Here is a 72,089-nt window from a genome sequence, read left to right as displayed (position 1 = left end):
CTGATGGCGGCATTCAAGAGAATTCGGAAGGTCTAACCTTGTCTGTGGTATTCTGAGTAGGATTCAATGATTGAATGACTGTGACGTGCTTCAAACTCCTAGCAGGCGGGGCGTTAGTGACAGACGCAAAAGAATCACTGGATTCTATTCCGGCCTGACCGAGAACCGACAGCTGATTAGCCATATGCTGTGACAGAGCATAGGAACATTTTCACTGAGAGGATGGGAGGTAGCCACTGACAACGGTGAAACCCTTGCATAAGCTTGCCATGGAAAGGAGTAAGAAGGATTGGATGAAGACAGTAGGAAAGCAGAGAGACGGAAGGGACAAGCATCTTCATACGCTTATCTGAAGCTCTCACCAATGATATACATAAGTATCTCTATCTTTATCTTTATGTTTTATTCATTCATCATCTATACCCATTTGAGTCTGCCTGACTAAGATTTACAAGGTGACCATAGCTTGCTTCATACCAACAATCTCCGTGGGATCGACCCTTACTCGCGTAAGGTTTATTACTTGGACGACCCAGTGCACTTGCTGGTTAGTTGTGCGGAGTTGTAGTGATCACAATTTCGTGCACCACCCGGCCACCAGAACATCGCCTTCAAATCATGGTACATCTTAGTACTTCCCGGGTGAATGGAGAATCCGCTTTTGTGTGCCTCCTTTAAGATATCTTGCCTCAAAGTGCCAACATCCGGCACAATGATTCTACCCTTGAATCTCCATAACCCATCTTTTTCTTCCGACACTCTCCACTGTTTTCCTTGCTCAATGGCCGGTAACACTTTCCATAACGCTTCATCATTTTGATGAGCCTTTAGGAGTTCGGACTTAAAGTCACTTGAGATTTCTAATCGGCTCAAACACAAGGTTCCGGATACTTCTTGAGTACCAATTTTCAGACTCTCGAATCCCTTGAGCAACTTCTCCTCTTGAAGCATCATCCAAGCTGCATATAACGACTTCCGACTTAATGCATCCGCCACTACATTCGCCTTTCCCGGATGATAATGCAACTCAAAGTCGTAGTCCTTCAACAATTCCATCCACCTTCTCTACCTCATATTAAGCTCTTTCTGATCAAAGAGGTACTTCAAGCTCTTATGATCAGAGAAAACTTGGAACTTAACCCCATAGAGATAATGCCTCCACACCTTCAAGGCAAACACAACCGCAGCGAGTTCCAAATCATGCGTAGGGTAACTAACTTCATGAGGTCTCAACTGTCGTGAGGCATATGCCACCACATTATGATGCTGCATCAGCACGCACCCTAGACCCTTCAATGAGGCATCACAATACACCTCAAAAGGCTCGTTCGGCTCAGGTAACACTAACACAGGTGCAGTAGTCAACTTTTTCTTCAATGTCTGAAAGCTCTCCTCGCACTCGGGAGTCCAAACAAACGGAGTGTCTTTGTGGGTTAACTTTGTCATTGGCAAAGCTATCTGTGAAAAGCCCTTGATAAACCTTCGGTAATAGCCAGCTAAACCCAGAAAACTCCTTATCTCTGTTACGGTGGTTGGTTGTTTCCAATCCATCACCGCCTCCACCTTAGTTGGATCTACTGCTATTCCCTTCTTACTCACCACATGGCCCAAAAACTTCACCTCACTCTTCCAAAACTCACACTTAGACAGTTTTGCATAAAGTTTCTTCTCCTTTAGAATCTGCAACACGGTCCTCAAGTGTTCCGCATGCTCTTCTTCAGTCTTGGAATAAATCAGTATGTCATCAATGAAGACAACAACGAATTTATCCAGAAACGGACGGAAGACTCTATTCATGTAATCCATGAATACCGCAGGAGCGTTCGTCAACCCAAAGAACATCACAGTGTACTCGTAATGACCATAACGAGTTCTGAAAGCGGTCTTAGGGATATCCTCACCCCTCACCCTTATCTGGTGATAACCGGATCGCAAATCAATCTTAGAGAAAACTCCAGCTCCTTGTAACTGATCCATGAGATCATCAATTCTCGGCAATGGGTACTTATTCTTTATTGTAACCTTGTTCAACTGCCTGTAATCCACACAGAGCCGCATACTCCCATCCTTCTTCTTCACCAGTAACACTGGAGCACCCCACGGAGAGACACTTGGTCGTATGAAATTCTTTCCCAACAAATCCTCTAATTGAGACTTTAGCTCGTTCATCTCTAATGGTGACATCCTATAAGGAGCACTTGAGATTGGTCCCACCCCGGGCACCAACTCAATAGCAAACTCAACCTCTCGGTTAGGTGGAAACTCATCAATATCATCGGGAAACACTTTCGGAAACTCACACACAACCGGAATCTGCTCCAACCTTTGATCATCACCCGAAACACCCGCGGTTAGCAACATGATACCCTGACATTCGGTTCCAGAACATTTCACCATCATCGAATTCAAGTAATAATTATTCACCACGACCGGCCCTTTTGTATCTTCCGGCATAAAGTACACCGACTTTGTAGAACAATCAAGCAGAACATGGTTCTTAGATAACCAGTCCAATCCCAAGATAAGATCAAGACCGATCATCGGTAAGCAGATTAAATTATGAACAAAATCACGCTGCTTGAACCTAAAGGAAACTTCCGGGCATCCTAGCCTAGTTACCGTGGCTTCATGGGTAGCATTGTACACCCTTAGATCATAACCTAAAGTTACAATCTTCAACCCTAACTCATGGGCTTTCTCAGATGCAATGAATGAATGTGATGCTCCCGAATCAAATAAAGCATTTAAAGTTTGACCAGCTAATTCACAGTTACCTCGAATGAGTGTCTCAGATCCCTCAGCACCTATAGCTGAAGTGGTGAACACCCGACCAGTCTGTTGTGCCTTCCCAGCACCTTGTTTCTGCCTCTCCGGACAACTTGCGGCTTTATGCCCCGCCTTTCCACAATTGTAGCACAAACCCCATCCGGCCTTGCATGGTGCTCCCGGATGGTGACTCCCACACCTAGTGCAAGCTTGATCATTCTGAGGCTGCTTCCCAAACTTCTTTCCTTGGGAGTTGTTGTTGTTGGACCTCCTGAAAGAGCCTCGCTCTTGAAAGACGGACCTCTAGGTGCAAAGCTCTTCCCTCGGTTCTGTGGAAATGAACCTTTGTGACTCCCTTTCTCAGCGGTTGCCCTTTTCACACACTCCTCAGCAACCCTACACTTGTTCACTAATTCGGAGAAAGTCCTAATCTCCATTGGTCCCACTGAACTGAAGATATCACTCCGGAGTCCTCCTTCATACTTAACACACTTTCATTCCTCATATTCCACCGGAGTCCCTTGGCACATACGAGAGAACCTGAACAGCTCCTCAAACTTGTCAGTATACTCTGATATGGACATAGTACCCTGCTTCAGCTGTAACAATTCAAGTTCCTTAGCCGTCCTAGCAGAAGTCGGAAAGTACTTCTTATAGAACTCTTCTTGAAAGACATTCCAGGTGATATAGTCATCACCCTGCTGCAGAAGACGTCGGATGCCTTGCCACCAATGGGACGCTTCACCTGTGAGCATATAGGTAGCAAACTCGACACGCTGTCCTTCAGGTACCACTTGTGCTTGCAGTGCTCGCTCTATAGCCTGAAACCATGTATCAGCCTCAGTCGGGCTAGTAGTTCCCTTGAACTTAGGCGGATTAACCTTCAAAAAGTTTGCCAGTGTCATCGGGCCTTGAACTCCACCTCCATCATTACCATGATTGTTCATCTGTTGACCAAGAGCCTCAGCAGTGGCTTGCATAGCAGTAGCCATGTTCTCCAACGCAGCCATAAAGTTCACCGGGTCATTAGGGTTATTCTCCGGTGCACGAGCATTCGTACGACCTCTCGCACTACCTCTACCGCGTCCACGAGGCGCCATCTGGTTCCTATACATACCAAACAATCGATATTAAGTTGATCAGTCTCAATATCGGAAGTCTAGTACTTCAAAGTCCCAAATGCATGCTCATGAACGTTTATGCCAATTATATCAAGCAGATATACTAATAGCACATAACACACACACAGAGAATGCACAGAAGCATAGTCAGTCCATCCCTCAGGCTCTACAGGAACGAACTGCTCTGATACCATAATGTAACACCCTACCATACAGAGTCTTATGCTTAAGTCATAATTCAGAGATGGCAAGGTATTACGACCTCTAAAATAAAAATTAGTACGTATAGTAGTATGAATGATTGATTATAACTAGGAGCCTTTGTAGAAAAAGGGGTAAACAAAAATCGCAACTCAAAGGCGCAACACTCCGATCGTTAACGTAACGAACAAGGATAAACTAACGCGAGATTATATATATACAACTGAGTGTCAAAAACAGGAATATCAAGACTCAAAATCCGGCTGCAAAGATAACCGGTCCGAGCATAGCAATATATACATATGATAAAATAATGAAAACCCCAAAGGAAACCCAAAGGGACACAAATACATAAAACCTATTCTCCAAAATCTCCCATAAGAGGAGTCATCACAGTTTGTATTATTTAATGGAGATAAAAGTATCTAAGCAAAACATATAAACCAAAACATAGTCCCCAAGAACAAGGAATCTTCGCAAATCTAGAAGTCTCCAGCATGCCTCAGCGGGAAACCTCACGTCCTGCATCTGAAAACCACAAAATCCGCATGGGTGAGAACCAGAGGTCCCCAGCATGGTAACAGCTTCCACATATATAATACATAATAATAGAGGAAAGCCAAAGGCAATCCTAGAACTTCCTCCAGATAATATCAAAGCTTATAAACAAGCTAAACCATATAAGGGCATCTGACTAAAGATTCTTCAGTCTAACTAATACTTCTCTTTCCAATTCCTTCAAACCTCCCAACCACCAACAGGAGTATAATGTAGCAAACACAATTATATCAAACAAGGAATATACAAATAGGAACAATTAAGGCATTTAGACAATTAGCAAGTAATATGCAGTCAAATAGGCAATCTCAAACAATTCATATAGTATGCATATGATGAATGCCTGTCCCTAGTGGCCGATGATATCATCTTGTCGGTTATAGAGCCAACCCGACAAGTCCTGGTCGCTAACCATTGGACTGTCCCTCTGTCGCGCATCCCCAACTCGAGTTATACTCGTTATAAACTTGATCATAATCATGATCTATATCCATCACCCTCACTGGTGAATATTTACGGGGGCGAGCTCATCCGGGTCTTTCACAGTGCCCAGCCACACTTACGACATAGGGTCAACAGAGTCTCGAGCCTCCACCTGGAGCACGTGGTGGCTAGCCACTGCTTCCTCCCAGGGATCTCGTGCCTCTGATAGTGGAAGTGCAAATCTCAATTATCAATAATTCAGCATAAACATGCATGAATTCTCATCCATGGATCAACATCCATATCAGCCATCCGGCTCACGGTTCAGTCCAGAACCAGCCAATATTCATATCATACACAGCTTTTTTGGCTCACGGTTAAATCCATAACCAGCCATCCGGCTCACGGTTAAATCCATAACCAGCCGTTTCATTAACAATTATAGCCTTTCGGCTCATGGCATAACAAGCACTTCCACCACCATCCTCCGCATCTCACATAATCATCTTGATCCTCATTGATCATTCATTTTTCCCTTGCTTCACTCGCAAGTTACCTCATTCACTAGCCCTTTTTTAATAGCTAGGCATGTCATAATGATTTAAGACATAAATGGTGAGATCAGAGGCTTAGAAGTATGAGATTTGGCTTTTGAAACTCAAAAATCAACTTTGGGATGAAAACAAGGCCGCGCGTACGCGCACTCTACGCGCACGCGCACTCTACGCGCACGCGTGGATGGCCTCAAAAACTTATCGACGCGCAAGCGTCATGCACGCTAACGCGTGGATTCAAAATTTGTCAATCGACGCGCACGCGTCAACCACGCGTACGCGTGGGTGTTCTCGTGCCCCAAGCACAATACTAGCACAGTTTTGGCATAACTCTCTGGAAAATGGCTGGGCATTGGGTGCAGCACAATCGGCGCGCCCGCGCACATCACGCGTACGCGTGGATGGCACTTTTTCGGAAGATCGGCGCGCACGCGCCAGGTGCGCCCACGCGCAAGGGGTCATTCTGCTAAAAATTTTCTAAGTTAAAAGCTGCAGAATTCACAGATTTAAACCCCAATCTTCCAACGGACATAACTTCCTCATTTTAAATCGTTTTTCACCCGTTCTTCGAACGGCATGGACATCCCGGATCCAATTTCATTTCTAAACAGATTTGGTACAAAATGGAGATCCGTAGTCCAAGTTATGTCCCGTCAAAGTATGCCCAAAAACCATATTTTCATACAAAACCACAATATGCCATTTTCAAAACAAACCATTTTCAACTCTTTTCAAAATCAATCAAAACATGCCAATTTCATCCCTTTTCTTTGAAATCAATCAAAATGTATCAAATTCAACATCAAGCCTCCTCAACTCACACATTGACACATTACCACCAATTACCAAAATCACTATCTCATCATTTTAACCCACTTCACCCAAGTGGCTCAAACTCAAACACATTGACATATCATATATTATTCCTCATGCCAATTCTCAACAACACCAATTCTAATAAATCATTATTGTACACAATCAACATCATACTCACCCTCAACATGGTTCAACCCACAATTCAACCATAACCAATCATCAAGCATATATCACAACATGCATATTTCTCATACATCATACCACCAAGGCATCAATAATCATCATCACATATATGACCACATCATATATCTCAATCATTCAACAACATCAACAATTCAATGCCTATCTTAGGGCCTCTAGCCTAAGTGTTTCCTACCACATTACATATTAGATACGGGAAACCAAAACCATACCTTAGCCGATTCCCCCAAGCTCCCCCGGAGCACTTCCAAACCACTTATCCACAAGCTCTCAAGGCCTCAACACCTCCAAGAACAGATTTTTCACTACCAAACCCTTTCCAAGCTTTTCAAAGTCACCAATCAAGCTCCAATATCCATACATACACAACCTAAGCCACAACCATCATACCCATACACAACATCTCAAAATCCAAACATCATAAAATCACAAATTACACTAGGGTTGAGAGTCTTACCACACCCAAGGTCCAAGGAGACAAGATTAACCTTCTCCTTCAAGAGAGTTGGGTCCTATAACATCAAAGAACCCAAAATCTCAACATTTTACCCATGAAACTCGAAAATAAGGGCTGGAATTTCGAACAGAAACACGTGGCTTACCTCAAGATTAATTGTATGAGTTTTGTAGAGCTCTCCACGGTGAACGCGTGGCCGCAAACGGAGCGGCAATCGGAGCTCTAGATCAAAAGTTATGGTGATTTGAAGATCAACCAAGGGAGAGAACTTGAGAGAGTGTTCTTCCTCCCTTTCTCTCTAAGTTCAGCGTGTTTTTGAGTGTTGTGAGGAGAGAGAGTGCTGAAAACTAGGATTTTGGTTTAGTTATGTTGGGCCAAGGGCCCACTTTGGGTCCGGTTGGCCCAGTTTGGCCCGTTCGGTCCAATCTTGGTCCGAATTCTATAAAATTGGTACCAAAATTCTCGTCTCAGTCTCCTCTATCACATTTAGCCATAAAAATCACATTTTAGGCTTTCTAGAATAAATTCTCATTTATGGGTTAATTAGCCGTTAATTAACCGGGTTTTACAGCAGAAACTTATAAACCCTAGCTAGTTGGTCTAAGCCTATAGACACTATCTGGACAAACTTATGGAATTGAAAAGGACCACAAAAAACTAAAATATTTATGTGGACAACAATGCATAGAAAAATCATGACCAATCAAAGGAGAGCCATAATTTTTGGTGGGGACAAAAAGTGCGATTTGTACAATAGAGATTAGGAGGACTTTTTCATGTTCTTAGGATGATAATAACAATAATAATAATAATAATAATAATAATAATAATAATAATAATAATAATAATAATAATTACCGTCAGAGTCGTTTATACAAGCAAATGTGGCACAAAGTTTACCAGGTTACTCTCAGAATTTTAACTCAAGAGGTGGCTTCAAAGGAGGTTTCAGAGGAGAGTACAGAAGTAGAGGTGGTGACAGACAGATGAGAGGGGCAAGAATGTTCAACAATGAAAGACAACAGCAGTATAATGGTTTAAGAATGTTCAATGGTGATAGGCCTATTTGCCAAGTGTGTGACAAGCCTGGACACACTGTCAAGATATGCTAGTATAGGTATGATCCACCAGAAGGCTCCAGAACTCAATATGAAGGCACAAACTCACAGACTCTGCAAGCATCACAAGACAACTTGAGCAATATATTGGCCACACCTACAACATTATAAGATCAAAGCTGGTTTTCAAACTCAGGTGCTACACACCATATGACCTCAGACCAACAAAATCTAATTGAAGGGGAGAAGTATGAAGGTGTAGACCAAGTGATCATAGGCAACGGATCAGGTTTGCATATCAACTTTGTTGAAAAGTATTTCTTTAAAATTGATTTGAGCAATAGAGAATTCTTGTTAAGCAAATTACTATATGTGCCTGATATCACTAAGAACTTACTTAGTGTATATAAATTCTGTTGTGATAATGATGTCTATTTTGAATTTCATTCTAATGGCATGGATGCTGTGTGAAATCTCAGGAAACTAAAAAAATTGTTATACAGAAAAAAGTTGACAAGGGAATGTACAAGTTCCTCAATTTCACTCTATCTTTTACTTCATCAAATAAACCAGCTGTCTTTGCCTCAAATGTGTCCACTGTTGATCAATTTCTCTTGTGACACAATAGATTAGGTCATCCAGCAAATAATGTTATTTTCTCTGTGTTGAAATCGTGTAATATTATTGCTTCATTAAATAAAAATTCTTGTGCTTCTTGATGTATTGAAAAGTCTTATGTACTTCCTTATCCTCCCTCAAATACCTTGTATACTGCTCTCCTGCAACTCATATACACAGACATATGGGGCTTTGCCCTTATACCTGACTTAAATGGAAACTATTATTTTGTCATTTTTATTGATGCCTATAGTAAATACACTTGGTTCTACCTCATTAAAACTCGATCTCAAATCAAATAAGTTTTTAATTGTTTTTAACAAATGGTTAGGTTGCAATTGAACACAAAAATTAAAATGTTTCAATCTGACAATGTTATTGAATTTTTGAGCTTGGCTAAGTGTACTGCACGAATTTTTTTATCTTCATGAACATCAACAAAACAGTAATATTGAGAGAAAGTATAGGTATATAGTTGAAAAAGACTTAGCTATACTAACAGATGCAGGCATGCCAATTAAATATTGGTAAGAGATCTTTATAATGGTAATTCACTTAATAAATAGGTTACTAATTTCAGTATTACAATATTAGTTACCATTTAAAAAGTTGTTTCAAAAGAAATTTAATTACACAAATCTTTGAGTCTTTAGTTGTTTGTGCTTTTTATACTTGCGATTATACAATAGACACAAACTAGAGTTAAGATCAACTAATGTATCTATTAGGTCATATAAAAAATTTCAATTTGAAATAACTAACATTTATACAACCGTGTCATAAATATTTTGGTTTTCTAAATGTTAACTTTTAAAATTATACTAAATATACACAATTCTAAATATGTAAAAATTTCTAAAAATTAAATGAATGACATATATAAATTATAGAGTACACACGCTTGTTATCTCTTGCACTGCACGCATCAAATTTCAAAAGGCCTTTTGTCGTTGTTGATAACTACATATTTATTACAGTGTCATTTTCAAGCTATTCCTATGAAATTATTATAAATTAATTAATTAATTGATTTGATGAACAATGCATATGCATCAGCCTCCGTGTCTCTTTCTAATGATATTCTCTTGATTGCATATGCGCGAAGATTATATCTCGACCCTGTTTGAACTAGGGAGTAACGGATCTATTAATTTACTTTTTACTTATTAAATATATATAAAAATAATAAAAATAAAATTAATTAAAATAATAATTTTATTATTCTATTAGTTTCTATAATTTCATTAAATTTCTAATTAGATCCTTATATTTTTTTCTTTTCAATTGGATCTCTAGACTATTTTTAATTTTATGATTAGGTCTTTTTTATGTCAAAAATATTAAAATTAATAGTATATTTTTTTAAAAAAATATGTGATCAAAGATCTAATTAAGTTTTTAATTCTAGATAATTTTTAATTTACGAAAAAATATTCAGTTAACTTTAATATTTTTTACACTATAAAAAATCTAAGTACAAAATTAAAAATAATATAAATAAAGATTCAATTAAAAAATATAAAAATTTAATTAAAAATTTGAGAAAATTATAAAAACTAAATAAATAATTAAATCTAAAATAATTTAACTATAAATATTTTTATAAATTATATATAATAAAAAATATTTTAAAAATTAAAATTTTACGAGATATATATAATGACTAATAATTATAAAATAAAAATTTTACATATAATTATTTTTATATAAAATTAATAATTATAAATAATTAAATAATAATTTAATCAAATATATTAAATTATTTAATAATTTTTAAATAATAATTTTACATAAAATAATTAGACGTAAATATATTTCTACTTCATTGCAAAGCATTACGTTTGTATGTATGACAATAATTGTAAGCGTGATTGCTTACGTAGTAGTAGCTAGCTAGTATATATCTGTTGGTGTGGCGATTTTAATTGAGTTTCACTTCCTATATTATTTTTGGTGTCCATTTCTTGGTATATGTCTCCCTCGACCCTCGTGTTTCTACATGTACAAAACTACAAACCCTACTTTTCATTAATAATAATGCATGCTTAACCTATATATGCCGCCCTTAATTAAAGCCTTATCTTTGGTTTCCATCGTTCTGATCTCAACCCAACTACGTATCTACCTCACTTTTTCATATATATGTATAGTCTAAACGTTCATACTATGCTAAATATGGAACGTAACCATATATACAATTAAAAAAATATTATGTATATATTATACACATAAAATTAGTTATTATATTAATTATTATGTATTTATTTGTATAATAAATATATATTATTTAAATTATTTTATTATATATTTTTATATATTATATAAATAATTGATTTAATAACTGGTTTTTTGTTTACATATAATATGATTGATACAATTTAAATATTTATTATAAATTTTAGCAAGAATTATTATTTATGATAATACACATGATGAGTCAACGAAAAAACAAATGCCTTGTCATATGCTTTTAAAATAGAAACTATCCATTCCCATGTTTATTGCTCAAAGACCCTTTATTTGTTGGCATTCTATTATTGGTTGAGTGTATTGTATAAAGAAAATTTACACACATAATGTACATTAAGCAAACTCACTGCAGAAAAATAAGAGACTTCAATTTTTATTTAATAATTCAAAATTTCTAGCTTTTTTTTAATAATTTGGGGGTACATTGATTTTTTTTCTTTGTCTATCCCAAACATGTCATATATTTGATGCCAACTTTATACATATACATATATTTATACATTGGGAAAAATAATATCGTGGCATGTATAGTTTAATAGTATGTTTGGTTTGTGTTTTTTTAATATTTTTTATTTTTAAAAATTTTATTAAAAAAGTAAAAATAAAATTTTATTATTTTTATTATATTTTTTCTTCACAAATTCTAATAATAAAAAGTTTTAAAAATAAAATACAAAAAACTAAACGTATCCTAATTTTTAATTTTATGCCAATTACTACAAGAAATTTATTTCATATCTTTGAATATTTCGTCAAAATCTGACGGTAATTATTATTATCATCAATGATTTTACTGAAAATTCGTCAATTTTTTAATGAGTTATGTTACGTATACATCAAAATCAACCACCAAAATCAGCCATTAGTATAAAATATATGTTGAAATATAAATATATATTAAAAATAAATTAAATTACACATATATTTATATATAAATACATTGAAAATTGATTTTAATGATCGATTTTAGTATACAAATAGCATTTTTGTTTTTTAATAGGAGAAGAAAAAGAAAATCGGGCTTTGTGTTTAATAAAAATCAAGTTTTCAAACAAAAAAAGATTTCTCGAATAAAAAGTTACTTAGCAAATTAAATTGCGACGAACGTTCCCAGAAAGGAAAAGCCCAATTTTGTTTTTGCTTATATATGACTATTAGACATGAAAGCGCTTACCAGCCTATTTATTCAAAAGGTGACTAATTTATTCAAATAAAAATTATGTTACAAGACCAAAGTATAGTAGCTTAAATAAAAAAACTCACGATTTTAAATTAAAGAAACATTTTTTAATATCTAAAATATAATTTAGTTTAAAGAATAAAAAATATTATCTTAGTTGTAGCAAAAACAACGTTGACAAAATTATATAATAACCATAATTATCGTAACGATAATTATTGTAAATTCTACCTCTATATATAAGAACATGCGTGCGTATCGTCAACTTATGTGGAAAATATAATAACTAATGAATTTTCCTTTGTAATTAACCCAAACTAAAAGTAGTGTTTTTACATGGAAAAAGTTCCTACGCGAGAATCTAAATATATATCAGTGATCATCGTTCTAAGATGATTAGTGTCCCTCTTTTTCGTAGTTATATGATATTGGTTGCTTTTTCACCAGCATAAAACCCTTTTTATATGTTGGTATCTGCCAAAGGAGACAATGAACTTTTTCTCACTATATATGCATATCCATATCTTTTTCTATCACTTCAACCATATATAATTTACATAGAACGGATCGGATAAGTTTTTTTTATTGTGAATATGATGATGTGATGACCAATTCAACCAAAATTCAGAATGCAAATAAAGTAGGATTCTAAGATGATAATGGGCCTCATGAGGAATCAAATAATTCAAATGAAAAAATAAAAATTGGATTAAGTGAAAGAAAAGAAAGAGATAGAGTGAGAAAGCTCCCTAAATAGATGATAGACTACTATACTTGAAGGGAGAAAAGCATGTTAGAATTATTTTATACTGAGTTGGCAGAGTTGGTTATGTAACAGAATGGGAATCGTTGTGTAGTGTAAGAGAATAAAGTATGTTGTATGGTTTATTAAATGGCAAGTATAAATTGAATTGTGTTTGTAAAGGAGTTTTTTACCTTTACTCGAAAGGGCGATTTGGATGTACTTTTCTTTACTCCTTTTATATCATTCGATTCTTACTAATTTTGTATTGATTGATTCATTAACTCTTGTTCTCTTTCTCTTTTGCTATTATTTGATATCATTATAGCAACATTTAGTACTCTCGTTGAGAAGAACAGCTATGGTTGAAGGAGCTCGATTGACACGTCTTGAGGAGATTTCCATTTTGAATTGTCAAGAAATACAGAAGCTAAATAGGGGATTCACTAAGTCGAATGAGCGGATTGCCAATACCCAGGTGCAGATAGCGGCGACGGAGGCGTTCTTGAAGTCCATCGATAAGTTGCTGAAGGAAAACTTAAAACAAAAAAAAATTGAGGAGGAAGGGAAGGCAGGAAAGGCTGGGGAAGGAGGATCTCACCCAAAGGTGTCGTCCTAGCCCAAAGGTATGCGAGGATCTAACCTCCCTCTGTTTGAAGGTGACAGTGTCGAGGAATGGGTGTTTCGAGCTCGTGAGTATTTTGAGCTATATGACATACCTGAGGAGCGGCGTGTCAGAGTTCTTTTCTTCCACCTCATTGGGCCTGCGTACACATGGTACATGTGGGGAGTCAATAATTATTTGGCCTATAATTGGGAGAATTTTCTTGAGGCCCTCTCACTAAGGTTTGGCAAGGGAGTGTTCTTTGATCCGAGAACTGCGTTGAAGGAGTTGAAGCATGAGGGTACAGTGGCAGAATACCAAGGTCAATTTGAAGAACTCTCAAATATGGTCACTGGACTCAGTGAAGAATGGTTGATATCGCTCTTTGTGGCAAGACTCCGCGAGCATCTCAAGTGCGAACTCCTTTTAGCCAAACCCACCACTTATGTCACCGCGGTGTCACTTGCTAAACTCCATAAGCAAAAGCACGAAGCCACCGTGGCACTACAGTATGAAGGAGGAGGACACAGTTCATTGTTTCCACCAACCCAAAGATTCACCCCCGAACGAACGCTAAATCCAATTCCAAAAAGCCCACACATACAGACCCAACTGCCAAATACTTCAGCCCAAACCTACAACACCAACTCATCAAACAAAATCTTGGCCTTAAACCCTAGCCCAAACACCAACACCACACCCTTTAAACGGTTAACCAATTTTGAGATAAAACAGAGGAGGGATAAGGGGTTGTGTTACTACTGTGATGGGAAATATTCCATGGGTCATCATTGCAAGACGACCTACCAGTTGTTGGTGGGGAAGGAGGAAGTGAAAGAGCTAATGCAAGGCTATGTTAGTGATGCAGAAGGTAAAGCAGATATAGAAGGGGAAAATAAAAATGATGAAGAGGAGACCGTGCCCAAAATCAGCTTGAACGCAATGAAAGGAGAGTTTCACCCCGAGACATTAAGGGTGAAGGGCAGGGTGAACAAATAAACCGTTGCAAATTCTTGTGGATGGTGGAAGCACACATAATTTTGTGAAAAGATCAGTGGCCAAAAGATTGAGTCAACCGCTTACACCAACTAACGTCTTGCAGGTTATGGTGAAAAATGGAGAGACGATTGATTGCTCCGCGAAGTGCAAAGATTTACCTCTGCACGTTCAAGGGTACAATTTTACTGTTGATACATTTTTTTGGATTTAAAGGGTGCTGATATAGTGTTAGGGATTCATTGGATGATGGGATTGGGGACTTTTTAGATGAATTACATGGAGCTCTTTATGAAATTTGAAGTGGACGGATCATGGGTGATTTTTAAGGAGGAGAGATTGTTAAAGGAGAATAGTTTATTATGTAATGAATTATAGAAATTGGCTAACAACCAAGCTATTTTGTCTATATTTTGTCTGGAGACTATCGAGACCAGTGTAGGAGTAGCAGCTGGTGAATCCACAGAGGTAGAAGCGAGCCTAATTTTGGAGGAATACGCTGATGTTTTTGTGGAACCCACCACATTGCCCCCACCAAGGACATTCGATCACCCCATTCACTTGATATCAGGTGCAACCCCAGTCAGTATAAGACCATATAAATATCCTCAATTTCATAAGGAGGCGATGGAAAGGTTAGTCCAGGAGATGTTGCAGATAGGAGTTATAAGGGATAGTCAAAGTGCGTTCTCAAGTCTGGTTTTATTGGTGAAAAAGAAAGATGGAGGGTGGGGATTTTGCGTTAATTATCGTGGTTTAAATTCTATCTCAGTGAAGGATAAGTTTCTAATACCTACTATCGAAGAGATACTTGATGAGTTTCATGGTGCTAGATTCTTCTCCAAGTTAGACCTCCGGAGCAGATACCACCAAATACGAATGAGAGCTTATGATATTGGGAAGACTACATTTACAACCCATTAAGGGCACTATGAATTTGTTGTTATGCCCTTTGGCCTAACGAATGCCCCTTCAACTTTCCAGGCCACCATGAACAAGATTTTTCAACCATTTTTAAGGAGGTTTATAGTTGATTTTTTTTTACGATATCCTTGTGTATAGCAAAACTAAGGATGAACACTTGCAACATTTGAGGCAAGCTTTAGCAATGTTGCGGAAGCATAAATTCTTTGCAAAACTGTCCAAATGTCCATTTTGTCAAGAATAAGTGGATTACCTTGGACATGTTGTATTCGTAGAAGGAGTACGTCTGGATCCGACTAAAATAGAAGCAATTGATAAATGGCCCATTTCAAAAACAATTAAGCAGCTATGTGGTTTCTTAGGCCTCACCGATTATTACTGCAAATTTGTCGCTGATTATGCAGATTTGGTTTTTCCTCTCACGGAGCTGCTAAAGAAAAATGTATTTCAGTGGACATTAAAAGTTGAAAGAGCATTCTACCCCTTGAAACAGATCATGATGTACACCCCTGTGCTGTTGCTACCCAATTTCTCCAAGATGTTTGTGGTGGAGACTGATGCGTTAAGCACGGGCATAGGTGTTGTCCTGACCTAGGATGGACATCCGCTTGCTTACTTTAGTAAGAAATTAGGAATGAGAATGGCTCAAGCCTCTGCATATGTGAGGGAATTATATGCAGTCACTCAAGCTGTAACAAAATGGAGGCACTATCTATTTGGTAGGAAATTTGTGATCAAAACGGATTATCAAGGCTTGAGAAAATTGACGACTCAAGTGATACTAACACTAGAGCAGCAGAAGTACATGAGCAAGTTACTAGGATATGAGTTCGAGATTGAGTATCGGCCTGAAAAACATAATCAGGTGGCAAACGCGTTATCGAGACAAAATGAATTGGAGAATATTGCTTCCCAATTCCAGGCATTCACCACAACTCAATCTGCTATCATTCCTAGACTGCTGCAGGCTCACAAAAATGTAGAAGAGATGCTGGGAATGATGGAGAAGTGGCAGGAGAAAAGGTTGAGCTCTGAATATAGGTTCAAGTATGGATTATTTTTGTATGGAGGGAAGATATATGTGCCTGATAATGAAGATCTTAGATCCACACTCCTTCATCAGTTTTATTCAGCTATGACAACAGGACATTGTGGCATGTTGAACACTTATAAGGGCCTTGGGGAGCTCTTCTTTTAGCCGGGCATGCGACAGGATGTAGCTCGATTTGTTGACAGGTGCCATGAATGCCAGGTGACGAAGTACGTGCCCTCTAAAATCCAAAGAACTCCTTCAACCACTTTCCACACCAATTCGGCCATGGGATGATTTATCCATGGACTTTGTGGTATAACTACCAAAATCTTCTGGTTTTACTACGATCATGGTAGTGGTGGATCAATTCAGCAAGGTGGCACATTTTGAGGCTCTCAAGCTGGAATTCATAGCTAAGACAGTAGCTCAAACGTTCATTAATTCGATTATCAAAATCCATGTGTTTCCTGCTACAATTGTGTCTGATAGAGATCCCTTATTCCTGAGCAAGTTTTGAAAACAACTTTTCTTATACAGTGGGACGAAACTGCATTATAGCACGGCATATCACCCCCAAAGCGACGGTCAGACTGAGGTGGTCAACCGGTCTCTTGAGCAATGTTTGAGGGTGTTCACACATGCTTATCCTAACCGCTGGTATGACTATTTATGCTAGGCTGAATATTGTTATAACAACTCCTATCATTCTTCCATCTGGATGACGTCTCATGAAGCTTTATATGAGGCATCCGTGAGAACTATTTTGGGATATGTGGTTAAGTCTTCTACTGTGCAGGATGTTGATGCACTATTGCGAGTGAGAGCCATTCTTAATTTAGAGCTACTCCATCATCTGCAGCAAGCCCAGGAGAGGATGAAGAAACAGGCTAATAATCATCGACGTGAGAAATCCTTTGAGGTGGAAAATTGGGTGCTTTTAAAACTTCAACCTTATTGCTAAGGATCGGTTGAAATTAGACAGAGTTAGAAGCTCAGTAAGAGATTTTATGGACCTTATAAAGTAGTGGCTAGAGTGGATGCTATTGCCTATCAGTTAGAGGTACCCCTCAGAAGTGCCATTCACCCTGTTTTCCATGTGTCCATGCTTAAAAAATTCAAGGGAGACCCACCTACTAAGATCTTAGAGGAGTTGCCATTGACTCCCTCTTTTTCTTTCATACCAGCTCGTATTATTAACAGCAGAGTACTAAAGACAGCTAATGACGTAGAAGAAGTACATGTGTTAGTGGAATGGAGTGACTTACCAAGAGAAGATGCCACTTGAGTCAATTGGACTGAGCTAATTAACATGTATCCTGAAAAAGACCTTGAGGACAAGATTATTGTAAAGGGGGAGTGATTGATGTGATGACCAATTCAACCCAAGTTCAGAATACAAATGAAGTGTGGTCCCAAGATGATAATGGGCCTCATGAGGAATCAAGTAATCTGAATAAAAAAAATAAGAATTGGGCCAAGTGAAAGAAAAGGAAGAGACAGAGTGAGGAAGTCCCCTAAGTGGATGACAGACTACTATACCTGAAGGGAGAAGAGCATGCTAGAGTTATCTTATGCCGAGTTGGCAGAGTTGATTATATAACAAAATGGGAATCGATGCGTAGTGTGAGAGAATAAAGTATGCTGTATGGTTTTATTGAATGATAAGTATGAATTAAATTGTGTTTGTAATGGAGTTTTTTACCCTTACTCGAAAAGGACGATTTGGATGTACTCTTATGTACACCTTTTATATCATTCAATGCTTACTAATTTTGCATTGATTGATTCATTAACTCTTGTTCTCTTTCTATTTTGCTGTTATTTGATATCATATAGCAACATATGAACTAAAGTTAGTTGTTTCGTCAGATGTAATATAACTTGCTAAACATAATGATGTAATATTATTATTATTGATAGGATAATGTCTTAAAATTGGGGTAAAAATTCACGGAAGCCCATAGAATAGGTTATTAGCTCAGTGGTAGAGAACGCTTTTGATAACTGTATCGTTGTGTCTGAACTGTAAGAGTTCTTAGTCACATGAATTGTCCAATATAGATCTAATTTTTTGTTCACTTATGGGATCTAGATGATCTAGAAAGAACCATCACAACTTTTTTCTTCTCGAGAATTTATACATCTCTTATCAATGTATAGACAGATATTTCTCGAGCATAGATTTATGTTCGGCTTCAATGGAAAAAAGAAAATAGAATGCTTAACAATGTATCTTCATATACTAATAACTACGAGATCATCTTTTTATTTTGGGTGATGACGGGATCGTACTATGCGAGCTTTTTTTCATGCTTTTCTAGTAAGTGGAGAAAATTGCAATATGATTTTCTAATCTTTCCTTTTCGAAAGGAAGAACTTTAAATTCTTTTTACTTTTAGGGACTAGGGGATTGGATTTAGTCGTAAGAAGAATAAAATGCAATACAACGTTAATTTTATTTTTTTAATAATTTTGTTAAGAGTAAACTACCATTTCTACCTATGAAAATTTTAAACATTGATAAATCTACCTAAAAAAAATTAAATTGAAGTTGTACCCAAAAAAGATAGGCTCCATATAGCAAAACTATCCAAACCCCTAAAAAACTACCAAAAAATTCCAAATTACCCTTCTTAATCTAACCTACCCACCCAATCCCTAACCTTTAACCACCACTAAAATTTTTCCTCTTCAAATCTCATCCACAACCGCTAGTATCATCGTCACTACAACCACCACCGATGACACCTCCTTTAAAAATAAATTAACATCCACACCAATGGACGTGCCTCCCATATCCTCATGTTCCCGATGGCAGAACTCATCATGCCAACTAGGGAGCCCTCAAAAACATATGTCGCGGCAGACGCATGTTTACACTAATGAAGATCTGGCGCCACAAGATCAATGTCAACCATAAGTGGTATGTCGTTATTTTTGCTATCGCCGCCTCAGCCATTCTCTTACTCGTCGTCGCACGCAGCCACCGTATTGACACTGTGCTAAATATCTCTCTCATTATTTCAGATGATGCGGAAGTTGTTGAGAAGACAAAGAAAATAATCAATGTCTTGAGTTCTACACAATTCATATTGGGAAGGAAAAAATACATAACTCGTGATACATTTCTAGAAGGAACCTCTTATTGTGTACGAAATCAAATGATCTAAGGCTGTTGAAGAGTTTTGGAACATTCTTGGTGTTGAAGTTGCAAAATAAAGAAAATGAATTTGTTGAAATTGGTGCTTGGTGGACACCGTGAAAGGTTGTGATATGAACTAAGTCTGCTTTCAAGAAAGAATATGTAAATATATGTATGGTGTGTGTATTAGGATTATCAATTGATGGCTTATTGACCTGAATAGGCTTCGTAAAATCAAGAGTCAAACCCGGAGGAGGAGGAGGAGGAGGAGGAGGAGGAGGCACTATGAGTAGGGGTGTTATCGGTTCGATTTGGTTCGGTCGGTTTTTTCGGTTTTTAATTTCTAATGAGCAAAATATGAATCACAACAATTAGAGGTTCAAAATAGTTAATAAACTAAAATAATAAGAGTAAAATATTGAAATGGTTAGGGAGTTGGGGATTTTTGTTGTTAGGTTAAAGATTAAAATGGTTAAAACATTGAAATGAATGCATATGTTCGGTTCGATTTGGTTCGGTTCGGTTTCTATTGAGCCAACCGAAAACCGAACCAAACCAATAGGTTTTGTCAGATAAAAAACAAAAAAAATATCGATTTTTTCGGTTTTCAAATCGGTTGTTGTAATTTTTGGTTCAGTTTGCGGTAATTTTTGGTCCGGTTTGATAACTTACACCCTTAACTATGACTTTTGATTGGACATGGTTGAAATTGTCATCATCAACCTGAGGTTGAAGTTGAAAAAAGTGCACAATGAGAATTGTATATCTCGAGAACCACTACAGAAATTTAGTCAAAATATCTCTCTTCCTTTATTACATTGGGATGATGTCTTCCTACCTATATCTAGGGGTGGCAATGGGTAGGATAGGATATGGTTTGAATCCAACCGTAACCGTATCCGTGGATTAAATTTTTTATATAAACTCAACCCTATCCTATCTATTCTTAACCTGATCCTATCTGCAGGTTACTAAAAAGATGCAACATTATTATATTACTTTATAATAATTTAAAATAAAACTGACTTTTATGTAAAAAAAAATGTATTAAATTATCAATTAATAATCTTTTCTTAGTGGCTAAGAATCTTTTGCATATAGTGAGAGCTGAGATCTTTGGTCCAACATCCACTTGAAATATATTTTTATATAAATATATTATATCAGAGTTGATCGGGTAGAGTTGAGACTCAACCTGTACCGTACCCAACCCGCCGGATAGAATTGAGGCTCAACCTGTACCGTACCCAACCCGCACGAAAACTCTATCCGCACCCTATCCAATCCGTTGCGAATCGAGTTGGTAACTCTACTTCTCCTAGCAGTGATAGTATCTCTCCCCATGAATTACAGTTACTGCACAAGCATAAACTTGATAACATCTTCAGTTGTTTTTCGTAGTGCTTGTTATCCATGTGAAGTCATATATCCCTTTCATAGATTTATTTTGATATGACTCATATGAGACTTGTTCCTTTATGTTTCGTCAGAGACTGACTATCCTCTCATGCGAAAAATCTGTGAAATCATCACTAATAAATAATAATCAATGATTTGGTTTTGCTTTGCAACATATATAGGTGAAAGTTATGGATGAAAGGCTGCAAAAATGAAAATTTATTCAGAATCAGGCAATCAGCTTATCTGTAAAGCTAGTTACTACACATGATAACCTGACCAACTGTAAACAACATGGTCCACTTAAGTCAAATTATGTTGAATAATCATTCAATTATTTAATAGCTTTATTTGAGGGGAAAAACATTAAAATGATTAATTGAAAGGACTGTTTTGAACTTGAGTTGATTGCTGCTACTTATTTATATATATATATATATATATATATATATATGCTAGAATGTCCTTTAGCCATTATTGTTAATATTAGTCCTTTCTTTAGGGGACAGATATAAGATTGTAGTTACTGCTGTTTTAAATTCTAAACTACTATAATATTTGCTTATGCTATAGAATAATATATTATAGCAAAACGTTACGTAGGCATACTAAAAGTTAATTATGATATATTTTTATATATTTATATATATTGATGGTGTATATTTTTAACTAAATAATCAATTATCAAACTAATTAGACATGTAATTAGTTAATAATTAAATTATTTACAATAAAATAATTATTTTTTATTAAATGTTAAATATATATCTTTTTAGTAAATTTTACAGTATTTATAATTTGGTATCTAATTTATTTTTTTGATAAATTTTAAATATTTAAAAATTATTTATTTTTATTCTTTTAAAATTAAATATTATTTTTTAATATTTTTTAATAAGTTAGACAATACTTTTAAGCATCATAATATATAATTACTAAACGTATAGAATTATTGATTATTGATAGTTGATTGTAATAACTTAATATAGATGTAGCATAATTAATATTGCAGCTTTGTCTTATGCCAATATATATATTTTAATACTATTTTATTCTGGTGGTAACCATGTACTGATAATATGGCATAAAAAGTTGTTTAATGGTTAAACCCAATAGAGAATCAAATCTGCTGGAAAAGATTTTCACTGTGGCCTCTTCCTCTCTTCAACTTAATCTTGTGAGATATATTTGTCTTTGTTCGCTACACCTGTGAGAAGAAAATCAATGCAAAATGAAGCATGCATAATAACACTTAGCTTGTGTTCCCATCAATAATGATGGACCCATTAATATAATAAGCAAGCCTTGCTTTAAAAAAAGTTTGGTTTGACTCATAATTTCATTTGATCACTTTCTGGCATGTTCTTAGGTTGAGTCATTGGCAAAGAGTAGGTTGAGCCATAAACAAATTTATTTATTTTTTGGTTGGTTTTGAGTTATTTTTAAATAAATGAAAAATTTTCTTTAGAAAATGTTCCGATCAGTATACCATGGTAATGAATAATAAATTGGAGTAACGATAATATTTATATTATGATTCTGAAAATAAGGAAACACTTGCGTTCATCAAGAACTCAATAACCGAAGATTATCATATCTTTATAACAATTTATATAAGATTGTTTGACTTGTTTCACTCGATTTTTAGTATATTTCGACAAGGTGTTGAATCGAGTTTGTATCAAGATTTCAGTTCGGAAGCAAATATAATTTCTCTAAAAAAGAGTGAATTTGATCCAAAAATTACTTAGCAACAGTGTCAAAATGACTTATGCTGAGATTACTAGCGACAAATTATATTGAACAAGGTAAAATAAATAAATAAATGAGCCGAGAAAAATTTTAAATAAATGAATGAAACTTGAATTGTAAGAAAAATAGAACAAGACAAAATGTAAAGAACTAAAAGAAAAATGAATTAAATCAATAAAAGAAATAAAATAAAAGTTGACTTCTAACACTTACATGCACTTACATTCCATGTTCTTCCGTTGTGTCACTGATACTGATGAGAATTTTATGTGTTTGTGTAATGATTTAGTGCTCCTGATTGAAGTTTCAAAATTCTTCTTAGTTTCTACTATTTATAGATTATGGAGACTAACTTGCTATGGAGTATGTTGTCCACTATCTTACTTTCTCCTTTTTTTCAGACATGACCTTGCCTTGACCATAAAGAATCCAAGTTTTGACACCTACGTCTTTCTTGATCTTTAAATCCCACGTTTTTTTCAGCTTGTTCTCCTTTTACCTTGAAAGTCGAGCAGCAAGCTTTGATATGATGCTCAAGAAAAGGCACCAACTACCTTTCAACTTCGACGCTCTTTGTACCATCTTTCTTCGACGCTCTTTGTACCATCTTTCTTCGACTTCAACTTGCCTATTTCGCTTCTTGTAGTCGAAACTATCACTTCTATATCGAAACCATTAGCAATCAAAATGCTCTTATGTCGAGGAAAATCTATTTTCTGTACCAAAAAATTGCCCCTTTAAAACTTGTTATTTTGTTCAAAATTACAAATTTTAATATTTCTCATGTCGGGCATGGAAGCCTTTTTAAATTCTCAAAATTCGATATGATGGTTACGCATCATTTATAATGACGCACAGTTTTTTGGGAATATATAACGTTTTCTGGGCTTTAATAAGTCGTTTCTTGAATAGAGTACTCCTCACTCCATCATTACTTTTGCAATCAAATAATCTCCAATTCTCAAACACCTTGCCTTTAGAAAGCCCTAATCTTTTTCTCTCTGAACGACGCATCTTCCATGGCTTCCCAATCCATACCTCACTCGAGCTCTACGCCAGCTATCACTGTCACTTCTTCTTCTTTGGCAACCATGGCTACTGCTTCTTACTTTCTCGAAGAAAGTGATAAAGTCATTCCCACTTCTTCTTTAGTGGCTAAAGTGGCACAATTCTACAATGAAGATGGAGCTTTGAAAGCCCCAAATCCAATTGCAGAAACCTCTAATCTTTGGCGCCGGCCGTTTTTCAATAAATGGAGTATTACATTCTTTCTTAGGCCCTTTGGCAACCCAAGAACAGATTGAGTCTATTTCTTCTTTCTTCTCATCATCCCTAGAGTACTTACCACTGATTTTTTGCAAGAATGTCAAGGCCTTATACTTTGCTGGTCGAGTCTTTAGAACTGCTCCCCCTAGGGATTTGAGTCCCCTTTTCTCAACCTGGATGTCTCGACTTGCACCTATGTATAAACCTATTTGGGAAACTCTGAATATTCTGCATGCCTTAGAATTAGCTACCTTCGACCTTTCTTACACTACTCATTTTCTAGGAGCTAGTTTGTACTTTTGGTGCCCTGCAACTAATAACTTTCATTTTTCTTATGGAATGATGGGTCCGACTCTGATGAACATTTCGACCCTGACCGGTTTACCAGTCGATGGTAAATTCGTGTCATGATCTACCAATTATTCTTACGGTGATTTTGACATTAATTTCGACTCGAATTTCATATGGAGCTTTATTCAAAACAACATGAATTTTGATGAAGATCCTGTTTCTAATGGCGAGCATGTAGCTTTCCTCTTACTTTGGCTCAATTCCTTTGTTTTCTTTTCAAAATCAGTTCAAATTCAAAAGAACAACTACTTGCCCCTGGCCGTTATGATTCATCACAAAAAAACTCATCAATCTTCCTACTTTGATTCAGAGTCAGTTTTATGAAACACTTTCCTTGATTGATGGTGAAATTTGACAAGGAGATCTTTCGATCAACTCTTTTGGTCCCCTCTGGGTTGTAAATATGTGGCTTAAAGCTGTTCTTGAACCTCAAATCACAGCTTCTGATTCTAAAGCTTACAACACTCCAATTGATGGTATTCGTCTTTTTCAACTTTCTTGGATGAGACCAAAGACCATATTTCCCATTGGTGCCTTTTAACTCTTTTTTAGGATTCTATTCAACATAAAAAAAAACCACAATGTTTTTTATTTCCCAAACCCATTCTCATTTCGACCAATACTATTTCATGCCTTAACCTTTTTACTAGCTCTCAGCTAGAAAATGAAGCAATGGTCGATGACATGTGGTGTCAAAATCAGTGTTAGGATAATTGGTATATCATGACACGAATTTACCATGATTCATCATGAGGTGTTAGAGACCGAAGAATTTGACAAGATATTAGAGATAAATTACCAAAGAATGTTGACTCAATACCAATATCTGAACACTAATCGTTGTTTCTTGTTGACTCCTGGTTTTCATGAATGGTGGTCAAAGTACTTTTCTGCTAATTGCACATCTGTCGATCAAGTCTTCTCGAATCAGATTTTTTCTAGTGCGCAAATAGCGTTAGAAAACCCAAAGGTGAGTATATAGAAGGAATCTTCAATTTATTTCCAAATACTTCGCGAGAATCATTCAACTCACCTTACCATTTTGATTTCTTCAGTTACTCGACAGACACCTATCACTCAAATTGCTGCTGACCCACAATCAATTGAGGAAGGCTTGGATACCGATGAAGACGCATCCTCCAAGAAAAAAAAACCAAATAAGGGAGAGGTTAAAGTAGAGGAAGGTCAAGTGATGCAACCCTTACCTCAAAGAAGCGTGGTCCTCTTGATATTCAGACGAGAGCTGAAACACTAAAGCTTCAAAAAGTTCGACCTGCCACTTCAAAGGTATAAACTTAATTATGTCTTTCGCAACTCAGAAATTTCACCTTATACTTGAAAATAAAATTTTGTTATTCTTTTTAATATATTGCAATCGAAGCAATCCCAGAAAAGGACTTCCTCTCAAGAGGTTGATATCGACAATCCTTCTTATCAAAAAATGGATCAATCAGTTCATTCTGAAATAGAATTCCTTCATCCTATTCCGACTTCGATTTAAAATCCATCATTGACTATATCATCTCATTTTTTGACCTTTTCTCCATCGGTACTTCTTTTGTTTAGATTCAGGGTTAAGCTTTCTTTTACTGCTACCTGATTCTCATATTTTCCCCTTTTTAGTTTCACTATATAACTTTTCCTAGTGATGCAGGAGCTCACCAAAAATCTGGGTCTGGATATGGATCAGGGTCTACTGCTGCAACTGTCGCTATTGCTCCTGGACATTCTACACAGAAATTCGTCAAACTGTCAATAGAGAAATTTGTCGACAAAGACACTTTTCCCGTACTATCGACACAGAAATTTGTTGATCAAGATATGGAACCACCATTTCATGTTCCTTCTTTAGGAGCTGGAATTTTAAATTTTGATTACGTTGGCTTTGACCTAGAAAATATCATGTCTGAATTTCGACAGGTTTATTTCTTTGAAGGAACTATGACGTTGTCTTCTTGTCCAGAGTTGAACACTGTTATTCCTCAGGATGAAAAATCAAATCCAACAGCATTGACCAGAGGAGGAGAAAAGGTTATAGAAGAAGTTACTTTCCTTGTGCCCATGGATCCAAATCCTTAAATCGTCAATAGAATCAAGATTATTCTTGACTGCTTGAACCATTCCATTGAGGATATTGATGATAATATTATCTAAAGGCTCGACTTACTAATGCGCTTGCCTTCCTAAACCAACATATTCCCTCCGACATATCCTCAGCTCTTGGCTGATTTATTGAAGATATCTCCCTCTATTTTTCAGAATTTAATATGCTGACTTAGAATTGAACAAGTCACTTAAGACTGTAGCCAACTATGATACTCAACTGACAAAATATGACACAACTAAGTCTTAGGTTGCTGAAGTTTTATCGGAGGGTCGGTCAAAAGAGCGACAAATGGTGTCGAGGATTGCATCCTTAGAGAAAGAATTGGCTGATTTAAAGTCAGGAAAAGACAAAGTCGCATCCACCAATGCTGCTCTCTCTCTCTTTCTTTGACTGAAAATGATTGAAAAAGCTCATGCTTCCAAACTTTTAGCTTGAGATGATTTAGTCGAAGCAGTTACTCGAGCCACCAATGCCCAAGAAATAGCGCAAGAGTCCTTAGGCATTTATTAACATCAGCAGGATTTGAAACTTATGTTTAAGAGCTTGCTCTAGCTCTTTTTTATACTTATTTTGTTTGGCATTCTCAACTTAGTTTTAATGACAATAGTATTTTTAGAGATACTTACATGCATGGTTTGACTACTATCTGTTTTGACTTTTTCATTCGCATTGCCGTTGAGAGCTACCTCGATTTCAAAGTGTCCCTCCCAAAGAGACCCTTGAAAATCAAATTATTTTAAAGTATGAAACAATAGGTTTTATTAAATCACGTGCTCCGCACATGATTCTTCCAAATTTTCAAATTTTGAAAAATGGTTATAGGAAGATGAAATGGTTCCCACGTTTCTGAAAATATTATAATGTTTCAAATGGGCTTTAACGGGCCTTCATTGATCAAAACCTTTTTTATATCCCTCAGTTTTCATCATTTATCATTACTCTCGTTCTTCAGCGAACATCGCTCATAAATTCATCTTTCGCAAAAATATCTTTTCACTTGCTTGCAAATCCTTCTCTATTTAAAAATCTTATTTCCATGGCTACTTAATCTGATCTTCATTATAGTAGTGCACTTGCAGTCATTGCTGCATCATCCTTATCGACCACTATAGCTGTAACTACCACGACGATCATTCCTTTCACTTCTTCTACTGTAGGAGCTACCATAGCTTCTTCTTTACCTACCTCTGCCGCCACTGCTATAGCCGCTATGGCTGCTACCACCACTTTAGGTGGGGTCTTTGCTACTCGACTTCTTCCTCCCTGGAGGATGATGACGATGTTCACGTCGTCGGTCCTCCACCTTTGATGGCTAATGTGTCTCAATTTTATAATGATGATGAGACCCTAAGAGCTCCCAATCCTAACATAGAGACTATTGCCTTACGGCGTAGCCAGGTATTACTTCCCTTTCAAGTTTTCAATGTCATCTTTCATACTTGGGTTCAATCTCTACCCTAGAATAGATTGAGTCGATTTCTTCTTTCTTTCCATCTCCCCTGAATACCTTCCTTTAATCTTTTGTAAAAATGTCAAAGGCACATACTTTGCTAGTCGAGCCTTTAGGACTGCACCTCCAAAAGAGTTAAGTTCATTATTTTTGACTTGGATGTCAAGGCTTTATCCCACTTACAAGTCCCTCTGAAAATCTCTAGGTATAGTATCTGCTCTTCGACTATCTACCTATAACCTCTCCTATATTGCTCTTTTTCTCGCAGCTAGTTTGTATTTGTGGTGTCAAACCACGAATAATTTTTATTTTTCTTATCGGATGATGGGTCCGACCCTACTGGAGATTATCGCCTTAACTGTTGTATTTTCTGGTGGAGAATATGTGTGCTGGGCAACCCTATGTCCTAAAGACGTCTTAGTTTTGACTCGACTTCTGTGTCAGATTTTATTCAAAACAACATAGGTTCCAAGGCGAACCCTTTTACCGACAATGGACATGTTGCCTTTCTACTTTTATGGCTCAATGCTTTTGTCTTTTGTCCAAAGTCGATCCAAATCCAAAAAAGCAACTATCTTCTCTAGCCATCATGCTTCATCACAAAAAGTAAATTAATCTTCCCTCTCTTATTTTGAGTCAGTTGTATGAGACATTATTTTTGGTGGTTAGTGAGATTTGACGAGGAGAATCATCGATAAACCCTTTTGGTCCCCTCTGGGTAGTCAATTTATGGCTTAAGTCTATGTTTGAACCTCAAATTTCCGCCCCTTCTGAATTTCCACCATCTCCACTTAATGGTATTCGACTATCTACTCTTTCATGGTCGAAACCAAAGGGTATGTTATCCGTCGATGATTTTTCCCATTTTATAAAACTTTTCCTTAATATCAAGAACAATGATGACTCAACTTATCATCCTAATCCTATACCATGTTGAAAAGGTAAAGTAGGATACATTCACTCTCTCACAAGTCTCAAACCTGAAAATCAAGAAGTTATTAATGAAATGTGGGCGAAGCCCTTACTCCACAAATTTATTCCCCTCAATACGTGTCAAGGAAATTTGACCTTGCACAAGTGTTGCCTTCTTCACTTTCTCTTGATGCTGGAGCTCAAATGGTTTATTACGAAGTGTCGGATTTGAAAGAATTCGACCAAATTTTAGATTTGAATCACCAAAAAGTAACCACCTAGTACCAGAGATATGATCTCAAATTCTACTTCCTTTCAACACTTGATTTTCAAAAATGGTGGTCGAACTATTATGTTGCTCACTGCCCCTCAGTCGAGCAAGCGCTTTCTAACTTGGTTCTTCCTTCTGCACAGATTGTTGTTGCGTTGAAGAAAACCAAAGATGAGCACATCAACGAAATTCTTGCCTTTGAAAAGTATTATAAGGTAAAATAGAGCTTTAGGATTGTAAGGTACATTTTTATTGAGGCCTCAGAGGTGTGGGAAAAGAAAACATAGGTATATTTTCATAGATGTCTCAATCGTTATTTTAAAGCTTTATTCCAAGATCCTTTTGTTCAGAAATAATATTTTATAAAAATGTTTAAGTTTTCTCCTTTTTTCGATGCCCCTTTTGGTCTCCCTGATTGAATACCTGACCCTCTTAAAGGAGCCTTGGGGGTAGATTATCGACTCTGAAAGAAGGATCCTCGTACCTTAAGCATAACACAACTGGTGCCATCTATTACCCAGACGCTAGGCATATGATTCAGGGTCAAATGAGGATTGTTGGATATCCTCCAAGTTCCATGTTTTCCTAGATGCTCAAAATCATTTTAAATATTCACTCCCCTTATACTTTTTTTATGTTCCAGCTACTCGACCAACGATTCTGAATGGTGTTGCTCCCGACCCTAAACAGGTCGAAGAAAATTGGAAGTCGGGCGAAGAAGCCGCTCCTAGGAAAATAAAATCAAAGAGGGGTCAAGGTAGAGGATGGTCGAGCAAGGCCACCCGTTCGTCAAAGAAACGAGGAGCTGTGGACATCCTCATGGGGGATAAACCCAAGAATGTACAAAAATCTAATGCAGTCCCTCCTGTCAAGGTATCTTTTCACATACTTCTCTTTTAATATTTCACTTTTGAACTGTATATTTTAATGATCGATGTTTTCCTCTTTCGGTCGAAACCTGCAAAGCGTAGTTCTAAGTCTCAACTTGAGACCCAAAGCTATTCTGAGCCAGGTGTCGACCCATCAAGTGTCGAGACTAGAGTCTGGAGTTACCCAACCCCTCAAAAATTTATTGTCTCTCTTCCTTTCTTGAGTCTAATTTAGCCTATACCTTCGACTGCAATTTCCCATGCTTCTATTGACTCTCCCATGGTAATTGTACTTGCCTTTTCTTAGTACAGTAATATTTTTGCTGTACATAATATATATATTTTTCAAGTTATATGCCTCTACCAACTGATGTTAAGACCTAGCAGGAATCTGGTCTTGTTTCGACATCAGCTGCTGCCACTTCGATTATTTTTCCTACCCAAAAGCCAGTTGAAGTTGAACATGATGAATCTCCTATCAATGTCCCTTCTCTTGAAGCTAAAGATCTAAACTTTGATGAGTTCAACTTCGACCTTACCAACATCTTTTCGGAAGCTCGAAACGTGTACTGTTCCGAAAGGATAAGAGTTGTATCTTCTTCTGATCAAGAACTTGAAATCTCCTCAATGCAAGACACAGCAACAATTATTCCAACTCACGAGAAAGAAGTCACCTTTCCTAAGTTGCAACTTCCACCAGGCCCTGACCCTTCAGTTGTCGAAAGGGTCAGCATTGTTCTCGAATGCCTCAGCCATCCTTTGGAAGAGATCAACAATAATGCTGACTTGAAAGCTCGACCATTAGCCGCCTTTGATTTTCTAAACAAGAAAATTTTGACCGATGCCTTGACAGCCTTGAAAACTTTCATAGAGGATACTTATAATCACATTGCCAAGGTCGACACTGTCGAGAAAAAACTTCAACAAGGCAATCGAGACTTTGGCTTCCCATGATAAACAATTAAAGAAATGTGAAATAGCCAAGTCTCAAGTTGAAGAAGTCTTATCAGAAGGTCGAGTCAAAGAGAAAATTTTGGCCACTAAAGTCAAGATTCTTGAAACAAAATTGGCTAAGTTGAAGGCAAGCAAGGCGAAGGTCGAGACTACTAATGCAGACCTTAATCAACGACTCCAGAAAATAAATCAATTCAGGCCTTCAAAACTTCAAGTTGTACTACGCTAATGGAAATGTCAATCAAACAATCAAGGCCAAAGAGAACATTGCCGAAGAAGCTACTGCCTTAAGTCAAAAATAGAAAGATCTTAAGCTTACGTTTAGGACATTGTTCTAAATTATTGTATTTGTTGGAACTTTGAATATGAACTTTTCTTTTTTTACGTTCCTTTCATATTTCTATTAATGATAATGATATAACTTTAAATATTTATCATTTATATACCCTATTTGTTGAGAAATTGTTATAGCTTTTAACTCATAAGCATTGACATCAAATATCTTTTCGACTCTAAAAGGTCCATCCCATAAGGAAGACCAGTTTCCTTTAACTTGCTTGGTTGGGAGGACTAATTTTAACATAAAGTCACCAACCATAAATGTTTTCCTTTTTACTTTCTTGTTGTATGACTTAGCAATATTATCCTTTTGCCTCATCATTCGATCAAAAGTCATTAGTCAAGATTAGTCTAATTAATTTAACTCATTAATCATGCTCGACCAATATTGCTAAACAGACAAATCACTGTCTCGCCACTTTAACTATTTGTAAATTTATTTCAAGTGGTAAAACTGCTTTATGCCTATATACTAACTCAGAGAGAGTCGACCCTGCAGCTTTTCTAGGGGTTACCTATAAGCCCATAACCCCTGACTCAATGTATTATGCCAATTTTGAGGTTGTTTACCTATGTGCTTCTTAATCAAACTAATTAAAGTTTTATTAATAGTTTCGACTTGGCCGTCTGCTTGTGCATAATATGGGGTTGGGTGTATCAATTTAATTCCTCTCGACTCTGTATATCCCTTGACTTGTCGACCTGTGAACATAGTTTCTTGGTCTGTAGAGATAGTTTGAGGGATACCAAACCTATAAATAATCGATTCTTCAATAAAAATCAATTGTTTTGCCTTGTATAACTTCTTTTATGGGTACAGATTCCATCCATTTGATGAAGTAATCGACCACGACCAGAATGAACTTATGCCCTTTATTTGAAGGGGGATGAATCATTCCTATTAAATCTAAGGTCCATCCTCTAAATTATAGTATACAAATCTACCACAGGGACTCTTTGGATTGGTGCATTTCTTTGACATTGATCACAATTTCGAGCAAAGTTAATACAATCCTTTATCATTGAAGGCCAATACAGTTCTTGTCGACGCAAGGTCCAATGTAATATTTTGCCTGCTTGATAAGCGCCACAAATTCTTTTACACAGCTCGGCCATAGCCAAATATGCATCTTGCATAGTCAAACATTGGAGTAAAGAACCATCGACACTTTTCTTAAAAAGATCACCTCCCACCAGTACAAAGCTCAATGCCGAATATTTGGTTTTCTGATTTACTCTTTGGCTAAGATTTTGAAGGAAGTCAATGATCTTATATCTCCAATCATTTAGATCTAAGGTGTTTGCACAACAAACTCCTCTTATTTCTAAAGGAGTTAAATTAGTTTCGATTTCGCTAAACTCCTTGACCAAGTTTGGAGATATTTTATAGCTAGAAGCCATTTGAGCTAACTCATTAGCATCCTGATTCGACTCTCTAAATATATGTTTAATTGAAACTAAATCAAACTCAGCCAAGAGTCTAACGGCTACCATAAAATACTTAGCCAGATTCTGATTAATTACTCAGTAGTTTCTAGCCGATTGTTAAATCACTAATTGTAAATCCCCCAACTTTTTGGCTGTTCTAGCTCCTTTCTCAATTAAGATTTTCAAGCCAATGATTAAAGCCTCATATTTTGCTTCATTATTTGATATCCCTAACTCTAGTTGAAACATAAATTTGATCAGAATATTGTCAAGGGTGATCAAAACTATTTCGACTCCAATCCCATTTTGATGTTTTGACCTATCAAAAAATAACTTCCAAGATTTGAGCTCAAGATATCCAATTTTGAGTTGCTCATGAATCTTAACACAGGGATGATCTGCTAAGAAATTAGCGATCACTTTTCCTTTGACATTCCTGGCTGTAACGTAAAACAGAGAATATTCGATTAACCTTAACATCCACTTACCTCTTCTTCCTCTCAAGATTGGATAAGAAAGCATATATGTAATGACATCAAATTTCGACACAACATAAATATTCTTTCCAATTAAATAACTTTTAAGTTTAGTACAAGAGAAATAAAGAGCTAAATAAAGTTTTTCGACTGCACTATATCTAGTTTCTACATCAGTCAATAATCGACTCAAATAGTAAACTACTTTTTCGTTTCCATCCTTATGTTCCTAAACCAGCATACTCCCTAAAATTGAATCTGACGCAGCAATATATAATTTAAGTGGTCATCCTTATTTGAATGGTGTCAAGATTGGTGTGGTAAAATTAAATATTATTTTATTTGATCGAAATCCTTCTAGTATTTCTCTTTCCATCTGAATTCTTCTCCCTGCTTCAATTTTAATAGAGGAGTAAATATTTTCGTTATTTAAAAAATTTATTTTTTTGTACCCAACAAAGATAAATTTAAAAAAAACAAAGAAGACGAAATTTTTAAAGAAAATGATCATTGAATTTTTCAGTAATTTGAGCTTAAAATATCTTTTACAGGTATCTATATTCTTCATATTTTTTTAGACCAAAATATATCTCATAAAAAAAATTAAATCAACTTCTTTTAGGTGAATTATACGTTGGAAGACTTCTCATGTCAAAAATAAAAAATATAACCATAAATCTTAAAATTAAATTAGTAAAATTTTTTTATAATAAATTTAGATACTAATAACAAATTTTAAGAAGAAAAAAACTAAGGCAGAGTGATAATTATTATGTATGTGGTGCTTCGAAAACAAGCACTCATAAGAATAGAACTATAGAAGCAATGAGATGAAGGAAATGAAGTAGGAAAAAGGGAGTTGGTAGAGTGCCCCACATTGATTAGACCCCATTCCCATATAAGTCCTTAGACAAAAACAAAATCAAAAAAGATGACAGATTGGAAGAAGCTAAGGCCCCCTTTGATTATTTCATATCTTTGTCAATTAAAAGAGACAGCACATGACACCTTCTGATCTTGTTTTCTCCCACTCTTTTAGGTTACTTCTACTCTCTTCTCTTGCATCATGCTACACCGCTTTCTTCACCTAATCTTGATCATCATACATAGGCCTCAAATTAACTGAGAGAGATGTGAAATGGACACGAAGTATTACATGCATGCATATTAACTGATCTCAAAATTTTATAACCACTAACATTATAATCATAGCTACCACAAATACAAAACAAGCATGCATTATCCAAATAAGCATCAAACCCTTTCAAATTTATCTATAATCTTAGGCTTTTTTCATTAGGTGCTATACATAGTGAATATAGATTCCCAACAGCAGTAAAAAAAAAAAAAAAGTAAATAGTCAAATTAATCTCTAAAAAGATTACTCATTCTTTAAATTAGTTTTCAAAAGATATTTTTAATCAAATTCGTCCTTTAAAGATTTTAAATTAGTTATGTTAGTCTTTGCGTTACTTTGTTTGTTGGTGGTGTCAAAATTTGCTAATGTAACATGTTAAGTGACACTCTAATATATATCTAGAAGTTTTAATTGACTATTAACATGATTAGTTTATGAAATTAGATCAAATCAACTCCAAATTAAAAGATTCTAATACCTCAAGTTCTCTCTTCAATTAGGTTTTGATTTAATCTAATTTCATAAATTAATCATGTTAATAGTCAATTAAGATTCTTAGATATATGTTGGGATATCACTTAATATGCTACATTAACAAATTTTGATACTATCAACAAATAAAATGACAGAAAGACTAATATGACTAATTTAAAATCTTTAAAGGACGAATTTAATTAAAAAAGTCTTTAAAAACCAATTTAATAAATAAATAATTTTTTAAAAACTAATTCAACTATTTATTCCAGTAGAAAAATATTCTTCTTACGTATCATTGTATTAAGTTCAAATATATTCATAAATATTTAATTTCTACCTTTGGTTCATGAAAGTCTATTAGATTTTAACCATAAAGAGTGGGTGTTATTTAAATTTTATTTGGGGAAAGGAAACTTAGGAAATTTGGTTTAGTTATTCCATTGATCTTTATAATTTTATCGAATTTTTAATTAAATATTTATATATATATATATTTTAATTTGATCTTTATATTATATCAGATTTTGTAACAAAATCTCTATTATATCATAATACAAATATTATAATCAACGAAATATTATGTTAATAAAATAGAATATTTTGTCAAATTTATTTTGTTTAATAAAATATTCTATTAATTCTAACATTTTTAACTTAATTATAAAATATGATATAATATAAAGATTTAATTGAAAAAAATATAAAAATTTAATTAAAAATTTAATAAAATTATAAAGATTGATAAAATAATTAAATTTATTTATTATAATTATGCTATATATACACAAAATTAATTATAAAATTAACCATTTTTATAAAATATATATTAAAATATAAAATATATATTAAAAATAAATTAAATAATATATATTTATATACAGATATATAATAACTAATTTAATAAGTAAATTTTTGGGTTATATAACTTTTTTGTATTTATTAATTATACTTAAAGATAAATGAATGGCCAAATAATGTTTTTAATGGCCAAAATGAGAATCTGTGTTGATAAACTGATGAGTCCAAATTTTAAAGGAAAAAAGGTGTGAAATTAAAATCTTACGGTGAAGCAAATTAATCCCAGAACTTTTATTATTGGTTTTTGAGAGAAGAAGAACAGGCAAAAGGCAAGAAATAGATGCAACAAACTTTCCCTACCGGTTTCCGTTGTTCCCATCACCCTCCGTCGGTTTCGACTCTGTAATCTTATTAGCCGACAAAACTCTCTTCAACAACATTTTTGAAAGACATTACCCCTAGGCATTTCAAAGTTATAAAATGTGATAGCCTCACCATAGGATGAGTAATACGATGGAAATGCAGGAAGGTGGCTAAACTTTTAAGAATGAGTAAAATATGAGAGCTGCTACAATAAAATCTAATTAAGTTAGTTTAAATTTAATAAAAATTAATTTTATTAATAGAGTATGAATACACGCTTTAATTAGTAAATATTTTTGTATTTTTCTCTTTTTTTATTTTATTTTTTTTGTATTTTTTTCTTTTCTTTTATATTTTTTCTCTTATTTTATTCGTGTTCCTTTTTTTGTTTTATTTCTCTTAAAAGAGTAAACTATAAAAAATTTTGAAAAAATAAAATAAAAATAAATAAATAAAAAAGATGAAACGGAAGACGAGAAAGAAAAATTCAAATGAAATGAAATCAAATGAACCTAAATTAAATAAAAAAATGAATCGAAATTTTTTAAGGAATAAAAAAATTGGTAAATATTTAGCAGCAGCATCAAGTGAATCTCGATTAATTTACAAATGAATCGAAATTAGTTCAGATTTGAATCAAAACTAACTAAACAATTACATCTAAATAAGTTCAGCAAATTCAAGCAACGAAACTAAATGAACCTAAATTAAACTAAGAAATGAACCGAAATTTCTTAAGGAATAAAAAAATTTGGTCAAGACCTTAACAATAACATCAAGTGAACCTTAATTAATTCACAAATAAACCGAAATTAATTCAAATTTAAACAAAAACTAATTAAACAACCACACATGAACAAGTTCAGCAAATTCAAGCGAGATGAAACCAAATGAACTTAAATTAAATTAAGAAATAAATCGAAATTACTTAAGCAATAAAAAATTTGATTAATACTTAACAGCAGCATCAAGTGAATCTCAGTTAATTCACAAATTAACTGAAATTAGTTCTTATTTGAACAAAAACTAACTAAATAACCACACATGAACAAGTTCAGCAAATTCAAGTGAGACGAAACCAAATGAACCTAAATTAAACTAAGAAACTGTTACGTGGGTAACCTGAGATTGATGGATTGGGTTTGAAAGTGTGGCCCAAGTGTCAAGAGGAGGTGGTGTCCGACTTGTTTTGTACCTGGGAGCCGCTGTCCGACTTGTGTGTGTGAAAGAATAGAGGGTGGTACTTGCAAAGACACTCCGATGCCTAAGTCAGCAAAGGGTTTAGCAAGTTTAGAGAGTATTAGAACTTAGAGATACTTGATGGGTGTCAGTATATTTATAGTGGTAATCTAATAACCACCGTTGGAGTAGTTCCACATTTTAAGGTGGAGAAATATCCCTTTATCTTAGGATAGTTGAGATATGGCCCCTGGAAGTGTGTTGAGAGATTTTAGGCTGCGTTTGTTTCTAAGAACAGGATAGGACAAGACATTGAGAACAGGACAGGACAAGACACTGATGGACAGAGACACAAAATTTTGTGTTATTGTATTCTGTTTGGTGATAAACTAGAACAAATTATGAAAATTCAATTTATTTTCATTTTTTTCATTCAAAAAATTTGAGATGACAAATATAACAATAAAAAATATAATTATAAAAAATTAACAAGAATAATGAAAGAAAAAATAAAAAATAAGTTGTGTCCTTTGTTAGTGTCAACGTGTCCTTCCTGTCAGGATGGACACAAAATACACTAATTCAGTGTCTCTGGACACATTGTCTCTGTATGTCTCCTCTGCCAAATACGATTTTGTGTCTCAGTATCCTGTCTCTGCAAACAAATGTAGCACAGTTACTTATTTGCATAAGTGTTATCTGCCAGCTATCCTTCGAACCCGACTTTTTTGAGGTAGAGTCTGTGTTGAATCCGACCTTCTCTGAGGAGGTCAGTCGGTGGGCGGCGAAGGCCAATCTTTGGATTGGGCCTTTTAATGTGTTTGGACCTGAGTCATAGTGTTGGGTCAGGATATGAACAGAAACGAACAAAATTTTTTAAGGAATGAAAATTTTGGTCAATACTTAACAGTAGCATCAATTGAACCTCAATTAATTTACAAATGAACCGAAATTAGTTCAGATTTGAACAAATAGTAAGAAAACTCAATCATTAACAAAAATACATCGAATTCATTTCTGGATTCAAATGAACTTCAAATAAACTAAGAAATAAACCGAAATTATTTAGTAATGGCACCAGAGAAAATCAGAACCAATAAAGATGTTAGCAAAATGTTGGTGTTGTTGGTGATAACGAAAACGAAAGAGAAAGATAATGAAAAAAGAAAAGAAGAAGAAGAACGTGGGTGTGTGAATTTAAAATACTTGGTTGAACTTGGTTAAGATTAAGGTAAAGTATTAAATTGGTCTTTTACGTTTGGACGTAATCCAGTTTTATTCCTTAAGGTTTAAAGTGTCTTATTTGAATACAAAAATTTTTTTATTTAGTTTCAATGTAGTCCCACCGTGAGATCCTAATTAAATAATTAATGAAATGTCATAGATGAGAGTAATATAAGAACAAGGACGATAATCTAGAGAATAAGTACAAACTCCAAAGGCACAAAATCAACTGTGGATACATCAATATATTTATTTATCATTCTTCTTAGTTTTATGAAAAATATTTAATTTAAATTGTAAAAAAATGATAAATAAATGTATTAATACATGCACGATTGATTTTGTGTCTCTAGAACTTGTACTTGTTCTCCAAATTATCGATCTTGTTCTTGTACTAATGTCATATACGACATTCCATTAATTATTTATCTTTGATTTTATAATGGAACTACATCAAAACTAAATGAAATATTTTTAAATTTAAATAGGACACTTTAAATTTTAGGAACTAAAATATGATTATGCCCCTAAAGAACTAATTTAGTATTTTACCCTTAAAATTATACGTAGAGATTTATTCGTAAAATATATAATGGTTATTTTTGGAAGTGACCTTAGCAAGTGGAATATTTAACCACTCTAAATTACATGTTAACCCTTAATAAGTTATTGAATCAATAATCATTAAATATAGGAGTCAGAATTAGAAATAAAATTTGTCCAAGAATATATATATTTTTTAATAATATATAGATGTATAGATATGATAGTATTTGTTCGTACAATATATATACATATACATTGCAATTAAAAATTTTCATCTTCTAAACATTTCTTACTAAAAACAAACTCCTACAATTATATGCATAACCTTTATGGTGGTTACTGGTTACAGTTATAAATAACACCTCTAACTACTTAACCAGTAACCTTACATGTAATAATAATAATAAAAAAAAACATGCAACGTGAATATCTAAAGCTTGAAATTGTCATTTCACCCTTCAAAATAAAATATATGATTTTGATTAAAAAGAAAAAATACACAACACCTAAAACGAGTGGCTCATTAATTAGAATATGGAAAAAAGTTTGGTGTATTATGAGAAAATGGAGTTATAGTGTGTATTACAAATATGTGGACGTGTCAGATGAAGGGGTAACACGCAGGGGGCGTGGTGCCTTCAACACGCAGGGGGCGTGGAGGCTACGTGGCACGCTCTGATTGAGCCACGTAAGCAGCACGCAGGGGGCGTGCTGACGTGGCGGAAGCTGGTTGGCCCGTTTGCTGCACCACGTGGGGGGCGTGCTGCGTCAGCACGTGGGGGGCGTGCTGACGTGGCGGAAGCTGATTGGTCCAAGTGTGAACCACGTGGGGGGCGTGGTAAGTTCACCGCTCTATATAAGGTAGAGCTCGAGAGTGTTTTCCATACTGAGTGAGTGAGAGTTGAGTGTGTTGTGAGGATTCTTTGATGCTGTAGTTGGTGTAATGGAGGACACCGCAAATTTGGTGGTGTATCGTAATGGTGAGATAATACGTAATACTCATGAGGGAGTGAGGTTTGTGTCACAAAATTCGTTTTCGTTTGTGGTTCCATGCACGATGACGTTAATGGAGCTGCAGAACGGCCTATGTCAAAGCATGGAGAATGGTACGTTAATGAGAGTGAGCAGAATTCTGTACCGAAATCCGGTGGTGATTTTTGGTGGCCTAATACAGTTTGATACCATTCCGATCACGGATGAAGCGAGTATGCAGAATATGTTTCAAATTCACCGGCAGACTTATATGAGACACCCACAGATTGAGTTGTATGTTGAGTTTGAAGCTGAGGAGCTAGAAGCGGTCCAAAATGATATAGATGTAAATGATGATATAGCTGCAGTGTACGAAGGTATGAATAGTGACAGCGAAGAGGACTTCGAAGCCACTTATGAAGCCGGCGATGAAGATGAGGATGGTGATGTGGGAGTTGAGGCAGCAGTGGAGAATGTAGTGGTTCGTCCCTCGAGCAGTCAACCGATGGGCGTTCCACCTTTTATGTGTGAGTTGGATCTCGACGCCATGCATGCCCCCGAGTTTCCGGAATATGCAAACAGAGGTACGTGTTGACTAAATACGAAGTTTTTGTTACTTTATACCTTGGAGTGTGCAATAAACGATGATTTCGGCTTTCTGTAGGTATTGCTGATCCTGAGGACGGAGAGTTCCGAATTGGAATGGAATACAGTTCTAGAAAGTCGGTCGTTGCAGCAATTAGAAGTTTCACTATATCTAGAGGAGTTGACTATGATGTGTTTGAGTCTGAGCCACAGACGTTCTATGCAAAATGCAAGATGTACGGGCGTGGATGTGACTGGCTTATCCGAGCCAGCTTGATACGGAAAAAAGGTTGTTGGGAGATACGCAGATACAACGGTAGGCACACGTGCACCATCGGCTCGATTTCACAAGATCATTCCAAGTTGGACTCAGATACAGTTGCTGAGGCTATAAGGCCCTTGGTCGAGTCGGACCCGTCCATCAAGGTGAAATCTATAATTGCAGAAGTCCAGTCAAGGTTCAACTATACCATCAGTTATCGAAAGGCTTGGTTGGCAAAGCAGAAGTCAGTTGCGCTCGTTTTCGGTGATTGGGAGGAATCCTACCAAGCATTGCCGTGGTGGCTCTCGGTCATGGTGCAGAAGATTCCTGGTTCAGTTGTCCAAATAGAAACACGACCACTCTACAACGGGAACGAGGAGGCACAAGGTGTAAAAATACTTCATCGTGTATTTTGGAGTTTCAATCCATGCATTAGGGCATTCAGGCATTGCAAGCCCCTGGTTCAGGTTGACGGCACACACCTATACGGAAAATACAAAGGTACACTTCTAGTCGCTGTTGCACAAGATGGGAACCAGAACATTGTGCCTATCGCCTTTGCCTTGGTGGAAGGTGAGACAGCTGATGCGTGGCACTTCTTCCTCAGGAATCTGCGAACGTATGTTGTTAGAAAAGACGGTGTGGGTATGATCTCAGACCGGCATGAGTCAATACGGGCAGCAGTTAATCGTTCCGGTGGTGACTGGCAACCTCCAAGAGCATGGTGGATGTTTTGTATAAGACACATCGGCAGTAACTTCTTAAGGGCATTCAAAGTCCCTCACTTGCAGAAGCTTGTTGTCAATATAGGGTATTCAAGAACGGTGGAGGAGTACAATACCAACTATAAGAGGTTGGAAGAGCGAGGCGAGGCATATGCCAGGTGGTGCGATGCCATCGGACTCAGACATTGGGTATTGGCATTCGACGAGGGACATCGATGGGGCCATATGACAACAAACCTTGTGGAGTGTATTAACTCAGTGTTGAAGGGTGCCCGTAATCTACCTGTGTTGGCGCTGGTACGAGCAACATATTATAGGTTAAATGAACTCTTTACGCGGAAGAGTGCGGAGTCTCACGAACGCAAGCGTGCCGGATTTACGTACTCCGCATTTGCGCAACAGCGGATAGAAGCAAGTATGCAACAGGCTGGGAACATAGTTGTGCACCGCTTTGATAGAAGAAATGAGGTGTTTGAGGTGCGCGAAATGACTACTGGAAAGGTGTTAGTTGTTGATCTAGCGCGACGGACGTGTGACTGTGGGCACTTTCAGGTTGAACGAATACCATGTCGCCATGTTATTGCTTGCTGTGCTAACCAGCGTCTTGATTGGCAGTTGTATGTGCATGATGTGTACAAGATGACGGAAGTTCGTAAGGTTTATAGGTTTGAGTTCGCACCCTTAGGAGATCCTGAGACATGGCCTGCTTATGAGGGACCCACATTGGTCGCTAATCCCGCACAGAGGCGGACGTCTAAAGGCAGGCCCAAACTGACCCGATACCTGAATGAAATGGACTCACGTGACATGCGTGGTCCTCGGATATGCCGTCTCTGTGGGGCTCAGGGTCATAGTCGGAGTAGGTGTCCGCAGCGTGCTGGACCGAGTGGTGCTGGTTCGTAGTTTAGTTTACTCATGTTTGTACTTTACAGTTGCATTTCGTCAGTTAGTGCTTGTATTATCATTCGTGTTTGTACTTTGTTATTTGTATTTTTTCAGATGAAGTCTATCCATTGATATCTAACTGTCTGCTTAATATTGTCATTAACTGATTTTATTAAGTTAATATACAAAAAATGGAATTACAGGTTACATAAGTTACCAAATCAAACATTAAACACGAATTACATTATACATTAAACACGAATTACATTATACAAAAAAAGGAACTACAGGTTACATAAGTTACCAAAGCAAACATTAAACACGAATTACATTATACAAAAAAAGGAACTACAGGTTACATAAGTTACCAAAGCAAACATTAAACACGAATTACATTATACAAAAAAAGGAACTACAGGTTACATAAGTTACCAAAGCAAACATTAAACTCGAATTACATTAAATTAACTCTGAAAATGAAATCTAGATAACCTAAACCGAAGCTCACTTCTTTCCACCAAAGTACCTCAGTCCCTTACCCATAATGCCCAGACTGAACCGCGATGGAGTATACCTATCAGGTGGATTTCGCTCCGTCCGTAGGTCATATGGGTGACCTCGGACTGAGTCATCCACCCCCGGAGCTCCCGAACCACCTGCGTCTGTCGGAGCGGCCGAACCACCTGCATCTGTCGGAGCGGCCGAACCACCTGCATCTGTCGGAGCGGATGATCCAGGGTTGAACGTGTCAACAACTGTGTATGCCCGCTGACGATGCATAAAACCACTATCACATGATGCACTCGCTGACGTGCGGTCGGATGTACGACCCTGCACACCATGAGCCGTATCTACCGATGCCCTACGTTGATCAGCTGACGCCGACAGTGAAGGGATACCACTGAAATCTGACCAGCCACCCAAACCAGCCTCTCCGCCACTGGAGAAGTCAAACCAATCTGTACCGGAAGGAATGGTAAGTACGGGATCATCATGATGGCCGGACGGACCGTGGTCACTGTGCTGAGAATGGTGGCTGCTCTGAGCGTGGGGGGTGTGCTCAGAGTGGTGATACTGGTGACTGGCTTGAGAGTGATGGCTACCATGACTGTAGGCCGGTGGCTGTGGTATATAATAAGGAATCGGCTCAAACACTGCATGCTGTGGGGCAGGTGGCTGTGGTATATAATAAGGAATCGGCTCAAACACTGCATGCTGTGGGGGAGGTGACTGTGGGGCAGGTGGCTGTGGGGCAGGTGGATGTGGATGATGAGGAACGTAGGCTGTCAATCTCAACAGATGTCCATAGGAGCGTACGTACCAATCCCGATACTCTACCGTCGGGAAAAAATCCCAGGTCGGATGGGGGTGCCGATCCCGCAGTCGACTGTGTCGCCTGTTGGCCCACTCCTCTATCCATCCCCCATGCAAAACTGTCCAGTCATGTAGCTGCACTCCACGTAGAACGATGCAATGCTGATCAACTGGAATATCTCTAACTGCCCCCGGGGGAGGTTGTGCATATCCATACTGACGCATCACTCTGTCCGCAGGGTGCCACTCGACACACTCGAATGACAACAACGGAGCAACGATGTCACACACCTCAAGATGGGGATATAACTCGTCCGGAACGATCAATCCGTGATACGGCCGCCACTCAAACTGCCATAGTATTATTGGCATATTAGAACCCTAACAATAATGGATTGAAAAACGGAACAGCTAAAATATAACTAATTACCTCTTGCATGTAGTCTATGTCATGCCTGAATGTCTCTACGGTCTTCGATAACCACGCTGTAGTCCGTTCCGAATGACTCCACCTGACACATTATTAATCGAAAAAATTTAAATAAAACAGCATATGTCAAACATGCATCATGAATATAACACAAGACTAAAATAAGACTTATTACCTCATGGCAACTGGTATCTGGGCGGGTGGAAGGGTTTGTCTCGGTACGGGAGCAAGAAACGGCATTCGCTCCCATGCCCAAACAAACAATAGATTCAGAGGGCCATCCATCTCCTTAGTATCATATCGTGATGCACGGCATAGTGCTCTGTAAAGATGAGCGAGACAAGCTGACCCCCAACTGTAAGTATGGATCTGCTCGAAATCGCGAAGCAATGGTAAATACTTGGCATGTGCATATGCGGTCGACTTGTCCGTGAATAGGGTCGACCCTAACAAACAGAATATATGACATCTGACGTATCTCCTCATGGACTCCTCAGTATTCAACGGCTCTGCATCTCTAATACGTCGAACCCAAGCCAACTTTATATAGGACTTCGCATTACTACTGACTGATGGCTCACGACCGAATATTGATATGCCCTGATTTTGAACAAACTCGCTGCTACTATCTGTCCATCCACTGACTGGCTCTCCATCAATGGGTAGCCCGAATATATGAGCAACGTCCTCTAATGTCACTGTTACCTCACCGATTGGCAATACAAAGCTATGGGTTTCAGGCCTCCACCTTTCAACCAGAGCAGCTAACATGGGGTGAAATCCTCTTATGACTCCAATTCTGGAGACGTGGTAGAATCCCGTGGCGCGCAAGTGGTTCTCCACAATCGGATTCCACGTCTGTGGTGGATCCAGTTTACGCACCAACAAATTCCTGTTAGGCTGCATTAACAAAATTACATGTTACATTAATTAAATAATAATGCTTATAATATTATAATAATATATATTATACGGTAACAATAATATAATAATATATATATGTATTCTACATAATATAATAAATAATATATATCATAAAAAAATAATAATATTATAAATAACATAATAATATTATAAATAATATAATAATATAACGATATTATAAATAATATTCTAATCATATAATAATATTATAAACAATATAATAATAAATATATATTATACTTTACGATAATAATTCATACTGTTATAATATATTATTATTTTTTATACATTTTACATATTTAATTTATTATAATATTTACTTACTAAATTCTTTAATAACAATACAGTATAATATAATTTAGTTACTAAATATATTATTATTATTATTATTATTATTATTATTATTTCATAAAAAAAATTATTATATTCTTAAAATATTCAAAAATATACAGAATAATATTTTTAGCACCAAAATATTTATGTATCATAAAAAAATACATAAAAAATAAAATAATTTAAATACATCAAAAAAAAATTTATTTACTTACATAAACGGGATGATCGAGATAGTTGATAATATATTCTTCAGGGGCTAGATAATTACGTACCATTTTTTTTCTAATCCTCTAAATTAATACTCTTATTATTTCCACACATAAACTTAACTCACTACTACTTACTATACCCTCCTTACTAATACAACTAAACTCACTTCTTTCTCTCCTTCTCCCGTGTAACACTTCCCCTCTCTCACTTTCAGGTTTGATTTCCCCCCCCCCCCCCCCCCCCCCCCTCTTTCACTTTAAGCTTTGATATTATGAATGAAGAGAAGCCCCTCCTGCATGCATATATATACATACATGGACTGCTACCGCTGCTTCCCGGGGTGGGGGGCTGTCTCCTGCATGCAGACAGGACGCAACACGCCCCCCGCGTGGTTGCCTTGGGACTCCGCGCATCTGACTTCCCTGACGTACCACGCCCCCGGCGTGATGAGTCACCACGCCCCTGGCGTGCTGCCACCTCAGCCACCACGCCCCCCGCGTGCTGCCACATGGCCTATCCACCTCAGCCACCACGCTCCTGGCGTGCTGCCAGCTGCAACTCCTGCTGCGCCACCACGCCCCCGGCGTGTTGTAGGTGAGCTCCACCCTCCGGTAATTTTCCTCCTAGGCCAATATTCTGCCAATTCACCATCTCTTCTTCCATACAAAAAATAATTTCCGAAAACGAGTTGAGGTTTTTGATCTTCAACTTACTTTCCAGAAAAAAATCCAGCAAAATAAAAATGATATGATTTTGGAATATATCATTTGTTTTTACGGCAACTCTGTTTCTTTATTTTCACTCTCAATCTTCACTGTTACTACAAAAAGCATCCCAAAGAAGCCGTTAACGGTTCTCAGTTTCACACTCAAACTTTCTCTCTCCTCTCTGAAACACAAAACACACACACACATACTCTCTCTCTCTAGTCTCTACAAACTCAACTGTTTCTGAAATTGGAAACCCAAAACCCCTCTCTTGTTCTAATCTTAGGGTTAGGGTTTCCCTCTCTCCATTCTCATGTAAAACCCTAACTCCATCACCACCACCAGAACCGCAACCACCACCTCGCCGACGCCGGAAGTTTAAAAATGGGCAACTGCTGCCGATCTCCAGCTGCCGTTGCTCGCGAGGACGTGAAATCATCATTCTCCGACCACACCAAAGGAAAACACACCTCCGCAGCCAGCGCCGCCGGAAAACAGAAAAATGCTCCGATCACGGTCCTCGCCGGCGTTCCCAAGGAGAACATTGAGGATAAGTACCTGGTGGACCGTGAGCTCGGGCGTGGGGAGTTCGGCGTGACGTACCTCTGTATCGACCGGGGATCAAGAGAGCTGCTTGCTTGCAAGAGCATCTCGAAGCGGAAGTTGCGGACGGCGGTGGACGTTGAGGACGTGCGCCGTGAGGTGGCGATCATGCGCCACCTGCCTCGGAGCTCCAGCATCGTGTCGCTTCGTGAGGCTTGCGAGGATGACAACGCCGTGCACCTTGTAATGGAGCTCTGCGAGGGTGGGGAGCTCTTCGACAGAATCGTGGCCAGGGGGCGTTACACGGAGCGCGCTGCCGCCGCAGTTGCAAGGACCGTCGTGGAGGTTGTGCAGCTGTGCCATAGGCATGGTGTGATTCACAGAGACCTGAAGCCGGAGAATTTCCTGTTTGCTAATAAGAAGGAGAATTCGCCGCTCAAGGCTATTGATTTCGGGCTTTCCATATTCTTCAAGCCAGGTATGAATCAGGTTGGAAATGTGAGTTTGGTATGATTTTTTAATTAATTAGATATGTTGAATTTTCGTGATACATTCAATGTTGGAAAGGCTTAGTCGTTGTTCGAAACTTTACATGCAATGTTGAACTGAAGGGGGTAGTTAGGTGGATGATCTCTTGTTGGAGTTGAATGTGGACGTTTCTATATTGTTTGCGTGAGTCACAGACTCGGATTTCACTTCCACTGGAGTGCTAGTTTCATTGAATCTCAGTGTGGATTGTAGGGACTAGGGAGTGTACCTTTGGTGTTAGGGAAGGTGAAAAACGTGAACGATGAGAGATTGGAAATCTATAAGTTATAGAAAGCTCTACCTTTGTTTTTTTGAAGGATGCTGGATGTACTTAATTTGATAACCCCAAATAAGAAATTCTCAATGTTGCCAAAAAGGTTCCTGATTTATGTGTAGGCCAATTGTTAATGAATGATTATTGATTGAAATGTTAGAGTACGTTGAATATATTGAATTTGAAGAAAGGTAACTAATAACTGCTTAATTTTCTGGAAAGGGATGATCTTGATTACTTGTAGGTGTATTTATAGCTAGATTTATTTTTTGTTCCTTAGTTAATGGGCTGCAATAATTTTGCACTTGTTTTCTTTCTCCACGACATTTTAAGGCAAAGGGGGTCAGTCTTCTTCTAAAGTGGAAATATTGAAACAAAATAGACTACTTTATAATGAGCTTCCGTACTTAACTTTTTCAATGAGCTGGTGAACTCGTCAATTGAATCAGGGTATTTTATACGCAGTTCACTGTTCAAAACTTTGAATTGTTAGTGCTACCTACTGGGTGGTTTTACTAGGACTTAAAAATCAAATGAGATCCAACTTCTTATGTTAAATCATCAGAACATTGTTGTGTTTTCTCTTTTATTCAGTACTTATGCTTCTATTGGGACATTATACATATAGAGTATATTATTGTTGAATGATATGGAATTTAGCAGATGTACTGTGACAGAAATTTTGTCATATATATATTGAGGCCATATACAATTTAAAATGGAAGGGGAAACCTTCAAATGGTTTATTGGATAAAAAGAATCTTGCATGGTATATATTCAAAGGAAAACTCTACACAAAGTATCCTTCATTAATGAAAGGTTGGCATAATTTATGATGTTTATTTAATGTAGAAGGGATGTTAGAGAAGGAAAGATGTGATGTGTAAGCTGATCTAAGGATAATCTGCTGTGTAATGGTGTGCAGGACTTGTTTGTTAAATTACACCAAACTTTCACTGATTCTTTTGTACAAAGATATTCACTACTGATATAACTGGTCTGGTATGTACCCTGTGCAGGCATCCAGTACATATTCCTAGTGATCTGAATGGCATAAAATCTCCTCTGTATCTTTAACTCCCAACTTCTAAGCATCATTGTGTTAATGGAATCCTTACTTTTTTCGTACACTGTAAAATTAAATTTGTGGAGTCCATCTTAGGTCCTGGTCTGAGCCCATAATGAAAATAAAGCTTTGCAGTCACGGTATTACTGTGTTAGGTTATGTTTCTTTTGAAAGATTTTGAGAAGGAAAAAAAGAAAAATGAAAAAGAAAAAGAAAAGAAACAAAAGATGGAGATGGAGATAATATGTGGATATGTTCATAGGATTTAGTCCAAATGCATCGATCCTTGGCAAGTATAATTTAGATTAGTGTGGTCTATCAGCAGGTTGTTTTAGATGTCTATGATAGCATTAAAAGTAGTTTGATTTCTTCTAACTTTCCCATGGCATTGAGCAAATCAACAAACAAAAGACCCATTCTATTTTGTTTTCTGTTAAAAAGCCTTAGCATGAAGAATCTGATATCTAGTAGCAATTTTGTTTTGCAGTTCCATAGTACTGTTTGTTGATGTTATTACCATAATTTGAAAGAAAAGCACTGGCTCATGCCAGGTGCATTGTTTTGCATTACCTTTTTGTGTTTCAACATATGTTTCAGTTTTCTGTCATTGCTTATGATGTCTGGCACAATATTTACATAGCCTTTTGGGTAAATCTGTGAATTTCCAGGTGAGAAATTCTCAGAAATTGTTGGAAGTCCATATTATATGGCTCCAGAGGTGCTCAAGCGGAACTATGGGCCAGAAATAGATATATGGAGTGCAGGAGTGATACTCTACATCTTACTATGTGGCGTTCCCCCATTTTGGGCTGGTACTAAGTCCTAAGCCTCTCTTATGGCATTCTTTCTGCTTGCCCTTCTATGTGGTGAATGAATATGTATGGCATTCATTCTTACCATGTGTTTTCTAATCCGTATCAGTGCTTGGACATGCTCATATTCCTTTGAACATGGGTTCATTTTCTCATTAACTCGCATTTAAACTTTATTCCTAACTTGGAGGTTGATTTTAATGCAGAATCTGAACAAGGGGTTGCACAGGCTATTCTCAGAGGGCTTATAGATTTCAAACGAGAACCTTGGCCGAGTATTTCAGAAAGTGCTAAAAGTCTTGTTAAGCAAATGTTAGAACCAGACCCTAAACTTCGACTAACTGCCAAACAGGTGCTTGGTATGTTTTATCTTTTGTACCATTTGCCTTTTGCCCTTTTGTGTTATTTTCAATATAGATGTAAAGTTATTCATCAACTGTTCATGTTGACATGTAGTTATTTATCAATGATTTGTATTAAATATATCTGGGGTGTTTTTCTTAATGTATGTTTAAGGTTTCATTATGTTTTTCTTTTCTTGTCTTTCAGAGCATCCTTGGATCCAAAATGCTAAGAAGGCTCCAAATATTCCTCTTGGGGATGCTGTAAAATCAAGACTTAAGCAGTTTTCTATGATGAATAGATTCAAAAGAAAAGCCCTTAGGGTTGGTTCACCTCATATGCTGATATCATTAGCTTGTGGTTTTATTGTGCACTAGTTCTAAGATTTTACATTTGGAAATAGGTCATTGCTGATTTCTTGTCCAATGAAGAAGTTGAAGACATCAAAGATATCTTCAAAAAGATGGATACTGATAACGATGGTATTGTTTCCATTGAAGAACTAAAAGCTGGATTTCAAAATTTCGGATCTCAACTTGCCGAGTCCGAAATTCAGATGCTTCTTGAAGCTGTAAGTGTAGTCAACTTCCAAGTTTTGTATAATCTCCATGGTGTTGACTGTTGACTATGATAAAATTGCCACATGCAACATCACAGAGTGTATGATAAGATATTAACTAAGAAAAAAAAATAATTACTGTAACCCCCCACCCCAACACCCAAGAAGAAAAAGGAAAGGAAAGTCATTCCTGTAACCCAGAAATAAAAACAAAAATTTATTGCTGTTTAGCATGCCCTCACAGTATAAGGGCATGGGACATTGCTACGGACCAGTTAGATTGAGTATGTGATATTTAGTTTTTATATCATAAACAAGTGCTTTTGTTTGAGTGTGATCAACACCTTACTATTACACTTTTACTTATTTATTTATTTTTATTATTATTATTATTATTATTATTATTATTATTATTATTATTTAACCTTGTTGAGATTTGTAGATCTTTTGTGCACAAAATATAATCATTTTTGAGAGAATTTTAGGAAATTTTTTGGACAGAGTATGGCAACTTGTTAATGAGCTAGATATTGTTTGTACATCAAATGCATGTACAACTGATTTCCATATAATGCCATAATGGTTCATCTTTTCTTGACATTTCACATTATTTTCAACAGGTAAATACTAATGGGAAGGGAACCCTTGACTATGGAGAATTTGTTGCAGTTTCCCTCCATCTAAAAAGGATGGCTAATGATGAGCATCTTCGCAAGGCCTTCTCTTACTTTGACAAGGATGGGAATGGTTATATTGAACCAGACGAGTTACGGAATGCTTTGATGGAAGACGGGACAGATGATTGTGCAGACGTAGCAAATGATATTTTGCAGGAAGTGGACACAGACAAGGTGAATATTCAATCACGTTCTTTTTATACAGACTTGGTTGCGCAACAAAAAAGCCTCAAATTATTGAATTATTACAGGATGGACGCATCAGCTATGAAGAATTTGTGGCTATGATGAAAACCGGAACAGATTGGAGAAAAGCATCTAGGCATTACTCACGCGGGAGATTCAACAGCTTGAGCTTAAAGTTGATGAAGGACGGTTCTGTAAATTTAGGAACTGAGCAGTTACTTGTTTGAGTGTTGGCCTTTCTCTTTCTAAATAGTGTAATATTCCTTCTATATTCTAAACATGGCTTCCCTGTGATGATTTTTTGGTTCCTTGTTATATTGGGTCTTTCTTTTCTGCTGCCATGTGAATCACAAAGTAATGTGCATTGTGCATAGCCAGTTATACATGCACTTTGCTACTACGGTAAAACCATGGTACCTTGGAGCCAAATGATGTGACGTATGCTTCTCCTCTCTTTAACCACACCCATCTTGTTTAACAATGGTATCTCAATTGTTCAATGTGGCCAACGTATGCTTGTCAACATGCTAATTTCATGTACCTTTTATTGAACTATGATTTGGTCATTGTATCCTAGAAAAATAGCTGTTTACTAAATTTTGAATGTCTTGATGAACGACCTAGCGAGATATACCAATTCTGTGTCTGCTTCATAAACCTGGAATCAATATTGGTGTATTCATCAAAGGAATAGGCATGTCCGTGTCATTGTTCAATCAGAAAGGAAGAGCTTTGAGAGGTGTTACTTGACTTGTGCAAGATTGATTTTGATAGAAAAATACTTCTAATTTAAACAATAAGTTTTAATTTTACAATTATGTATAATTGCATAACATGTTTAGAAATGCAGCACAAACCAGTGTGTTATCAGATCATGACTGTGTGTAGTAGGCCTTAATTACGAGCCATCAAAGCTCTTTGTTTCCCTATTGGTTTGATTGCTTGAGCCATCAAAGCTCTTGATTCATTGACTTGGTTACTGAGCCAATGTCAACCCAAAATATGTTCACTGTTTTTGGGGACAGACCACTATTATTTATTTCACAGTATGGCTCTTATTAAGTTATTTTTTGTACTTGCTTTTATAGTATGACTTTCTTGCCCTCAAAAACCGTTATGCTTTCCTGGAGCCATCATGATTGTACAGTTTAGAGACTTGCTAATCTGGGCCTTTGGCCCTTCTATCACCGAGTAGCCCATGGCAGAAGAGATTGTGATGCATGCCCAAGGCAAGAAGAGGCCATCCTCCATGTGCTAAGAGACTGTCAAGTGGATGGATATCTATTTTGTGGTGTGCTGGTGGGTTTGGAAATGGAGGAACCAAGAATTTTCTCACCACCATTTATCAGACCTCTGAAAGCTACTGTTGTTATTAAGAATGCGCTGGACAGAATAAAGGAAGCTTGGACGAGACAGGAAGAGAAGAAAGGTAATAGAGAAGGGTTGAAGGTAGGAAATATTTGGGGGCCCCCTAAGCAGGGGTAGATTCTATAGTCCTATATAGTGAGTATATTTTAAGGATTAGTTTGGATTTTATCATAAGATATAAATCCAGAGATACAGGTACAGAAAAAATTGAAAATGTCGTTTGTATCTACTTTTTTTTTTTTTTTTTACATTGAATAACTCTCAACCTTCTTTATCACTATTCCTCATCAGAGATCGTTAACTCAAACTAAGTTACAAATTTAAGAATATAACACATCTAAATTATCAACTTAACTAATAAATCAGATTTTTTTTTCTTAAAAAAAATATAGGAAAATGAGAGAGAGAGAGAGAGAGAGGAGGGGTTAAAACTTGAAATTTTGACATTTTTATGAGAATAAAATGGAAAAAAAGGTTATAAAAAAATTGTTTATTATGACGAAGTTTTGTCTCTCAACTTTTGGAATGAACAAATTTAATAGTGGTACATAATAGGATAATTATTTATTCTCGTTATGTTATTAAATTTGATTGTTATTATATAATTATAAAAATTATTGTTATGTAATAATATATACTTTGTCCCTGTCAAAATGTTCTAAATCTTTTTTTTTTTTCTATATTTGTCTTCATATTTGTGTCGCCTAAGAGTATATGAGTATTTTTCCATATAATGCCATGTGCTAGGATATAAACAAAGTAGTTCCAACTTTTGTGATATAAACACAATATCTACTTCCACACCAGTCCACAAATCATGATTGATGTTGATCATATAAATGTGGAAGCCACCAAAATATCACCACAACACACAATTATGTGGCTTGAAGCAAATTTTACTATTAAAGTATATGTACATGTACTAATAAAAAAAAGAAGAGTATCCCTGTTATGATGAGTTATGAGTTGGCCATTCCATGAACACAACATATTTCTGCAGGTGATAAACAAGAAAAAAACTATTCTTTTTTCATACCCCACGCACTCACACACAACCCAACATACCCCAAGATCCTCAATTGCAATGTCGGTAGCAATTTATTGGTGGTCCAAACACTGAAAAGGAAAAGTAGTAGCTTAGTTTCTAAAGTGTGATTGGATAGATCAAAGGAATCTACGTTACATGCCTCATGAATCTGAGACAAACACGTATGTCACTACGTAATCTTGGCCTCTTGGGTGAGTTTTAGCATGAGGCTCTCTTAAAACGGATCTCTATGATCCTTGTACTTTTTGGTCTGTTGGGACTGAGAGTAGTGTGCCATGTGTTATTTGTAAAATTTCCCAATATGGGCTAATATAGAAATAGTATAAATTTTGTATGTCAAAACATAAATTGTTATAAACATGCTATATGTATATTAAAAATTAATGACTAAACTAATTATTTGTATAAAATACATATTAAATATATGCCTAATTACTCATGAGAAATAATTTATATTCACATATTATCAATAATTTCATGGTTTTAAAGTCGATATATAAAATGAATTCAGGTGATTTCATCGCCGATGTATTACTGAAAACTAATTAAGCTGTTTAATTTGTTTCAAAATTTTGAGCATGACTTTTTGGTACTTTTTTCATTATTTAATTTTTTTTAATATATTCAGAAAGCTTTTGCATACAGCATACCTATTGAATATATTTTTTGGATTTTAAATTTGATTTTATAGGTTATGGATAAGCCCCCATATCCTTTATTATTTGATATTGTTGTGGGTAAAGAGGTGGTTTTTAAAGTTGAACGTAAGCGAGTGGCGTATACTCCATACACAAGTTTATTCAAAGCCATTAACCCCGTTAGAAACCAAAAATTGTTTCCAAATTCAAGATGGATCCAATTTTTACTGTTAGTTTGTTGAATCTTTTTAATTTTGCTTGTTATCATATTATTTTTTTTAATAAGGATATTTATAAATTTCTATAATTTTTTCTTACAATTGTCTTTGATTATTATTTTCTTCTATTGTAACAAATTATTTAAACACTTATATTCTCACTATTTTACGAGGATATAATACGAAATTGATCCTCATCATTATGATCATTTACCACCTCTAGGAATTAGAATATCTATTAATGCTGAGATTATAGAGACTATTGAGATTGATCTGAATGGTTTAGTTGCTCTATACACTAAAAAAACATGTTTTGTCTTTTATCATTGCAATTTTTACACTTCTATTTTAAATTCATTCTTTCGATTGTATTGGTTATTCATTATTTACATGTTCAAGTGTTTTTTTCACACTTGCTTAATATATATTTTTCATCAAATATAAGTTCCTCATGTTATTTTGGTTGAAACCATTACAAACATTTCTACTTGTCATCAGTTGTGATTTTCTATTTATCTCGGTGGTAAAAAAAAATTAAAATAAATCAGCATTCTCCGTTCTGTGAATTTTATTTGACACATTGCTCGGATGGCCTTCCAAAGTTAGCAATTAATCGTACTCAAAATGTCTTGCTTTATTATATTCAATTGAAGATTTGTATTCTTTCTAAAACTCATACTAATAGTATTTTGGTGTTAGTGACTTAATATTTACATGTTATGTAGATATGAGGTGAGAGTATTTGTTACCCATGCTGGAGGTTGCAATCTCTTTGTTTTACATGATAAAGTAGTTGCTTACTTTATGGACAGAAAATGTAGAGACTTATTAAAAGATGGTCTTTTATTTTTTATAGTGAGTTTGTTATTAACTCTTTCTCATACATCGTGTATTTATTTTTCCAAATAGTACTCCTACTTAGAATCCGTAAACAAGACTTTCAGATACGATATGCACCAAATTTTATTCAAACAATATGAATTTCATTTGTATTTTAATTAATTTTTTCCGTTAATTATGTTTTAAGTTTTTTAGTTCATACGATGTAATTCTATGTATGTAAATGGGTGTATTCTAATCCACAGAGTGATAACTTCTACTCAGATGGTTCAATGATATTGTCCAAACTAATGGATCAGAAGTTAGGTTTCATGGTTGATTCAAAACCCATCGGTTATGACAACGTATGCCCTGTCTATAATGTGTATAGAGTTTCAACTAATGCCTCACTCATCAAATTGTTTGTAGATGCTAAAAATTGTGCAATTGTCTCATTGGTTAGCCTTTTTTTATTAGTATAGTTCATATGTTGTTTATGCATTTTATTATTCTAACATTTTTTCTTACCATATTTTATTTTCATAAAGGTTTTTTAATCATTAATTTTTATTTTCTTAATAGCATGATATTTATTGTTCTTGTGGTACAATTTCATCCCATGATAAAATTTTATGTTGGTTCTTTCGCAAACAAAGTAGGTTTTTTTTCCTTCAAATATAATGTTTTTGAATTAAACTCGATATGTATATGGGCACCTGTTAGTTGTTGGCATGTATTTTATATTCAATTTGCTAACAATTAATTTTTATTATCATTTTCTTTTTTTTTTGTTCACTTTTTTTCTTCTTGTCCCATACTATTGGTTTTTATAATAGTAATACGGTGCACATGAAAATGAATCACACACAAAAAACTGTTTCTAATTCATTTTTTTACAAGATTTGAGCCATATAACTAATTGATTCATGAAATATATTTCTCTAGGTTTATTCAGAATTCTTATATTTATTAATTATGTGTTTAGGATATCTCTTTCAAATCCCAAGTCAGGACTCCTACAACAAAAGATTATCGACTATCTATAATTATGTGTCACTGTCTATTAAAAATAAATTAGAAATAGTATTTAACATTTCTATTCAGCAAGCTTGCATGCTTATTAATGAGAAAGAGAAGTCGAGTAATGTTACATACCTTAAATAAGCAGTGTTTGCTATTACTTTTGTTTTACTTGGATGAATGGTTTAGGATTTTCTTGATTAGTTGTTGCTTATGATCTAATTAAGTTAAATACATTCATGGATTTAATATACAGATTTTAAATTCTCGTGAAAAACATCTATTTTGCTTTAGTTCGTGTATAAAACTATACAAATGCACGGAGCATCGACTACCATATAAGAAAATGAAGACTATTATGCTATATATAATAGATATTATATGGTTTATAAAATGGTTGTAAATTTATTATATATATTTCTGTGTATGTCAATTTGTGTTGGGTAAAATTAATTGTATTATTCTCTATCATAAAATTATATAAAATAATAATTATAGCATTAAAATGTTAGGAATATAAAATTATTATGAGTATAACATCTTTATTAAAAAATAGAAAATTACTTTTTTTGATGAATTATTTTAAATTAAATTTATTGTAATGTAATATACCATAATGTTATGTAAAAATAAAGTATATCCAAATTAATATAGATAATGTATGGCATTGTTATTAATATTAATACTATTTTTATTGTTATTAATTTTGCATTCATAATATATAACTAAACCATTTTTGAAGAAGTAAAAGAAAGGAAAATATATAACTAACATTTAGTATAAGATAACAATACAAGTCTCCATCAACTAAAAAGACCAACATTTTTTATATAAAAAAATAACTAATAAACTTTTTAATTATTATTATTTATATGAAAAAGTTTAAATTTTTTACTGATGATACCTAAAAAATTTTAATATATATAATTTTATATTTGTTATTTAAAAATAATATTTTTCCTCTTATAATTTTAATATATACACTTCCTTGGAATTTGAATTGAATTAATTCAGATATTTTTTATTTTAAACAAAAAAGTACCTAAATTATTTTTGAATATTAATATAACATATGTATTTTTCTACAATAAAAATTATATTATATCTCATTAATAATTATCTGTAAAAAAATTTAAAACATAGCTAAAATATAGTCTATGAGTCACGTTGAAGTCAAAAATAAAAAATTACCATTAACTCAAACCTAATCCTAATATCAGATACCACTCTCTCCCTCAGCTATCACTCAGCGTCGGACCCCTTTTCACTCTCCTCCTCACCGTTAGTTAGCCCTCCACATTCTCAGGGCTTGCCTCGCCCTTTTCCTCCCTCGCAGTGGTAGCGGCTGTAGTTGATCGCCCATCACCCCAGAGTCGCGCTTTGAAGCGGTGGCCCGCCTCCTCCAACACTTCGCAACCACAGTCATCCTCCAAGGTGCAATCAACGCAGTCAACAATCACATTGCTCCACATCTTTCATTGTGCTCTCTGGATCTCTGTATATCGAATGTAGATGTCTAGGATAAATTATTTACTTCTATTTTTTTTCAATTAGCTGTCCGATTCCAGTTTTTCATTTTTTAAAGCTTCTTATTAATTTATTCTATTTTTTGTTTGGATCTAATTCTTTGTTCTTGGTTCTATTAAGATCATCCATTGTGATTTGCTTAATTATTCTAATACACTCCGCTTTTCAGTAAGAGAGAAAATATTGAGTTTTTTTTTTCAGTGTTGATAAGAAGATTAGCAATATCATATACCTGAATGGCGATGTATGCAGATAGAGATGATCCTAATAGGTAAAATACTGAATATTTGTTGATCCTTACTATGCATGTCTATAAGAAAATCAACCTGCAGTGACAGCGAGTTAGTAGATGACATATGATCATATAAATCTAATTGGTGAAATTGCTGGTACCCTCATCCCATATTTAGCAAAAAATTTTTCAAATTTGACAAATTTACTTAGGTTTCATATCTCACTATTTTATCCCTTTTTAACCAAAGTTCTTGAAATTAATTATCATATCAATCCTTTTTTTTCACTCTGAATTAATCATCTGACAATCACAATTTGAAAAGTAATTTTCTACTCAAAATCTTATGGTCATAGGTAGTTATTTTATTTTATTATCTAAAATTTGACCTTGTATTTTGTAAGTCATCAAATTTAAAGTATGTTGCTTTTGTTTTTCTCTTATACAGCTTAAATAATTTACAGTATGTTGCTTTCTTTTTTTGTTCTTATACAGCATAAATAATTGAGTGCAAAATAAATGTTGACTTTAAACAATAATTTAGGTATCCATTTTTGTTAGTGTAATTGTATGAAGTGACCCTAACCTATAAGGGTGACTCTAACCTATAATAGTATTGTTCTGTGCTATCAGGAGGTTTGTAGCAACCCAACAATACTGCATCAAAGAAAAAGAAAGGACTTTCAGGTTAGAGTCACCATTATAAGTTAGGATAACTTTTTTTCTTTTGATCCAGTATTGTTGGGTTGATACAAACCTCATGATACCACATAACAATACTATTATAGGTTAGAGTCACCGTTATAGGTTAGGATCACTTTAGACAATTACACTAATAAAAATGGATACTTAAATTACTATTTAAAGTCAATATTTATTTTGCACTCAATTATTTATGTTGTATAAGAGCAAAGAAAGAAAGCAACATACTTTAAATTATTGAAATTGTATAAGAGCAAAAAAAAAAAAAACAATATACTTTAAATTTAATAACTTACAAAATACAAGATCAAATTTTAGATAATAAAATAAAAGAACTACCTATGACCATAAGATTTAGAGTAAAAAACTACTTTTCAAATTGTGGTTGTGGGATGATTAATTCCAAGTGAAAAAAAGGATTGATATAATAATTAATTTCAAGAACTTTGGTTAAAAAAGGGTAAAATAGTGAAGTATGAAACCTAAGTAAGTTTGTCGTATTTGAAAAATTTTCTGCTAAATGTGAGATGAGAGTATGTACCAGCAATTCCACCAATTAGATTTATATGATCCTATGTCATCTACTAATTCACTGTCACTGCAGGTTGATTTTCTTATAGACATGCATAGTAAGTATCAACAAATATTTAGTATTTTACCTGTTGGAATCATCTCTATCTGCATGCATTGCCATTCAGGTATATGATATTGCTAATCTTCTTATCAACATTGGAGAAGAAACTTAATATTTTTTCTCTTACTGAAAAATAAAGTATAATAGAAAGAGCTAATTGAAAAAAAAAAAATAAAAGCAAATAATTTATCCTAGACATCTACATTCGATGTACAGAGATCCAAAGAGCATAATGAAAGATGTGGAGCAATATGACTGTTGACTATGCTGCTTGCACCTCGGAGGATGACCGGCTGACCGCAGTTGCCAGATGTTGGAGGAGGTTGGCCACAGCTTCAAAGCGCAACTTTGGAGCGATGGACGATCAAGAACAGCCGCAGCCACTGCGAGGGAGGAAAAGAGCGAGAGGCAAGGACAGAGATTGTAGAAGGCTGACTGACGGTCAGGAGGAGAGTGGAAAAGGGTCCGACGCTGAGCGATATTTGAGGGAGAGAGTGGAGTCTGATATTAGGATTAGGTTTGAGCTAATGGTAACTTTTGATTTTTGGCTTCAATGTGGCTTATGGACTGTATTTTAGCTATGTTTTAAATTTTTGCTATTATTTATTTAGCTGTAATTATATTATTGTTAACTGTTTTTTCATTGTTTATCATGGTGAAAAATATATTTTTTACAAATAATTATGATGAAATATATTATATTTTTTATTGTAAAAAAATACATATGCTATATTAATATTCAAAATAATTTAGGTATTTTTTTGTGTAAAATAAAAATATTTTGATTAATTTAATTCAAATTCCAGAGAAGTGTATATATTAAAACTATAAGAGAAAGAAAAAACATTATCTTTAAATAACAAATATAAAAGTATATATATTAAAATTTTTTAGGTATCAGAAAATAAAATTTTAAAACTAATTATTAGTAAAACAATTAAACTTTTTCATATAGTAATAATAATAACTAAAAAGTTTATTAGTTAATTTTTTTTATATATGAAAAATGTTGGTCTTTTTAGTTGATGGAGACTTGTATTTTTATCTTATACTAAATGTTAGTTATATATTTTCCTTTCTTTTATGTTTTCGAAAACGATTTAGTTATATTTTATGAGTGCAAAGTTAATAACAATAAAGATAGTAATAATAACAATGACATATGTTATCTATATTAAATTAGATATACGTTAATTTTACGTTACATTATGGTATATTACATTACAATAAATTGAATTTAAAATAGTTCATCAAAAACGTAATTTTTTACTTTTTGATAAAGATGCTATACTCATAATAATTTTATATTCCTAGCATTTCAATGCTATAATTATTATTTTATATAGTTTCATGATATAGAGAATACTATAATCAGTTTTACCCAACACAAATTGGCATACATAGAAATAAATATGATAAATTTGCAAGCATTTCATAAACCATATAATATCTATTATATATAGTATAATAGTCTTCATTTTCTTACACAGTAGTCGATGTCCCCTGTATTTGCACAGTTTTATACATGAACTAAAGCAAAATGGATGTTCTCCACGAGAATTTAAAATTTGTATATTAAGTCCATAATGTATTTAACTTAATTAGATCATAAGGAACAAATGATCAAAAAAATCTTAAACCATTCATCCAAGCAAAACAAAAGTAACAGCAAATACTCCTTATTTAAGGTATGTAACATTACTCAGCTTCTCTTTCTCATCAATAAGCATGCAAGCTTGCTAAATAGAAATGTTAAATGCTGCTTTTAATTTTTTTTCTAATAGACAGTGGCACATGATTATAAATAGTCGATAATCTTTTGCTGTAGGAGTCATGACTTGAGATATTGACAGAGATATCCTACATAAATAATTAATAAACATAAAAATTTTGAATGAACCTAGAGAAATATATTTTGCTAATCAATTAGGCATATGGCTAAAATCTTATAAGAAAGATGGATTAGAAACAGTTATTTGTGTGTGATTCATTTTCATGTGCAACATATTACTATTATAAAAACCAAGAGTATGAACAAGAAGAAAAAAGTGAACAAAAGGAAAAAAGAAAATAATAATAATAATAATTAATTGTTAGCAAATTGAATATAAAAAGCATGCCAACAACTAACAGACATCTAAATACATATCAAGTTGAATTCCAAAAACATTATATATGAAGGGCAAAAAAACCTATTTTTTTTGCAAAAGAACCAATAGATTTTAAAATTCCATTATGGGATGAAGTTGTACCATAAGAAGAATGAATATCATGCTATTGACAAAGTAAAAACTAATGATTAAAAAATCCTTATGAAAATTAAAAATGTGGTAAGAAAAAATGTTAGAATAATGAAATGCATAAACAACATATGAACTATACTAATAAAAAAAGAGGTGAATTCTATGGTGTAGAAATAAATTTTTTTCTACACATGAGGAAACTAACGTGGCATAGGTTTAGGAGTGACACCTATCTCTTGCTATTATTGTTTTGATCAGATGTGACAAGATAAATACATCAAAATTTAGATTTTGTCTTTTTCAATTAAACATTAATACTAATAAACTTTAATTACAGATATATTTTTGTTGTATTGGATCAAAAAAATTGGGCCAAAACAAAAATAATTTTTGGACTGTAATGGATTACTATTAAAGAAATATATTTTATTATATTTATTTTATCAATAAAATTCATTAGTTTTTATTAAATATTTAAGTATGCATAAATAATATTAAATACTACAAACAATAAAGTCACCAAAAAATACTACAAACAATAAATATTAAAAAAATAAACATTTAAATTCAAAATTTAATCTCTAAATTATTGTGTATAATATTAAATTTTTCTTACATTTTGTATAAAAAATTAACAAGTGTTATTTTTATTTTGTGAGAGTACCTTTAAAAAAAATTTGTCAATAATACTAAATTTTTCTTACATTTTTCTTTAGTCCATGAATTATTTATTTTTTAAAATTAATTTATAATATTTTGATTTATAATAAGAATGATAATTTATTTAGAATTACAAATATAACAATAAAATTAAATTTAAAAAGATGAAAAAATATTTATATGCAAAACTTGAACCTAAGTAAATATTCATGCATATAAATAATTTTAAATATTGAACATTTTAAAAAATATTCATACGTACCAAATAATTTGGGTTATGTTTCAGACTCCAGTTTTGTTTTTTAAATTTTTTTCACTCATCTTTTTAAATTTAACTTTGTTGTTACATTTGTAATTTTAAATAAATTATCATTCATACTATAAATCAAAATATTATAAATTAATTTAAAAATAAATAATTCATGGATTAAAAAATTTTTTTAGCTAATTCATAAACACTTTTAATTTTGATATTGAATTCATAATAGTATTTTTTCAATAACTTATGAAATTTGGTGTGTTTTCTTATATGGAGATCACAAATCTAACATTTTAATTTGGAAAGTTTAATTTTTTGAAATTTAAAAACACAAAATGGAACTTCTGATTTGTAAACTTACACAAATCTAATCTTTCAATTTATGAATTTTAATTTTTAAAAATTTTTAAAATACAAAAAATCCACCCTCCAATTGATGAACTTTATTTATTTTTTTAATTTTTAAAATACAAATAAGACTCTCTTAATTGTGATTACATTTATACTAAATTAAAACATATCACTCATCTTTTTAAATTTAACTTTGTTGTTATATTTATAATTCTAAATAAATTATCATTCTTATTATAAATCGAAATATTATAAATTAATTTTAAAAAATAAATAATTCATGGACTAAAAAAAATGTAAGAAAAATTTAGTATTATTGACAAAATTTTTTTAAAGGTACTCTCACAAAATAAAAATAACACTTGTTAATTTCTTATACAAAATGTAAAAAAAATTTAATATTATACACAATAATTTAGAGATTAAATTTTGAATTTGAATGTTTATTTTTTTAATATTTATTGTTTGTAGTATTTTTTGGTGACTTTATTGTTTGTAGTATTTAATATTATTTATGCATACTTAAATATTTAATAAAAACTAATAAATTTTATTGATAAAATAAATATAATAAAATATATTTCTTTAATAGTAATTCATTACAGTCCAAAAATTATTATTTTTTTTGTCCAATTTTTTTGATCTAATACAACAAAAATATATCTGTAATTAAAGTTTTATTAGTATTAATGTTTAATTGAAAAAGACAAAATCTGAATTTTGATGTATTTGTCTTGACACATCTGATCAAAGCAATAATAGCAAGAGATAGGTGTCACTCCTAAACCTATACCACGTTAGTTTTCTCATGTGTAGAAAAAAATGTATTTCTATACTATAGAATTCACCAAAAAAAGAATAACCAATGAGACAATTGCACAAATTTCAGCATCTGCAAACAATTAGATGAGTGAGGCACTAGTTGAAACTCTATACACATTATAGGTAGGGTATACGTTATCATCATCGATGGGTTTCGGATCAACTATGAAAACTAATTTCTGACCCATTAATTTGGACAATATCATTTAACTATCTGAGTAGAAGTTATCATTCTGTGGATTAGAATACATCAGGTCTTTTACATATATAAGAATTACATCTTATGAACTAAAAAACTTAAAACATAGTTAACGGAAAAAATTAATTAAAATACAAATTAATTCATATTATTTGAATAAAACTTGGTGCATATAGTATCTGAAGTCTTGTTTAAGGATTCTAAGTAGGAGTTACTATCTGAAAAAATAAACACATGATGTATGAGAAAGAGTTAATAACAAACTCACCATAAGAAATGAAGGATCATCTTTTAATAAGTCTCTACATTTTCTGTCCATAAGGTAAGCAAGTACTTCATCATGTTAAACAATGAGATTATAACCTCCAGCATGGATAACAAACACTCTCACCTCATATCTACATAACATGTAAATATTAAGTCACTAACACTGAACTACCTAATTAGTATGAGTTTTAGAAAGAATACAAATCTTGAATGAATATATAAAAGCAAGACATTTTGAGTACGATTAATTACTGACTTTGGAAGACTATCTGAACAATGTGTCAAACAAATTCACATAATGGAGAATGTTAATTTAGTGCAATTTTTTACTATAGAGACAAATAAAGAACCACCACTGATGACAAGTAGAGATGTTTGTAATGGTTCCAACTAAAATAACATGAAGAATCTATATTTGATGAAAAATATATATTAAGCAAGTGTGAAAAAAACACTTGAACATATAAGTAATGAATAACCAATATAGTTGAAAGAACGAATTTAAAATAGAAATGTAAAAGTTGCAATGATAAAAGACAATCCAAGTTTCTTTAAAGTGTATTGAGCAACTGAACCATCCAGATTAACCTCAATAGTCTCCATAGTCTCAACATTAATAGATACTAGTGTGTGTATGTATATATATATATATATATATATATATATATATATATATATATATTATATATAATGAGAATAATTTTTTATATAGTATAAGAATACATCTATAGAAATCAACTAATCACCTATAACTAACTAACTAAAGACTATTACTATTTAACATCTTACATTTTTATCTTTTACATTTACATCATCAATTAACATTGTAATTTAATTACTTGTGTTAGTGGACATACTTTTTTTTATATCTTTGTAGTATTTTTTTTTTGTTAAAAAACTTCTAACAAACGAGAAAAACAAACAATCAACTATCTACATTAACATTAATGTTTAGAACAGTAATGAACTTTTTGAAATAGACAATCCAAATAATTTTAGTAATAGTTCTTCGAACTCCATAGCTTGCTAACTTGTCCGTACCCTTATTAGATTTCTTTGGGACTCATTCAAAATGTACAAACAAAAAACGAAAGAGAAGTTCCTAAATTTTGATAATAAAATCCACTTTTTCTTTGGTTGACTGGCTCAAGGTTCTTGAGGAAAAAAGTACATACCCAAACAATCAATTTCATAAATGAGCTCCCTAATATCACATTTGCAAACTAAAACCAAATCTCTCCAAATAAAGAATAACTTACATGTAAAGACATTCCAACAAAGAAGGGTCCTAGAATAGCCCATAATTAATCTCCCATTTGAAATATAAATAGAGCAGAGAAAAGAAGAGTACACAACCATATGTCCTACTTCAACCACCTTGTACAATGTGGCCTACATCCAATCTCTACCACAACTATGGTAGAATTTTAACTCTTTCTCAAATATTACAAATATTAATTCCCTAAGATTCTTTCTAATCCGATCCTACCTGGGATGACTCAAGCTTCTAACCAAGCTTATTTAAGCTATTTTCACTCTCTAGACTCTCAATACTAAGTGCTAATCCAACTTAGCAAGAGAAACCTCAAGCTTATGACACAAAACAGAAAATACATCAAATGAAATTGACATATTCAATGATTTTTTCTCTAAGTTCAACTTTCTTTGCCTTTTCTCTCATATGGCTTTTTCATAAATCTCACAAATTGTCTTTTACAATGAGAAATCAAAGAAAGATAAACTGAGAAAGTAAGATATTCAATGTAACATGAAGAAGAAGAAATAAGATAACTTGAAAGTTATGAGAAAATCATATTTAAACTTCTCTCTATTTGTCTTCCATCTTGGCAGAATGCTCCCTTTAGTGTAGGTGCATTGCTTCTAAAACTTCAATTTTTTTAGTAATAGAGATGCTATGAAAACTCATATTTTAGTTCACTCTTCTTGCTTTAATTTATGGCAGATTACTCCCTTTTGTATAGGGGTAATGCCTCCAAATTTTGAGCTGGTGTGTAGAGTCAACTTCTGAAGATTGAAACAGCTTTAAGTTTGCCTTCTCTCAAAAAATCAGAGCAGAAATACATAATAGAGGATGAGAAGAGATGCACAAGAAATAGGTAGTAGTAGCAATAGGGTCATGGTTGCTAGTTGATTCTGCATTGGAGGAAGTCTTGAAAGTACTTGTAAAATCAATACCCTTGATCCTTAAGCTTTGGTCACAAGTTTCATCATTTACCCTTCATTTGATTTAAAAAGTGAAAAACCCATCTTTTTTCTTCTTTCTTGAAATGTTGTAGCAGAAATGTGATAGCTTCAACAAGCTATTTGCTTGCACAATACAAATAACACAACACGCAGCAACTCTTTTCTTCTAAACTACATCCGTATTTGGATTTAATTTTTGACTCTATTTATTGACTTTTTCCTCTAAAGCTTGTTTGATGAAACATTTTGTTGCCATAAAAAAGTGAGTCACTTTTTCTTTGATTTACTTTATCAATTTCAGGTAAAGCTTCAGCAGCATTAGCAAGAATTTTTCATCATGTAATGAGCCATGTTGTTGACCTTGTTTGCATTTAGGCTTCTCAAACAAAGACTATCTTGGGCCTACCACATTAAAACATACATCAAACAACTTTTTGACTTTTAACCCAGCCAAATGCTTATATGTTTGTTATCATCAATAATAAAATTGTTTCCTAAACTCAATAACCATAATTCTTGAGGATTAAAAATATCATTGCATCTGTGCCTGCTTCTAGATCCACCATAAGCCCTGCAAAACAAAAATTCTTTTTCAATCACAGCCTTCTGAATCCAGGCTTCAAAACTGTTCAATTCTGCAAAATTCATAAAGAAAAGATACAAATAATTCCAAATTTCTCTAGATTTTTCACAATCCCTCAAACAATGTTCAACTATTTTCGAAAAATTGTGACATTAGAACAACTATTTGAGTTAGCAATTTCACGTCTAACGTGTAATATAATTCAGAAATATGGATATAAAGGACCTTCTATTCCAAACAACTAAGAGGAGACCAAACATCATGCCAAAGAGATTGTTGCAAACTTTTAGAGTACCATTGAAAATCCTCCTTAAAAATGTTGTAAACTTTGATGATATTCTTTTAAACTCGAAAAACATTTTCAGTGATAGAGCCACTGATATCCATGAAATGTTAAAGATATTTTTTCCAGATAAACTACACCCACATCTTTTTCTTTACTCAAAATTTGTAAAACTAATTTACTAAAAAGGATAACATTCACATATCTAGTATCCGAAGCTCCAACCTACCATCATATTTAAGAGCAACAACCCAATTCTACTTTATCATAAGTAGATTGCTTCCATCAGCTTGTCCTTTTTATAAGAATTGTTTTTTCAAAGAGTTAATTTTTTTTACAAACATAACTAGGAAGAAGAACAACTTGCATCATGTAAATAGGAACGAAAGTTCCAATAGATTTAAAATGCAGTAAAAAAAACTTTATGTTCTTTTATACTATATATACATTTTTTAAAACACAGTAAAACATTTTATATTTTGTAAAAAAAAAAAAAACTAAAATTTACCGAATTCCAACATATGAGTATGTTAGAAAAAGAAATTTGTTACAATTATATTTTATCCCAAACTTTTATCGATTTTAATATGACCCCGAATTAGAGGCAAGTATAAAAATATTTATAAAACCAAGTAGGCCAATTATAACTCAAAATTCCTAAAATTATGTGCTAAAATATTCTATTTCCTCACACATGTCTCACTATAAATAACATAACACATCATTAAAGACAAGGATTCCATGATCCTTTTCAATTGAAGTCTCACCCTAAAACTCACCGTTCTTGTTGGTTTCATGTTTTAAAAGAATATACAAAGAAAATAATTAAGTTGTGACATTGACTTGACAATGGAGAAGCAAAAGCGATTGCTTTCATGTCATTTAATTTTTTGGAGTAAATTAAATGACTTTCACATTTTCTAAATATTAGCCAATGTTACACTTTTCATTTTATGAGAGAGAAAAATAGATAGACACGAATTATACTTATCCAAAGAGTATAATTTAAACAATAACAACAGCATTTTGTGCCTTGCTTTTGTATAGTAATTTTGCTCGGTGTATATTTTAACTTTTAAAGGAATTAAGCTTTGTTCATTTTGATTGGACGACGAATATTTTGATTTTCTGAAAAAATTGATAGATACCTACAAATTAAAAAACACTCCAACACTTAAGTATGAGAAATATTTATTTTAAACGTCTAAATTTAGAATTTAAAATTTACTTGTTAATTAAGAGATAAAAATATTATTAAAAATATTTAATAAAAAATTAATTAAAATTAGTCAAAACTTTTTGGTTATTATTTAATATTTATTAATTATTACAATAATTAATAAATACTAACTAAAAAATTTGGTTATCTTTTTATGTCTCTTTAATATTACAAAATATTATATATAAATGTTAGATTAATTAATAATCTTAATATTATGACTGTTTGAATATTATTAAGTTGGTAATAATAGTCATAAAGTACATCAATACAAGCTAAAAATTAAGACAAACAAATGGAAATTATTAGACGAAATATAATTTTTATAAAAAAATTATAAAAAGAAATAATTAGTTATATGGTAATGTCTTCATATATATTATTTATATCTATTTTAAATTAAATCAAATTATTTGACAGTTGGTTATCTATTTGATTTTTGAAATTTACAAGAAGTGTGGGAACCATTACGGACCAATCTAAATTTCTCGCAACAGGTGTATAAATGGTAACTGTCTGCTGACATTAGGTTAGTCTATAAATAAACCTTTAGGAACACATTGTAGGCAGTTCAATTCTTCTTGAAAAACACTTAGAAATGCAAAATACTCTCAACTTCTTGGCATCACAGAGTAAAATTGGGAATCTTAAGTAATTCCTCTGAACTCAAATACTTGTAATTTGCTTTCTTTCAGTTTTTATTAATAAAATTTCTCTACTTTTATTTGTTATTCTCTTTTACGTTTATGTTTCCTTCTTCATCTTCTCTTTAATTCCTTGTTTGTTTAAAATTTGCAATTTACTTTGCCTCCGGCACCTCGCATTTCTTTGTTTATTTGTTACTTTCAATCCTTTTTAATTCTTATTGACGATACAATTGTGACATTGAGATACCTACATTTTCTTTTAAACATAAACAAAAATTTGAGTAAAACGAATTCGCACGCCCAGTGGGACCTTGTCAATAGATTGTAATTGTCAAAAGGAAAACCAGGAGTTTTGAATTTGCATGTGGTTGCGCAATGGTAAGTTCGTGCGTCCAGAGGCAAAGAAATCAGCATTAGTTGACATGTCAAATACTTCTGCAACATCTTCTTCTACTTCCAGTGATGAGACTAGAGGAAATGAATCCGAAAATTCTCCTGTGATTTCAAACGCAGAGCCTACCTTGCTGTCAGTGAGGCATGATGGCGTTGGCCATGCCCATACATGATTAAATGCAACTCACATAAATACCGTGGGGTGGCCGCTTTATGGCTTGCTACCGGGGTATATCCCCCCTCCCATGGTGACACAAAGATTGCCTGGCCTCTCTACTCAACTTTTCAAAATCCTCTTTGCCAGAATGCATATGGCATATCAAATGTACCTATTTTTGGGGTGTCAGGTTCACATATGTCGCAACAAAATTTTTCACATGCTATTAACACAGGAAATAACAGCGTATCTAATCCTACTACACCCAATGTTACTAGGGTAAAAAACTCCAGGCCTGTGTTCCTGACATGTCAAGAGCAATGTCCATTAATCAACCTAGTCAAACCGTTGAATCTTTAGCAAATATTAGGCAACAGATGGATGAAAGCCACTATGATCTATTAAATATGTTAACTCATCAAATAGTGACAGTTTTAAATCCTCTTTTAGAAAATACAAACACTAGAATTGAGTAATTAAATAGGCAAGTCAATAGAATTGCTACTGTGGTATATTTAGAAGAAAATGATAACCATGGTTTAGGGCTTGATAATGTCAACCAAAATGGTGGAGCAATTCCTAATTATGACGTTCATATGCCTAGACATGGTCAAAATGCTAATGATATGTTAGAAAGACTTACGCAAAACAACTTAGGGGGCATTATAATCTAGCAAGAAATGTCGAACAAGTTTTAAACCATTTGGGATTTAATGTTGGTTGCTTAAATTGGCCATATTTTGTGTCTACTTTTCCTGAATGTGTCCAACAAGCAGAACTTCCAAAAGGTTAGAAAATTCCAAAATCCCTTACAAAATTTTCTGGAGAAGAAAATGAGTCTACAATAGAGCATATAGCTCGATACACTATTGAAATTGGGGAAGCAACTTTTAATGAATATCTCAAGATGAGATATTTTTCTTATTCTTTAACAAAAAATGCATTTATATGGTTCTCCAACTTGAGACCAAATTCCATTCATTCTTGGGCACAGTTAGAAAGAAATTTTCATGATCAATTTTTTCAAGGTGAATTGAAAGTTAGTTTTACAGATTTATTTTATATTAGACGTGAAGAGGGAGAATCCATTGACACTTATTTGGCACAGGTTAGAAACATGAGCAATAAATATTTTACTCCGATTCCAGAATATGAAGTTAGGAAGAATCTTGTTAATCAACATACTTTAGATCTTTCCCAATTAGTTGAGAGGGTAAGATAGATAGAGCAAATTAAGAAAGAAAAAGAAAATTTAAAAAAGGTACTAAAAAGGATGCATATGTTAATTGTTTTTCTGATAGTAGTGATTCAATGAGAAAGAGGTTTGTATTGCTGAATTACATGGGGTCCTCCTTATGTATGCAAATTTTTGAAGTCTGTTAAAGGAAAAAAAGTTTTTTCATATTCCAAAGTTGAAAATAATACTTATTCTTTTGATATTTCCAAGGCAGATCAAATATTTGAGGTTTTATTAAAAGATAAGCAGCTTATTTTACCAGAAGAAAAAAAGATGCCTTCAGCTGATGAAATAAAGAATAAGAAATTTTATAAGTTTCATCAGGTATTCTCACACACCACTAATAATTGCGTCCGTTTTAGGATTTGATACAAAAAGCCATTGAGGAAGGAAGGTTGATGTTTGAGGATAAAACTGCTATGAAGATGGACACTGAACCGTTTGCTGCTGATTCAAATTATGTTGAGCCATTCAATGTGTCGATCAACATGGTAGGAATTGACGGTATAGTCACTAGTGCTCAAGGTGAAAATAAAGACCTAAAGATTTTTTAGCAAGACAAGAAGCCAGTTTATCCTTGTCCCGGTGAAGATTTGTTAGATTTTTTGTTAAGAATTAAAGAATCCGACAGCACCATCGCTATGTGTCCAAAGTGCAGTGCTGTTTTTGACAAGGAAACTGCAAAAGAGTTTGAAAAATACAAAGTTGAAGAGAAAGAAAAGGCTGAGTTGAGAAAGAAGATTGCTGAAAAAGAAAATTAAACTAACGAGCTAAAGTGGAAGATAGCTGAGGGAAAACAGAAGTTGGGCGGTCAGGCTCCTTTGAACAAGTGTGTCAACAACACTAGAATAAAACCCGTCAACCAGAAGATGAAGATTGTAGTCATGATTGATGGAAAACCTGATGAATTTTCTCAAAAGACAAGAGTTCCTCCCACCAAAATTTCAAACAATAAATGGATCCAAAATGTGAGAAATGTGCAAAATCAACCTACTGCTTTTGCAAGAGAAAAAAACAAATGGATGAAGTCTAGACATTTTAAGTCCAGGTACTACGAGTCTCAGTTATAGAACATGAAT

The 72,089-nt window shown here is 34.2% G+C and overlaps 2 protein-coding genes across 2 annotated transcripts; both read left to right on the top strand.

The window, feature by feature from the left end:
- Window positions 1-39,885: 39,885 nt before the first annotated feature.
- On the top strand, window positions 39,886-42,538 carry LOC130963309 (uncharacterized). The gene is made up of 3 exons (XM_057889439.1): window positions 39,886-40,498; window positions 40,579-42,381; window positions 42,486-42,538. Exons 1-3 carry the CDS (start codon window positions 39,886-39,888, stop codon window positions 42,536-42,538), a joined length of 2,469 nt encoding a protein of 822 aa, XP_057745422.1.
- A 3,912-nt stretch (window positions 42,539-46,450) lies between these two features.
- On the top strand, window positions 46,451-51,895 carry LOC130961339 (calcium-dependent protein kinase 13-like). Its single transcript, XM_057887171.1, has 7 exons — window positions 46,451-47,313; window positions 49,372-49,515; window positions 49,722-49,874; window positions 50,065-50,180; window positions 50,261-50,428; window positions 51,037-51,267; window positions 51,345-51,895. Exons 1-7 carry the CDS (start codon window positions 46,677-46,679, stop codon window positions 51,504-51,506), a joined length of 1,611 nt encoding a protein of 536 aa, XP_057743154.1. The 5' UTR covers window positions 46,451-46,676; the 3' UTR covers window positions 51,507-51,895.
- Window positions 51,896-72,089: the final 20,194 nt, after the last annotated feature.

This window comes from Arachis stenosperma, chromosome 2 (assembly GCF_014773155.1).
Source record: "Arachis stenosperma cultivar V10309 chromosome 2, arast.V10309.gnm1.PFL2, whole genome shotgun sequence".
Taxonomy (NCBI): domain Eukaryota; kingdom Viridiplantae; phylum Streptophyta; class Magnoliopsida; order Fabales; family Fabaceae; genus Arachis; species Arachis stenosperma.
Note: the sequence above shows the minus strand (reverse complement) of the source record. Positions and strands in the feature narration are given on the sequence as shown.

Coding starts and splice junctions, on each gene's coding strand:
- LOC130963309 (XM_057889439.1), top strand. CDS start 39,886: ATGGAGGACACCGCAAATTTGGTGGTGTATCGTAATGGTGAGATAATA. Junction 40,499..40,578: donor TCCGGAATATGCAAACAGAG/GTACGTGTTGAC, acceptor GGCTTTCTGTAG/GTATTGCTGATCCTGAGGAC. Junction 42,382..42,485: donor TGCTGGACCGAGTGGTGCTG/GTTCGTAGTTTA, acceptor GTATTTTTTCAG/ATGAAGTCTATCCATTGATA.
- LOC130961339 (XM_057887171.1), top strand. CDS start 46,677: ATGGGCAACTGCTGCCGATCTCCAGCTGCCGTTGCTCGCGAGGACGTG. Junction 47,314..49,371: donor TTCCATATTCTTCAAGCCAG/GTATGAATCAGG, acceptor GTGAATTTCCAG/GTGAGAAATTCTCAGAAATT. Junction 49,516..49,721: donor CGTTCCCCCATTTTGGGCTG/GTACTAAGTCCT, acceptor ATTTTAATGCAG/AATCTGAACAAGGGGTTGCA.